Raw genomic sequence first — 72,089 nt, 5'->3', positions numbered from 1 at the left:
GAGGCCAGTCTCGAGGGACTGGTTCCCTTATCAGAATTTCTGGCAGCGTGGAAACTTCTGCCAAATATTTCTTTATGGGTCCTGCACATAATAGAAAAGGGTTACAGAATTCAGTTCGGTTCTCGTCCGCCCAGATTTCAAGGGGTCCTTCCCACAGTGGTGGACCCGCAGCAGGCTCTGGTTATGGAGCAGGAAGTTCTGACACTTCTTCAAAAAGGAGCGATAGAGAGGGTGCCTCCTCCCAACAGAGAGTCAGGGTTTTACAGCCGTTACTTCATTGTTCCGAAAAAGGATGGAGGGTTGCGTCCTATTCTAGATCTGCGCCAGTTAAACAGCAGAGTTCAGAAACTCAAGTTCAGGATGCTCACACTCAAGCAAATTGTTTCACAGATTCAGTCCGAGGACTGGTTTGTCACAATAGACCTGAAAGACGCTTATTTCCATGTATCTATCCATCCTCATCACAGGAAGTTCCTGAGGTTCGCTTTCGGGGGCGAAGCTTACCAGTATCGGGTTCTGCCGTTTGGCCTAGGTTTATCACCCCGCACCTTTACAAAATGCGTGGATGCAGCTCTGGCTCCCTTGAGACTCCAGGGCATTCGCGTATTAAATTATATCGACGATTGGTTGATTTTAGTTCAGTCAGAGCAGTTGGCGGTTCGGCATCGAGATGTCGTTCTGTCTCACATAAAGGAGTTGGGGTTGCGGCTCAACACCAAGAAGAGTGTTCTCCTCCCTACTCAGAGGACCACTTTTTTAGGTGTAATTTGGGATTCGACCACAATGCAGGCACGTCTATCTCCTGCTCGGATCACTGCGATTCTCACAGCCGTAAAAAATGTAAAACTAGGCCAGTCACTCACTGTGAAACAGTTTCAGAGACTGTTGGGGCTCATGGCAGCAGCGTCCAACGTGATTACTTTTGGCCTGCTGTACATGAGACCCCTGCAGTGGTGGCTCAGAACCAAGGGGTTTTCTCCGAGGGGAAATCCGTTCCGCAAGATCAAGGTCACGCGGCTATGCCTTCGTGCTTTGGTCATGTGGAAGAAACCTTGGTTCCTCGCCCAGGGCCCAGTGCTGGGAGCTTCTTGTCGACGCGTCACGCTTTCGACGGATGCTTCCCTCACAGGATGGGGGGCGGTCATGAGTGGCCGCTCGGCGCAAGGTCTTTGGCAGGACCATCATCTGTCATGGCACATAAATCGTTTGGAGATGATGGCGGTATTTCGAGCTCTCAAATATTTCCTGCCAGACCTGAGAGGCCATCATGTGTTGGTTCGTACGGACAACACGTCAGTGGTTTCATATATCAACCATCAGGGGGGTCTGAGGTCACGTCACCTTTGCAAGCAGGCCCATCAGATCCTCCTATGGGCCCAGGGGAAGTTGCTATCTCTCAGAGCAGTTTACATTCCGGGGCGTCAGAATGTGGGAGCAGATATACTGTCAAGGCAGGGGCTGAGGCCCGGGGAGTGGAGACTTCACCCCGAGGTGGTGGAGCTCCTGTGGGAGAAATTTGGTCGTGCTCAGATAGACCTTTTCGCATCCTCAGATACAACCCATTGTCCCATGTGGTTCTCTCTCACGCACCCAGCTCCTCTCGGACTGGATGCGATGGTGCAGGTGTGGCCGAGGCTGCACCTGTATGCATTTGTACTTGAAGGTCTGGCTCTGGCTCCCTTCGAGCCTATTGAAGAGGTTTCAGAAAAATTCCTCACTTTGAAAGCTTTGTTTCTCCTTGCTATTTCTTCTATCAAGAGAATTGGAGATTTGCATGCCCTGTCGGCAGTGTTGGGGGTAACGAGTTACAAAGTAACGGATTACAGTAACGATATTACTTTTTTGGGTAACGAAGTAAAGTAACGCATTACACTAAAAATATCGGTAACTACACTACTTTACTATACTATAGGAACGCGCTTTCCTGCGTTACCCAAGCCGTGTTTGCTTGTGTGTAAAGTTCTGTCTAGTGGTGCGTGCGCACCGTTGCCATAGAGATCGATTTGAGTGACATAGCTGCCGGTGCGAAGGAGAGAGGGAAATGGAGACGGAGACGGAGACAGGGGGTCTCTGCAGCGCGAGTCTCCGCTGACTGCACGCGCACCTCCCCAAACGGACGAGGCGTTTATACTCGACGCGCTCGCCATTGTACTATTCTGTGAAACGACGGGGCGACTCGAGTAATTGTCCTCTTAACCATCAGGAATCAACGGTGAGAAGAAGAAAGGTCCACACGTGACGATGTTTATTTTAGTAGGCTACATCACCACCAATAACACTACAAAAAGAATCGTGTACGTAAAATCCAGTAAACCCTGAGATTATTACTTGTGACATTAGAACAAAATGTGGATATAAAAACATGTATGTAGACTATAGAACTAAATCAACGATCTCTTAAATGGTTTCTAATTTCACTAAACATTTCATTAAGTTTCGTGGACATTTGATAAAACATGGATCTTTCTATTAAAAATGCTTATTATGCTATTGTAGGCTCATTTTGTAAACATAAGCAACTGATTTAGACACGCAAACTGTGTGCCGATGCGGTCACGGTGAGACGTAGGCTACATGCTCGGGCAGATTCGGCTTCTTGAAGTCGTTCATCCTCGGATTCGGCGCCGCGCACGCTGTTACAAAAACTCTTCTCAAGTCTTGGAGCACAGCAGGTAACACAAAACAAAATGAACAGGCTTGTTGCAGGGTTCATTGTAGAGGAATGCTTCCCCTGCCGACTATTGAATCGCCAAGAAAAATGCATTTTAAATTAAGATCAAAAATGTAAAAGTGACCTTTATTTTATTATTTTTCATTGACCACTTCATTTTTTATTTTTATTGCCATGAGTCGAATAAAAAGCTTGTTTTGTTCTCAGGAGAAGAGTTTATTCTCATGTTTCCCAAAGCCTGTGTTTTAAAACTTGTGTGTTGACCCCATTTTAAAATGACCGCACCATAGCCTCCTTTATCCTGTTGTTTGTGGATTTTACAGTGAGATATATTTCCTTGTGCAGACAGGGATATTGTTCTTTCATATGGTTTTACATGCCATTTTGTATATATTTATACAATAAACACTATGTAGACAGGCAAAGTGATGATAGGGCTATGATATTTGTCCATAAATTAAGAAACGGGAAAGTAAAGTAATAAGTAGTGAAGTTACTTTTCAAACGCAGTAACTAGTAAAGTAATCTCATTACAATTTACAGAAGTAACTAGTAACTAGTAACTAATTACCTTTTTTGAGTAACTACCCCAACACTGCCTGTCGGTTGCTCCTTCATGCCTGGAATTTGCACCTGGTATGGTGAAAGCATTTCTATACCCTAAACCGGGCTATATACCTAAGGTCCCAGTGAATGTTGGGGGTCCAATAGTGTTGCAGGCCTTTTATCCTCCACCTTTTAATACCCCAGATCAGGAACAATTGAACCTGTTATGTCCAGTTCGGGCATTAGATGCCTACGTTCACAGAGCTGCCCTGTGGCGTAAGTCAGAGCAATTATTTGTATGTTTTGGGTCACCCAGAAGAGGGTGCCCTGCATCGAAACAGGTTATGAGCAAATGGATAGTCGAGGCTATTTCATTGGCTTTTGAAGCGGCCGGTCAGCCTTCACCTATGGCATTCTACTAGGAGTATGGCGGCCTCTACGGCCTTAGTTTCGGGTGTTTCCCTTCTTGACATTTGTAATGCGGCAGGCTGGTCCTCCCCGCATACATTTGTCAGGTTTTATGACCTTGACCTCTCCACTCCTGGGGCGAGGTTGCTTGCTTCTTAGTGTGCGCCAAGGACTTCACACAGAACGGGCATTTGTCACTATGGCGTAGTGGGTATGGGGTTCCCACCGCGTCTCAAACGCAGCTCGAAGTTCCCTTGAAAGGGAACGTCTCAGGTTACGTATGTAACCCTGGTTCCCTGAGAGGGAACGAGACGCTGCGTTTGCCTGCCATACTTCCTGCATACCCTGATCGACTTACTTCAGACTTTTCAGAAGCTGTCGCGGTCTGTTTTCAAGGGTGCTTTATAGTTTCTTGGTCTATGACGTCACCTATGACGTATCGGGCTTCCATTGGACTGATTTTACACGTGCTTCATGACGCAATCACGCAGAGCGTTCCCACCGCGTCTCAAACGCAGCGTCTCGTTCCCTCTCAGGGAACCAGGGTTACATACGTAACCTGACACGTTTACAGAGATTTCTGTTTCAAATAAGATTTCTGTTTCAAATAAATGCTGTTATTTTGCTGCTTATTTTTTTTTATTCATCAAAGGATCTTATTCATAAAAAATGTTTTTCACCAAAAAAATTTTAAACTGTTTTTAACATTGGTAATAATATGAAATCTTTCTTAAGCAGCAAATCAGCATATTAGAATGATTTCTGAAGGATCATGTGATACTGAAGACTGGAGTAATGATGCTGAAAATTCAGCTTTGGCATTACAGGAATAAATCACATTCTAAAATATATACAAATTTAAACTATATTAATATTTTACAATAATACTGTTTTTACAACATTTTTGATCAAAGCAAACTTAAAAAAAAAAGTTTTTTTACTAACCCCAAACTTTTAAACGGTAGTGTTTATTTATATTAATTTTATTTACCACAAATTATAGAATACATTTCTTATGACTGCCACTTTACACAGTCAGTCCTTTAGCAGCAACCTGGTTTGCTCATTTTCATCCTCTGCTTCCACCTTTTATCACCTTACCTTTGTATAAAGGTATAAATTCCCTCTCTTTTGGTTTCCTTGCTCTTATAAACCTCTTAACCTTCACTTTTAAGCATTTAACTCTTAATTTTTCACAATTCATCATCATAATCTTCAACATTGTTATTGTTTATGTACATTTTGATAATACCTTCTATGAAATCCTTTTTTTTTCATCAGTTTTCTAATCTCAACTACAGCACGGTTAATGTTACAGTTATTGTTAATCATCTCTATTACCCCCAAAACACTTATTATTGCAATTTCCTTAATGGTCTTTCAATTAAACTACATCTCCATCCCATTCCTCCACCCGTCCACTGTTATTCATTCATTTCAGACATCCGCTCCAAATCCAGGGGTATCACTCCCAGCAATTCAACTGCCAGTCGGATAGCAAACCAGCCAGGACATTACCCAGGTATCCAAGGGGCCTCCTCACCCTTTCCTGCCACTGCCAGACACCTTTTTCTTCCAGCCCATAATTAGCAGTCATTACTCATTTACTGTCATCACACCTTTTATTCTTGCCCCTATTCATTTGTCAGCCTCAGAAATATCAGTTTCTAGTCTGATAATGGTGCATTGTAGTAACATTCTTTCTCTGTAATCTTGTTGTGATTACTGTAACCATATAGACAAAACTGGGTTGTGGTATTCAAAAGGGTGTTCCTTATATCCAAAATGTCCAATTTGAAATGATATTGTATTTTGGGGAATGGCCCCCTATTTATAGTAAGTACCTGCATTTTCTACTCTCAGCTCCCAGCATGCACCACAGCAACAGCAACCCAATGATGTCAGAGGAGGCCACAAGAGGAGTAGCTGTTGAGAAATTTGACAGCGTGAAAAAGTGGAGCATTAACACTTACAAGGTAGAAAACCTACCGCATGGAAATAGTAGTTTAATGTTTTATATGTCTCTTATGCTCACCAAGGCTGCATTTTAGGAGAAATACAATAAAAACAGCAGTATTGTATATTATTATTGCATTTTAAACTGTTTTTAATATATTTTTTAAATGTAATTTATTATTGTGAGGGCAAAGCAGTATTTTCAGCATCATTACTCCAGTCTTCAGTGTCACATGATCCTTCAGAAATCATTCTAATATGATGATTTGGTGCACATGAAAGATTTCTTATTATCATCAATGTTGAAAATATTTTTTTTTCTGGGTTCTTTAATGAATAGAAAGTTCAAAGGAACAGCATTTATTCCATATCTTTTGTAACATTATAAATGTTTTTACTGTCACTTTTTTGATCAATTTAATGATTGCTTGCTAAATACAATTATTTATGTACAGGTATTTAGAATTTATGAAAATGTTAGGAAAAGCCATTATGGGATTCATTTGTATCTGCTTCTGTCCTCTCTTCATCAGTGCACAAAACAGATGTTTTCTGAGCGCTTCGGCCGTGGTACGAAGACGGTGGACATGGAGCTTGAGGCTCAGATCGATGTGCTTAGAGAGACTAAGCTGAAGTACGAGTGTATTCTGAGACTAGCACGTGATCTCACCAACCACTTCTACAACATGGTGCAGACTCAGCAGGCTCTTGGGGACACTTTCGCTGATCTTAGCCAGAAATCCCCTGAATTGCAGGTGCTAATTATTTTTGTGTCCCCTGTTCTGCCTGCAGGTGTTGGGCCAATTTATATTTAGTTCCATATTACTAGTACTGAATCTTACCTTACCAAAGTGTCTTATTTGCCCTAACTTAAACTTAATCCCTTGCAGGATGAGTTTGGATATAATGCAGAGACACAAAGACTGCTATGCAAGAATGGAGAGACACTCCTGGGTGCCATCAATTTCTTTGTGTCCAGCATTAATACGCTAGTTAACAAAACCATGGAGGACACGCTCATGACCATCAAGATGTATGAGAATGCAAGGTATCAGAAGTTTGATGTTAATGAGTTACATGCAACTTAATGAGTGATGAGTAACTTAATGAGCGAAAGTATTATTAGCTGCTTAAAGGGATAATTCACCCAAAAATGAAAATTACCCCATAATTTACTGACCCTCAAGCCATCCTAGGTAGGGGTGGAACGGTACACAGAAGTCACGGTTCGGTTCATACCTCGGTTCAGACGTCACGGTTCGGTACGATTTCGGTACAATGGAGTGAATAGCAAAACAAAAATATAGAAGGCTTTTTATATAAATGTCTTAAGCCTTGTATTTTTTAAATAAGTTTTATTAATAAAGGCATATAACCAGTTTATTTGTAGTGCACTGACAGTAGTTTTATATAATTAGTTTATTAATTAAATTATTAAAAAGACGAAAAGACCTTGAGATATGTTTGGTAATTGTACCTGAATGAATTTAAAATTAATTTGCTATTTCAGATCAATATATTTGTTTCCTTCATTTTAATTAACCCTAACTTTATTCTCATCTGAATTATAAATAATTGATTTCCGTATAAAATAATACTACCACTAAAAACTTTTGTCAACAGTTGTAGGTTACAGTTTGATAAGAGTTTAGAGTGTGACAAAAGCACAATGTTGTGTTTTATTGCGAGTGTACACAAATATAAGTAAACAATTTGCAGTTTTAATGATGTCCTGTATGAAAAAAATGACGGAGTATGTTTTTATGTTTCCACTGTTTGATCGCCCGTGCCTCTCTCACACACACACAGTTCGATCGCGCGATTCGCGCCCGCCCCGCGCCTCTCTCTCTCTCTCTCGCACGCGCGCGCGGCACACACACACACACAGTTCGATCGCGCGATTCGCGCCCGCGCCTCTCTCTCTCTCGCACGCGCGCGCACACACGTCACACACACACACACACACACTGTTAATCGCGCCTCTCTCTCTCTCTCTCTCTCTCTCTCTCTCTCTCTCTCTCTCTCTCTCTCTCTCTCTCTCTCTCTCTCTCTCTCTCTCTCTCTCTCTCTCGCGCACACACACACACACACACACACTCCAGCATTGCAATCTTGATCGCAGCCTGTTCATTGCTGCGTTCACAGTCACACCAAAAGCGAATTGAGCGAAATGTATCGCTATTTAAGAGGTTTTTTATTTTATTTGTACCGTGTATTCTCCCTGCAAATTCGTGCACCGAACCGTGACGCCCGTACCGTTTCGGTTCAATACGAATACATGTACCGTTCCACCCCTAATCCTAGGTGTATATGACTTTCTTCTTTCAGCCAAACACAATCGGAGTTATATTAAAAAAATATTCTGGCTCATAGCTTTATAATGGGAGTGAATAGTAACTGAGATTTTGAAGCCCAGAAAAGTGCATCCATCCATCATAAAAGTAATCCATATGGCTCCAGGGGGTTAATAAAGGCCTTCGATGCGTTTTTGTAACGTATGATGTAGAATAGCATAAGCTTAGGTGAGAGTAGACGCCTCTCGAAATTTAAACAAATAGGGCTGGGCAACAAACTCAAGTTTCTCCGACATTTCTCTTTAAAAATGATTTTTTCTAATTCGTGACCGGTGATTCATTTTGCTCTATTTTCAAGATGTCAGGTGTTGAGTCAGAGTTCACTCTTCCGCCGGAACTAGACTCGCGTACGGCCGTTACCAGAAGCCAGTGATTACAGTTTCTAAAGTTAGAAATATGGATATTTTTCCTACAAAAATCCTTCAGAAGGCCTTTATTAAACCCCTGGAGCCATATTGATTAATTTTATGATGGATGGATGCACTTTTTTGGGCTTCAAAATCTATTCTATTCCATTACTATTACTATTCACTCCCATTATAAACCTTGTAAGAGTGCCAGGATATTTTTTTAATATAACTCCGATTGTGTTTGGGTGAAAGAAGAAAGTCATATACACCTAGGATGGCTTGAGGGTGAGTAAATTTTAATTTTTGGGTGAACTAACCCTTTAAATAAGTTTTGATTCAGACTGCCAAAAAAAGGTCAGCAAAATAAATATATGATAAATAGATTGCTTAGACAAATTAATCACATGTATCAAAATTAGCTGAGAAGCCCCCCTAAATGAAGATAGGTCAAAGACTTATTGTGGATGACAAGTATTGGTAAGGCATTCCAAAAAGGGCTATTAGAAGTCAACGTGTTGCTTTATCTCCTCATCATTGAAAATAAGCATATTCCTAGATCCAGTCCAGTCCACAGGAATTCATTTTGCAATTGAGTTTGTCAATCTGTATTCAGATTCTGGTCTTGCTCTTTTCTTTTCACATCTTGCATCATAAGCATCACATTTTAAGCCAACCTGTTTAACCTTTAATGTGTTTTTATTTTTTTATAAAAGGGATAGCCTAGTTCACCCAAAAATTCTGTCATTATTTACTATAGCTACTTACCCTCATGTCTGTTATTCCAAACCTTACAAAGACGTTCTTTCTTCCGTGGAACATAAAATAAGGTATTTTACATGAAATTTCTCATTGTTTTGTGTCCACACAATGGAAGTCCAAAACTATTTTATACATACAGGTTTGGAACAACATGAAGGTGAGTAAATGATGACAGAAATTCTAATTGACAGCTCTAGTTATGATGTTAAGGGATTCACAGCCTGTACTTCTAGGAGGTTTCCTGTAATTTCTTCTTTTTTTTAGCCTAGGATTAGTTATAGATTTTCTGAACCAGTTTATACTAGTAAATAAAAATGTTTTCGTTTTAGACTGGAATTCGATGCCTATAGGACAGACCTGGAGGAGTTGAGCGTGGGTCCGCGGGACGCTGCAGCCATGATGCGCATTGAGATGGCTCAACAGCAGTACCAGATCCAGAAAGACAAATATGAACGACTGCGCAGTGATGTCACCATCAAACTCAAGTTCTTGGATGAGAATAAGGTACCATGTTGAAATCCCTGGTGTTCACATGTTGTGTTTCACACGTCAGAGTTATTCCTCGCTTTTGTCATAGTTTCTTCAGATTTCTGTATGTTGATTTCCAGGTAAAGGTGATGCACAAACAGCTCCTACTGTTTCATAATGCTATCTCGGCATATTTCGCTGGAAATCAGCAGCAGCTGGAACAGACTCTCAGACAGTTCAACGTGAAGTTGAAGCCACCGGGTTCTGACAAGCCGTCGTGGCTTGAGGAACAGTAATCACTTTGTCAATGTAAAGAGACACTCAAACATGGAAACCTGAAAATAGATGGATGGGGATGTAAAGAGATGCATTATATGTGATTGATTTGTATGAATGAATAAGACAAGAGAAGTGGATGTTTTTATTTTGCCAAACCCTGGAAAATGTTCTGTTTTATTTAAAGCCAGAAAAATCTTCCAATGAATATTAATTTGACTAACTGTGGTTATGCTTTACAGCTGCCTTAACTTACTTTTAGGTATAGCGTATGGGCTGTTTAAAGTAACATTACATGGAACAAATCATTCACTCTCTGTAAAAACATCCACATTTGATGAGGCATTCATAGTCATATTCACAAAACTGTCATACTCCCCTCCCAGGCCAGTTTATATATTTTATTTTATCTTGATGGAATAGAGCTGAAAGGAATGAATGTTGTGCTTGTGCATTTGTTTTTAATGTAAGGTAATTTGGGGGAGGATTATGTCAAGGTATAAGAAAGGAAAATTGCTCACGGTATGGGTCATAAGAAGGTTAATATATTTATATTTATGTAAATTGTGAGGTCCCACATATGAAATTAAAACACATTTGAAGGTGATAGAATCTTATGAGTATGTATTGTGATGTTTATCGTGTCTTGCATGTGCTTTTTTCTGCCACAAGCAGCAAGTTTCTGAGCAATGTCTTCAAACTCTACCGGGCTGGCAGCAAATGCCACTGGTAGAGTCTGCTGCCAGCCAGGAAAGACTTAACCGCTTTTCCTTGATCGGATTGTTATTCCCTTGGCTCTTTACTCAAATAAGAGAAATACTCAAATTTTTTACTCAAATACTCTTTACTCTTGGTTTTGGTTTCACTGTAGTAATCAAATTGGATCAGGCATTTTTTTCTTGGAAGAAATGGTGTGCTTTTGTATTAGTATGGGTTTGCTTTAACAATAATTTGTTACGTTTGCAAGTAGATTTTATCTGTGTTACACAATTTTAATATTGATTCAGCAACCATGCCTGGTATTTTATCTTCTTAAAATGCTCATAACCCATTTTTTGAGGGTCTGTTTCGACAGAGGTCTTTTCTAATAGACTAATATTGATTAGACTGTTAAAAATCAATCCAGTCCTATATACTGTACATTTCCCCCAAAAATGTGCGTAGTAACATTTACATTAACTGATTTTAAATTGGTTTTAATCAAGTCAAAAATATTTAATATGACTGAATTGCTCAGGTTGTCTTCTGAAATGATATAAAAATTACTCGTCACCCCAGTTAAAGCGTTTGTTTTCGTTGTTCGTTAAATTAACACCCATTTTTGTACCGTAATTTACAACACAATTTCTGCACTGTAAAAAGTGACCAGTTGACTACTTAAAAAAGTGAGGAAATCCGTTGCCTTCCCAGCTGGCATTCGACTGACATTAAACGTTTAAATGTGGTTGAAATAATGCCAGTTTATGAAAAAACATTACCGGTAATTCAACGTTAAAACAACGCTGAACACCAAATAGTTGAAGTTGTGTTGTTGACTCACTACGGATTCAACATAGAAATATCAAAAAATTTTGAGTTGTAGGCCTACGTCAAATCAACATTATTTTTACAACCATGACTTTTAAACATTTTGTTGAAATATATCAGTAGAAAAATAACGTTGTTCCAAAATCCAATTTGCAATCTGATTTGCAAAATCTAAACAAAATTCAACGGTTATCCAACACTGGCACCTGTTGATTCAACAGTGATTGCCAGCTGGGTTAATATTATTAAGTAAATAAACTTTAAATAAAATTAACTAAAAATATTAAGTTATGTGGAATTGTCAAGTTCACATAACCTAATTTTTCAATTACGCATGAAGTTTATTTACTTAATAATGTTAAGGCAACAGATTTCCTCACTTTTTTTAAGTCAACTGATCGCGTTTTTCAGTGTGTGGAAATCATTCATATTTAATGAGGTAAACAGTGAGTCCTTTTATGATTGGTTGTCTGTTGTTAAAAAACTTAAAATTCAAGCACCTGATTGTTTTACACTCACTTTCTGTAAAAACATTTACATTATGAGTCATTCATTATAGTCATATTCACAAAATTGTTCCTTGTCCAGTGAGCACCTCCCCCAGGCCAGTTTATATATTTTGTTTTATCTTGATAGAAATGAGCTCATGAAAGGAATGAATGTTGTGCTTGAGCGTTTGTTTTTAACGTAATGTCGTTGCTTCTTGGCGCCGTAATTCGGGTTAATCCATTATATTTTACCCATGATCCATGGTGAAAAGCGGTACTAAACCCTTTTAAAAATGATCAGTGTAAAACGGCCTTTATTCTGAGTTTAGGAAAACGCGGGAAAGCTAAAACAAATTAAACAAATGGAAGCTTTCGAATTCTAACGGTAGTTGCTGTTATTGTCTGTTAATGTAGGCGAATCAGTACCCATTCATGCGGTACTTTTATGAAATTTGAACAATCATGACACATGGATTACGTCTGAAACAAGCGCTGACGAGTTCTGGGCGTGAGCTACAGGTAAGAGCAGATTGCAACATCACACTTCCTCAGAGCGGGTACAGTAGCCAACAGTCCCGTGGGACAGTAGCATAGCCTACTATGGAGCATGCTTTTCTTTTCTGGAATATATAGCCAAAGTAAGTTCGGATATTGTCAGACAGTAATTTCTGTTGGTAGACGTCTGGCTACCTCTCAAACGAGTAAGTAAAAGATTTTATAGGCCTATACGTTGTTACCATGAGAAAACCTAGACATCAAAAATACCATGGACATCCAAGTCGGTTTCCCCACCACGGACAGTTATTGTAATACTCTACAATACCATTTAAGTACTATGATAAAACTGAGAGAAGAACATGCGAATAATGACATTATAAGGTACAAAACAATTGTACAGTTTTTTTAAGATTTAAAAGTTTCTCAAGAAATTATGGTAGGCTTTATGGTAAACTAACCCTTACAAAAACAAAAACAAAAAAACTTGTTGTAGTACCATACAAATATGTAAATGTAATTTTGTTTACATCCGTGTACCATGGTACTTCTGTGTAGCTTAAATGTCTAGCAAATTTTGAGTTTGACATAAACGTCATGTAGAGGTCATGTAAACTTTTGTAAACCTATTAGATATTTTTCACTGTCCTGGTTTTGTTAGTTATGTAGGCTACTCACCAGTGCTTATCGCCTACAGTTTCTCGGTTAACTTCCCTATTACACAAATCCTTCCTTTTTCAGTTAAATGACAGCAGATATTAGACATACAAACATATGGTTTCCTTTTCTGTCCTTTCTTTAAAGGGATGATGCAGCAGTATCTTTGCAAGTGACATCCAAACCATGATACCACCACCGCCGCCGCCGCCACCACCTCCTCCTCCTCCTCCTCCGCCACCCCCTGCCCTCTTCCCTAGTGGAGGCCCGTTTTCCAGAGGGCCGGCACGGGCCTCTATAATGCGTAATTTTAATTGGGAGGCCATACCAAAGGACACTGTGCTAGGCAAACATAACATATGGACGGCCGAGAAGAGCAGGGATTTCGAGTTGGACACCAAAGGTATGGAGGAGCTGTTCAGCCGCAATGACCAGAAGAAGGTCCAGGCCACAACCCGCAGCAGTGTACGCCAATCCCCAAGCAAGGCCCCAGGACCTGAAATGGTGAGTTTAGGTGGGATGTGCTAGAAAGGATGTTTTGTGTCTGCAGGCTTACAGTAAATGGGTGTTTCCAGACTCATCTACTCAGAGAGATTTACATATGCTTTCATCAAGCTTGTTAATAGGGTAGACTTTGTGACTGTCTCAGGTCTGGCAAAACACTGTAAAGATGACTTAGTTAGTTGTAATCTCACTAAATTTGATATAATCTGTTGGTTTTGGGATCTATGAGTGTTTCTATAGTAATGATTACAGAGCTGAAGGTGATTCAAGCATCTCATGTTCTCATGCCGAATGCATGAGGTATCCTAATTGCTAGTTTTGCATAAACCGTTTCTTCGTGGTCAGTTATCTTCCATGTAGTGCACTATCATAGTATTTCGATCTATTTCTCTATAAAAGTGGTAACCTGCAGTTTTTACAGTATGGAGCTACTTTTAACCCTAACCTAACCCTTTTATTTATTTATGTGGAAAACAGCTCATGAATCAGACAGAATGCTGTTTTTTGAAAATGTAATGCAGAAAGTTTTCTCTGAGGGTTGTGTGTAGGGGTAGGTTTAGGTTTAGGGGATACAATGTACAGTTTGTACTATATAAAAATCATTGTCTATGGAAAGTTCTCTTAAAACATGGAAACCCAACATACGTACGTGTGTGTAAAAGAAAGTTATTTATTGTTATTTTTATATTACTAAATTAACCAGTTTTATGGCTAATGTGGACCAATTTACAATTTTTGTCATTATCCTTTCACTCTTTGGTAATTTAAGTTAATTTCATAATACATTCTAGGTTATGTTATGACATTTAGTCAGAAAACATGTTTAAAAACTGGCTTGACTTCTGCAGTCACATGATACAGAACTAATCGCTAACTAATACTAATGTCAGATAGATAAGTGGAAAAGAAAAATTTACTAAAAGGAAATTCAAATGACAGTATGATGTTTAAATGACTGCTGTTTTTTTTGCAAAATTATTATTATTTTTTTTTTTACATTTTTCATTGTTGTAATCTTGATTTGTCATGCTGTGGCCCACAGTCAAAAACAAAAAAACATCCTAGCACTGTAACTAGATTTGAAGAATCTTTCTCTTTCAAATAATGCTTACAGTCATTCATAAGACAATACTGTGGCATTTATGGACGCCACTTGACTATGTTTGTCGTTTGATCTGAACCCTTTTCAAAGGTGGATGGATTTCGTCTTTTCTGTAAGTGTTTACATAAGGCGGACTCCACCAATATTGAATAGCTAACATTTCAAAAACACTGTGATGCAGAACATCTAATTTTACAACTGCTGAATCACATCATCGCAATGTTCCGTTGATTATTTTTTAATGCAAGAAATGAATAGGCAGGGTTGTTGAGGTTCACAAATCATCATTCGTTTTTCATAGTTCAAAACTGATTAAACACATCAGGGTGGAGTAACTACCTGATACAATCTGTTTACATTTATGTTTGTTAATGGTGTAATATACATAATAAGCAATCAGTCTAACAACTGCCTTTGTCAAGCCATGTCCATATAATTGGCTTTTTTCCCTTGCCAGGTGTCCATTCTCAACTCCAAGAAGAACATGAACATTGGTATCTTCCTCAAGCAGTTCAGAAGGTGAGTGTACCACAAGGGAGTATTAAGAAAAGCTCTCTATTTCATCAGCAGATCTTAGGGTGGAAACGCTTAGGATACATTGCTCACATGTCTCTGCAAGCCAAATGAATTTTCCCTGACAACATCAGTCCAGGCATATCTTTTCTACTGGAGTACAAACATGGAGATAAGATGAGCTTTGCAGCATTTCCCTTAATCATGCAGTATTTCTCCTCAGATATTGGTTAGTTGATTGTGTCAGTTTAACTTTGACATGTTAATGAACACATCAGTTCTATAGTGCTACAGCTAGAGCTTGCGAGACCAGTTTGGTTTGCTTGGTTATCTCAAAAAAAGAGAAGCAAGATGGGGCTTGTCTATCCTAGGTATTTTTTATGCTTGGCCAAGAAGAGGAGATTAAGAGTGTATAGCAACCAGAACAAGGTGAAGTATGACTCACAGTGTGGAAGTACATGTGTTGGACACTTCCTCTATACCGTTCTTACAGATGGGCCGCTCGATGTGTCATTTGTTTTGGACAATTTCAAATTGAGTTTTACAATGTAATCAGTCTATTTAAAGCTGACGTGTGTCTGTGCTAGCAGTGAAAGTGTTAATTGTTTTCAAACTAGTTTCTCGAACATTCCCCCAGCTGCCATTGGTTGGACAAACAGCTAGTCCCACGACCAAAATCACGCAATTGGTTGAGTCATTGTTGCTGTGTTCGGCTGCTCAAACAAACAGAGCAATGTTGACACGCCACAGAAAATGAACCTTCAAATATCTTATAGTTGTCACGGCACATTAAACTGCCATAGGAGACGGTAAGGGATAGTTCACCCAAAAAATTGAATTCTGTCCTAATTTACTCACCCTCATGTTGTTGCAAACCTGTATGTTCAAACAGTTTTGGTTCCCATTGACATCCATTATATTTTTTTTGACCATACAATGGAAGTCAATGAGAACCGAACTGTTTGGTTCTAACATTTTTAAAATCTCTTGTTTTGTGTGAAGAAAGGAAATCATACAGGGTTGAAACAACACGAGGGTGAGTAAATGCCCCCAAAATAAAATAAAATCAAAAGCTGATGCATATAAAACTGTTTATTTTATTATGTTTATTTTTATATATATATATATATATTTTTTTTTTTTTTTGCTTTTACCTTCTTAAGTTCATAAGGAAGCCTGGGGATTACTATATCATATTGGTAGAGCCCCACTTCCAGTGAATCTTTGGGAAATCTGAAATTGTGTAACTCTTCAAATAGTCTGTGGCCCTGATCTATAATTTTACCACATCTTGCTCTAACTTTCTCCACAGGCCAGTAAGTGAAATGATTGACGACATTATCAGCGGCAGAGGAGAAAGATTTGGTACTGGGAAACTGAAGGAGTTGTGCAAACTACTGCCAGAGGATGGAGAGGTGGGTGTAAAATTTGATTAGAGTCTGAGTTACACTCATTGAGCAATTCCAATGCATTTTAATAAAAGTTTTCGTACTTTAGACCAGAATAAGAATATTTTATGCAGCATTTTCATTTGAATCGCAAACCTAAAAGCTTGTTGCTATGCATTATGTTTCTTCTTTCATAAGGTGCGTCAGCTTCTTGATTTTAAAGGAGACTATTCAACTTTATCTGAACCAGATCGGTTCATGGTACAACTTGTCAAAGTTCCTTGGTGGGTATATACAGCCACACAAAGACAAATACACACTTAACACGATTGTACACGGAGCTCTTTCGATACAGTAATTTTTGGATATGCCATCATGATTATTTTAATTTGTTTGTTCTTCCTCTAGCTATGAGGAACGGTTGAACGGTTTAGTACTCAAAGAGGAATTCTCCCATTTTGTGGATGAGGTGAATCACTCTATTGCAGTCATGACCTCTGCTGGACAAGGTAAGATTGTAGATTACAACAAATTACTACCTATATATTTATATTATAAAAGCTAGTCATGGTTATTAATTATTATTCCTTTTTAAATTAAAAATTTAAATAATTTAAATCAACTTTAAAAATACTCTCATACTATAATGATCCTTATAGGTCCTTAAAGCATGACTAACTTTATGGGTTTGATTCCCAGGAAACTTGGCTTGCTTTGTTTATTAGTGCAATTACAAGGATGTGACTAGGTTTGATTTGTTTTATTTCACCTAACCCATGTATGAAATTATTTCCAGAGCTGTTGGAATGTGCGGATCTACATTCAGTCATTCGACTAGTCTTGGAAACAGGGAACTACATGAACTCTGTGAGTATAATCATACCACTGTATTTTGCTACGATTGTTGAAAATGATTCAAGTCGGTCAACTCAAAACAGCACTGCACATTTGTGTGTTTACACTGTCATGAGATCCTAATCGTTCTGTTCCCACTTCCACCAGGGAGGGTACGCCGGCAGCGCGGTGGGATTCCGGATAACGTCTCTTCTCAAACTAGCGGATACCAAAGCCAACAAGCCTGGAATGAACCTCATGCACTATGTTGTGATGGTAGCAATGATGTTTAATATTATACTGTGGTGCCAGAGCCACATAAGACACACAGCTTTATTTCCATGTTAATTCTTTTCTCATGTGTCTGTTACCACAGCAAGCCCAGAAGATAGATGCATCGCTGCTGAAGTTCCCAGAGAAACTACAGAATATTGGAGATGCAGCAAGGTAGGCCACTCATCGCTGTTTGAAAAATTGCTATAATTATTTTATTTTATCTGATTATTTTAATAGTAGCTCAATATAAAAATGCACACACTACAAAAATCTGTTAAAAAAACTTCAACAATAAAAGCAGAATTTTAACCAGTGATATTTTAGTACTTATTAATCATTTGAATTGGCTTTTTTCTATTTTCAGTTTTAATTTTAATTTTAGTTTGTTTTAGGTTTTTTTTGTGTCTTTCTCATTTTTATGTTTATTTTAAATATTTCTGTTTAGCTTTAATTTGTTTTTATTTTATTTTATTTTATTTTATTTTATTTTAGTACTTTAACTAACTACAGTAAGTTGCCAAAGCAACATTTCTAATTAGTTTTTCATTTAATATTTATTTCAATTAAGAAAAACACTTTTTAATACTTTTAGTTTTAGTTAACAATACCGATTTTAACAATAAAATGTGTTATATGTGATTCTCTGTACTGTTATGGTTTTTCAGTACTCTGTAATTTCCTCTAAAATATTGTGAGTCTTGTATCTTAATTTATTGAGGTTAGAATCTCAAGCTTGCTTTAGCAAAGTCTTTCAATAGATCTGTAACGGTTCAATTATTGTGCTCAGTACTAATTTGCACTGAAAATGCAAAAAAAGAGTGAAATATATTGTCTGTCTTCCTCAATACAGGATTCATAAACAGGAAATTGAGTCTGATTTCCAAAAGGAAGTGAGTAAAGTCCAGGTGTCGAAGCAGAATGCTGGTAAACATCCAGATCTGGAAGAACAGATGAGGGATTTTCTGCTGGTGAGGCATTTTATATTTCTCACAATTCCTTAGTTAGAACCTATTTAGTTTATCTCTGAATGTGAGCATGCAATTTTTTTTGTTCAAAGTCTTTTGGTGTGGTAACATGCTATTGAGCCTATTGACTACTGAAGTGCTGACATGCACATAAACATTAGTGCATTTCCCTGATTGCATGAAATGTGTTAAATAAGAAGTATCACATCAGAACAGCAGCTTCTTCCATTTGTCTTTTCTTCTTTTTTAGAATGCAGAAACCAGGTTAAATGAGACCGAGACAGCCTTCAAAACCCTTTCAGCTGTGAGTGATTCGGTAGCAGAGTATTTCTGTGAGGACCCCACTCAGTTCAAACTAGAGGATTGTTGCTCCATTTTCTACTCTTTCTGTGAGAAGTTCAAACGAGCAGTTCAGGTAATTCTAACCATACATTTGAGGTGCTCTAGTCTAAGAGGCAATCTTAGCCCGGGGTTGTTTTACACCTAAAGAAATCAATAGGACTTCTGCAAAACATGTTTGAAATGATGCACAGTGGGGTCCAAAAGTCTGAGACCACGTTGAAAGTGACAGTTAAGATTTCTGTCTGTAATGAATGCTGTTCTTTTGAACTTTATTTTTTTTTTATCAAATAATCTTTAAAATAAATTATCACAGTTCCCACAAAATATTAAGCAGCACAACTGCTTTCAACATTGATTATAGTAATGATAATAAAAGTTTCTTGAGCATCAAATCAGAATGATTTCTGAAGGATCATGTGACACTGAAGACTGGAGTAACGATGCTGAAAATTCAGCTTTGCATCACAGAAATAACAGACATTTTAAAAGTTAAATTGTAATAATATTTTATAGTTTTACTGTTTGTGCTGTCCTTTTCGATTAAATAAATGCAGCCTCTGTGAGCATAAGAGACTTCTTTCAAAAACATTGAAAAGTCTTACAGATCCAAAACTCTTGAATGGTAGTGTTTTTACCTGTTATGCTGCATCCACAGCAATGTGTGCAAGTATAAGAATCAGGGTCACTGTCATTTTGGCAAACGAATAATAAAATAAAAATAACATTTGAGCATATCTGTAAATGTAACCTCTTCAAATGAGATAATAATAGACATAGTATATATGAATATAAATAAATAAATATTGTTAACCTATTTAATTACTGTTAACCAACTTTATTATTTTTTGTTTAGATGATTTTTTAAAAAAAAAATATTTAAATATTGTCAATTAAATTAAATTGTCACAGACATCTGTAAAAATATTGTTTATCCTCCATGACCAGATAAAATAAAGAAAGCTTCATGAATCACATAAATCACTTCTCTATCATCTTTCTGCCATAGGAGAACCTTGAGCGAGACATGGTGGATGTGAGGCGCAGGCTGCGAGAGCGCACTCAGATTGCTGCTAAGCGACGCTCCACCGCCACCTGCTCATCACGAGACAAAGACATCGAAGGAGATGCTCTGGAGTCCATCCTACAGAGGTTCAACAGTCGGCAATCCCGCCGTAGAGCTGGGACCGGTTCACCCACGCTGGGGAATCTGCCTGAGACCCCCTTGAAGAACAACCACCCCGTTGACAACAAAGAGGTTAAGAGGGACAGCTGGATCAAAAGTGTCATGCAATCCTCCTTGATCAAGGAGAGCTTTGATAAGGAAGAGACGTCCAATCACCCAGAGGTTATAATCTCAAGCCCGGTGCAGGAAAGTGCCGGTACCAATTCCTCTCCAGATCAGCGAGTCTCCGTATCGACGGAGAAGGAGGAGGAAGATGCCCAGACCGAGAAAGAAGTGCAGAATATGAGAGAGGTGTCACGGAAAGTTTTACAATACCAGTCCAGTCGAAGTAGTATTTCATCCGCCGAGGCCCTGTCGCCGATCCTGTCTCCCAGGCAGACGTTCTTCCAGGAGGACAGAAGACCGCTGCTGATCATGGCCATAGAAGAAAACGCTTCTAAATCCAGCCCTCTGCTGCAGAACAGCCAGATCATCAATCGCCGGCACACAATCGCACTTCCTGAGGCCAAATGTGAAAGTACCAGCCAAGAGGACCTTTTTGTGCCCTGTAAAGTAGATGCATCTCCGGCTCCCTCTATAGGTGTTATTGGAAAAGGGAAATCTGTGGATTGTAATATGCTCACCGCACAACGAAACTCTTTAAAGATTGATAAAGATTCAGAGGCAAAGCCTCTTAATTCTCTAGAAGAATCACAATCAGTTAACTTATCACAGTCACAATCAGCCGAGCCAGAAGCAAAGACTGAAGAGACGGTGCCTAGCTTGCAATTTGGTACTGGCAAAAGAAACAGCCAAACAACATCATTTAAAGGCGCTAAAGAGGGCTTCAGCTTTATGTCTTTATTTAAGCGCTGGCGTGAAAAAGACAAATCAAAAGAGCTTGATTCTGACAGTTGATTCTGACCCGTGATATAAAAAAAAAACCTTGCTGTCTATTTATTCAGACTTTCATGCTGAGTGTCATCCTGCATTTATGGAAAACAAGCTTGGTGCTTTGTCAATGTTTGCTTGTTAAAACAGCGAATGGACTTTTATTTCCACGCCTTCTATAAATAACGCACATGCAATGGCATCCAAAAAACACAATGAATTTAAATATAGCGTTGAGATCAGTGGAAAATAAGATATTTTATCTGCAGTGCTCTTTATGTAACACAAGGGGGCAGTACATATGGCATTACATTTCCATGGCGAGACGGATTCTGTATCTGCAAAAATGAACCATGCACAATTATGCATGACTCTGACTATGAGTAATTATTCACTTAGTTTATATACTGACCAATCAAAATACAAGTAAGTTGGTAAATGTGGTTGTAATGCACCACATAAAATCACAAATTCTTGTCTGATGAATAATTTAATGTTTAATCATTATTATTTTTAATTATTATATTTACCTGACACCTTAGCTCGTACTAAATCATGTTTCTGAAAGTGGTCTCTGTATGGTCATTGTAGGCTTCCTATGACAGACCAGTATACGGATCAAAGCACTCGCCTACGTGATGAAAATGGGGAATCGAGAAGAGAGTTCGTGTAATTTGTGGTTTTCAGAGCTCCAGAAATGAAAGAATAAAACCTCTGCTTTTGATTCTCAATATGAGATTGCAAGAACATTTAGAGACCATGTTCCAGTTAGGAGTTGCTCACACACTAAGATGCTTGCGTGCATTTTTATATGATGCTGTTTGTCCTGTTTTCAGGCAAGATATATTTATCATTTTTTATGTTACGTATTACGCTTGACCTCAACAACATCTCCTGTGCTACTTGATGCAGTCATACATGGTATTTCATGTTTTTTGTCGACTGAGCTTCTGGAGTAAAGATGAACAAGTAAAGATAAAGGGGCTTATTCTTGATAAAGACATTGAAGGCTTAGTTAGGGAGAATAGATAACGTCATGGGCTCCCGATAGGTCCTCTTTATTGCTTTCTAGATAGCCTGAGACCCTGTCGGGTGGAGATTTGGGGGAGGGGGGAGTTTGGGTGATTGTGTGAGTGAATCATCCTCATTAGTCTCACAGAACTGAGAATAAAGGGTCAAGTACTGATTGAATGTCACAACATGCTATATGGTTATAGTCCAGTTCATCCTGAAAATGGCTTATTAGATTGTGTTGGACCGGTTTTGTGGCTAATAAGTGTGATTTCATGCTGTTACAGTGCATGTCTAAATGCTGAATGCTGTTTATTTCAGACACTTACCATGAATTGTTTAGAGATGCATTTCATTTCTTTGAATATATTATAATTAACAGTTTATAAATGTAATAACAGAAATGATAGGTCTATTTCAGCATAAAAAACAAAAACAAATGTATTAAATTATTATTATATGAAACAGAATTATAATTAATCATTATTTAATATATTGGTTGGAAGTACAATATAAAATCAACAATGCACATTTTCGTCACACTTTAAATTATATTAAAATGTATTTTTTTTTTTTGCAGAGCACACAATATGATGCACATGGCAGGCAAATGTGTAATAATGTTCAGTCTATGTCTTAATGTTGCGTTTGCTGACGTGGCTCGGGAGACAGTCTGCTTCTGCCATCTGGCTGTCTTAGGCTGGATGCAGTCTCCATAGCAACAACCACCACCTTCATAATGAAAGCCCAAGAACACGGTCTTACCACCACCCCCACCCCACTGTAAACAAAGCCCAACCCTTGCACTGTGTAGCCCCGTATCCCCACCCCAAACTGACGTACTTTCACTCGTATCACCTAAGGTCATGGATTGACTGAACTATTGAGCCTTTTAATACTCTTCTGCAGAACTGGGTTTAAGGAAAAAAAAGAGCACCAGATGTTTTCCCTTTTAAAGATGTCTTCTAAGCCGGGTGTGTGTACCAAGATGTTTTCTCCCCTTTGGAGTTAATTATTGTTGTAATATGACTGCCATTCATTATTGTAGGCTATATATATATATACGTATTTAAGCAGGGGGGAAATGCATTGTTAGCTTGATAAAAGTGAAGCAGTTACAGGACTGAAAAATGATCTTTGTCATTTGTGGGTAAACGAATATAATGCTAAAAGTCTCTTTTTGGATTTTGGACACCCTTTAGTAGATTAGACACTCAAATTTGATTTTATTCGTTTTTTATTTGTTTGTTTTTTAATGATAACACAAACAGACACTTGTCGACACATACGGGCATGGGCGTGATTCAAATCAGTTAACGAACCTGTTACCTAAACAAATCTTTTCAGTCAACATATTCAAAAGATTCGAGTCACTGGGTTGAACCAAAAGCCCCACCACCAGTGAATCACTCCTTTTCATATGTATGCATTTTAAATAATTACATATTCCAAAATACTAACTCTTATTGGCTATCATAGCTCCTCCCATTCTAATGCTGGCCAATGAGCGAACATCTTTTGCATTCGCACACGCCCACAATCTCAGTTCACTGTCCCCTCCTTACCGACTCCCATTCGGAGAAAAGGACTGCAGTTTTTGATAAAAATCGTTAAAAACGGATTATTTATCGGACATTGACAATGAAAAACGCTTTCTCCTGTTTTTCATGCTGACTCCTCTCTAAATCCGGTCCAAATTTCACGTGAGTGTACTAGTTTTTTTTACCGTCGCCTCTTCCCAAATTAGACTCATTTTGTCACTGCGGTGAATGCGTTGATACATGCTGAATAATTCATTGATTATGTACTGGAGTGGAGACACGCATCTCTTTGGCGTGACTGCTGAAATCAGCCCGTTCTTTGTAAATGTTAAGTGTTTCAACGTCCACCATCTCCGAGGATTGTGAGGAAGTCTTAAAATATCTGCAGGATGTAGATTACCCTTTATGTCATGGGGCTGTGCTTTAGGTCAACGAGTTGTACAGTAATTGGTTGTTTTCATATTCCATTGTTTTGTGCATGTAGAATGAATGTCATCCCATCACATATTATTAGCACCTTTTATAGCTATTAGTGTCTTTAGGCTGTGATCACTCCTGTAGGCATCTTCTCTCTCAAGAAAGTAGCCTAACGTTACATCTTTCGTAAAGTTTATAAAGGCCTTCTGATGAATCATCCAAATTAGGTGCTGTATATGACTTGCGTGATGCATAATAAATCACACTGCATGTCTTTAGTAGAGATTGACAATATAGTTTTTTTCTATGACTAATTCAGATTATTTGGAATGTTTTAAGTGCCCCATAACAATTGTAAATCTGAAACTTGTTTTTAATTATTATTATTGTTATTATAATTATTATTCTTACACAATGGGAACTAAATAATCACTGGACAACAATAAAAACACATGATGCATTTTGCTTATTTTATTCGTAGTCATAATAATAATAATATTGTTGACACAAGTGCATTAGGACAAAGTTGAATGTTTCCGCAAGGGAAATTGTAACATAATTTTTCCATTTGGTGTAGCCTAACCTATTTCTAGTCTTTAGTACAGTTTACTGATAAATCAGGTGAAGTCTTACTGTACATGTAAATGGCCCTCGTCTCTGCAGCATTTGTGTTCCCTCAACAGTCTGTCTTAATGGCTTAAGTTTTGTGTATTGTTTTTTTTTTTGCAATTTCCTCCATCATACACAATTGCTCATGACATGAATTTCACTAGAGAAGTGGGCAATATTTAAGCCCTTTTAGTGTTCCATTCCATGCATCAGTTAATTTACTATATTTGCAGTTTATTAATATGAGTTAAAGACGTTAATATATTTCGTTTGGTCTGAAAGAAGTTCAAGACATAAGTGGGTTTGTTTTAAAATGGACAGGTTTGTTGGTGACAAAGGCGGTATAATAATGCTGCACAGGTTGCCATGTTCTGTTAATGCATGCAGCAATTAAAATGATATTTAAAGGTGCTATATGTAGCCTAACTTTTCTTCTAAAATGAATCCTTTTTTTATTGCCTGTGTGTGAAGGGGTTGTAATCACTCATTACAATGATCCACTTGTCGGGTTTTGCTATTTCCTCTGAAGGCCAGTATTCCTATTTCTATGTGAGGTCTCCGGGTCGGATTTTCAGCGAAATCCATCGGATGTGACGTGCACGCACGCTCCCGAGCCTCTCTCCTTTTTATATAGTCTATGCAATGGCACTGCAGCTGACGACATGGAGTCTGATAACACCCAAAAAACGACCTGCCTCCAGCACAACACAGACTCCAACACAAACTCCACATAAATATAAAAAACAAAACAAAAATGTATCTGCTGAAGCTCGTCAGGCCAAACGTCAATCGGATCGACTTAGGACGAAAACACGGATCAACATCGGCAGAGCGTTTGAATTATGGAGAGTCCTCCGCTATTTTTATTGTGATAAATTACAAGTTTTCAGATATGCTGAAATAAATAATGGTTAACTGTAATGAAATAGCAAGGTAAACTACAACATACACGAGACATGAAATGAATACAAAAGACTGTTCCAGGATATCAAAAAGTGGGTGCTTTAGGATGTAACTTTTATTTTATGTACTAGATCTACTGTCTAACGTCACTCATCCCACTACTATCATATTGTTTATAATACACATTTCCAGACACATTCAGTACAGTAATGTTACTTCCTACGATCTTACTTTTACACTGAAATTGTTTAGTCTAGTTCACAAACCATTTTCGTTATCATATTATACATTCACCTATATTGACATTGCTGCCTAATTGTGAAAGATACACGAATAGTTAGTGAAATGCCTTATGCTAACACCACATGTCAGCTAAATGCAGTCAATGTAACGTTATCATGGTATGAGCATGGAGCATTAGTTCAACGTCAAGCTGATAAAAGTAGCCTATTATTGTAACGTTGCAGTGGGAGTTTACATGAGTTTCCAGCATGTTGTGTGATGCTTTCTCCGGTGTGTTGAAAGTCTCCGTGTGGCCGGTACCTTGAGTGCTCGCTCTTGTGTTCGAGCACGCTCAAGAGCACGAGCGCTCTTGTAAAAATTGGTTGCAATCTGAAATATCACCGATAGAGGCCGCTAAAAAATACATATAGCACCTTTAATGCTTTCTCTAGTCAATCACATTGATTTGTAGTCCATATACTGAAAGACTTGTTGTTCACTACACAGTCGTCAGACAAGTGTGACAATAAATGGATATGCCTCAATGATATAATTATGAGAGGGAATGGCAAATTGAAACACTTTGATTCCTGATTCACAAATTTCAGATACCTTAAACTAGTTAGAAAGTGTGATTCCAGTTTCCAAGGAGCTGTTTAATGTAAAACTACACGGAGAGTCGAGACTTCCAAAACCCTGACATTACACTGGTTTGTTGTACCCTCTTTTGCAACCAGAAACAACTACTGTATAAAGTGGGGTTCTGGTAAATGAAGTAGAATCAGTAGTCGTGAGAAAGTTTTACCAGCCCGTCTGCTCAATAGAACAGCTGTTGCCTGCTTTGGCACAGTAAATGCTCAGCTGTTCCTGTCTTTATCAGTTTGAGAAGAAGGATGAAAATGTAGTCTTTACATCAGCATTTTTACCCAGCTACAGATAATGCATTATCTATCTGCATTTTCACTGACATGTAGAAATGATTTCCTGCAGTACCATCACGAGAATCTGCTTTCTGAGTAGGATGTTAATGCACATCCAGTGACCTTTTGTTGTTTGCTTTATAAGTGCTGGCGAATCCTGAGCCAGTTGGATAGTGAGATGCTACACTATAACTAGACTTAGTTAAACCCCATATGTGATGAAGATAACATGTTACTGCCGTTGATCGTTATAATTGCAACGAAATAAAAGGCACCATCGCTGTTTATCCGACCAGATGCATAGCTGTGGAGAAGCTTGTCATGTCATGTTTAGTGTCTGTACAGGGTTTGGTAAAGGCTGGTGTTGGCCTTGCTTTTGCTGGACAGATGCTGTCAGGTTGATGTTAAGCAAAGCACACAGATGGACAGCAGCCCGTTCCAGGTGAATCAATGTGAGAATCATGTCTTTGTATGAGTGACAGTTTACTCCGCATTCTGCCATCGAGTTGACGGGACTGGGCGGCGCCTGCTGGTCTGGAATATTTTGACCTTGTAGAAATGTGCAGTTTGTGTATTTCTCTGTGTGTGCGTGTGTGTGTGTGTGTGTGTGTGTGTGTGCGTGTGTGCAGAATTTAACTTGTTACACAGACAGATACACAAGTGCACTCATGCATCGCAATGAATCCAATCATGCTGACTAGATTTGTCTAGGTAGTGTGAGATTGATTTTATTGGATTTGTCTCTCTTCTTCTTTCTTTTCTCTTTCTTTGTTTCTCTCCCTTCATCTTACCATACAGTCAAAGTAAACAGACATTTAATGTTTTTTTTCGCAGGCAAAATAAAATAGTTTTCAGATTGACTGGTATTCGTCTGATCTGACTGATTTTTCCTTAGTTTCATTTCTATTTTTGGTCTGAATAAGAACTAAATATAGCCTGGTTAAAACCAGACCAATCTCAGTTGTAACTGAGTTATGGTCTGGCAAAGCGTCATAGACAAATCATTTCCAGAGGGGCGTCACCAACGGACGTCGCGGATAGAACCCAATCAGAGCGATGAAGAAGATGACGTATGCAGAGCGGCGGAGAATCTCAGAGTGTTGTTCTTTGCTCGGTTTTTAACAAAAAGAAAACTTCAAATCGCTTAAAACGATTCGAACGAGTGATGTTCGACAGCGGCATCCATCTTTGTAATGTAGGCTACAAAATCTGCTTCAAAATCCCAGCGCTGTCGTCATCGTGTAAAGCCCGCCCCAATGTTTCTGATTGGTGCCTCGATTTCGACGGATTGGAAATGGGTTTGAATGAGCTCTTTGCCAGACTAACTTTCAGAGCAAATCTAAATTTGCCGGAAGTTGTCTGGGTTTTCCCAGGCTAAACTAAATAATCACTGGACAACAAAATATAGCCTATGTTAAAAAAATCTAATATATTTTCACTATGCATGACTTTAATATTTATGCACATTTAATTTGTGATCTGAATAGTTGCAAATTTATTTTGACCTTCTGTTTACTTCTTAATGTAGTCACTTAAGAACTGTTATGTTAACAAAGTAATTTGTTCAAATAAAAAAAATAAAAAATGCATAATAAATTTAGTTGAAAAGTGTAAATATCAGTAACAATTAAATTAATTCAAATTATATCATATTTAATGCATCATGCATCCTATTACAAATAACCAACTTAGTTGAAAAGTGTAAATGTCAGTAAAAAAAATTAATTTATCCTAATTATTGTATCACACAATACCATATTTAATGGAAGATAAGTAAATAAATAAAGTTAATAATAAATAAATGGAAAATTATCAGACCATTATTTTAATTTCATCATGCCAGACTACTGCAATGCACTGAGAGTGTCCAGATGACCACACCACACTGCTGGTGGACAGTAACACAAGTTTACATAGTGTGACGAATGACTGCTTTGGAAAATGTGGCTTAACTTGTTCTGCAGCAATTTGCCTTTGCCTCAGCATCTTATGTCATAAAGACAAATGGCTTCGTTTTCATCCTTCTGTCTGCTACAGTGTACTAATGAGTCAATGTGGCATTGAATAATCCTTGGGTAAATGATATGGAGTAACTGATAGGAAGTAATGGACAGATTCATCCATCTGGTTTTATAGACACATGGAGCTGTGTGGCACAGCAGACAAGGCTTTCATTAGGCTGAACAGTCAGGAGCCATTCATCTCTCAATGGACAGCAGCAGGACAGCCATGTCCTCATGCCTCATAACAGCACTGTTTGGTTATTCAGGATCAGCTGTGATAAGACATTCATGAACTGTCTCGTTTGTGATGAGATCCACCCTTGGTTGTGTGTGGATGGATCATAGTTGATGATATCAACCTCCTCTGTTTCCCCTATGGTCCATGATTGTTAGTTCATCTGATGGTGAAACCAAAAGAGCTGTATGATGTGCTGACACATCATCATTGTCAGAAAAAGCCACTCAGTGTTTATGTGACACTGATTAGAAATGGATTGTGTTACCTCTTACACTCTTGCAATTGAATGAATTTGCTTTCACACCAGCTTTCTCTATTCTTTCTTGATCAATGTGACAAGTAAATACTCTTAGTTTAGTCACTATTTACTCATGTCACAAAAATATAGTTTTGAAGAATCTTCACACAGCTCTTTTGCGTACATGACAGATCATATTGGCTCAGGCTGTCTTTCAATCCGACCAAAAAAACACAATTAAAGTGTTTTAACTGAATCTGTGAGTCTGTGAGTTGAACTCAAGCTGGATTAGTCAGATTTGTGAATGAATCATTTATTTGAATTGGTTCTTTTCATTGAACTGTTGATTCAGGTCACAAATCAATCAGCCTGAACGATTCATTGATGAATCAGACTGGGATGGGTTTTTTAAGAAGAATTGTAAGCTTAAGTAGATCGTAAACACCGTTTGCTGCCAATATTTTCAGTGATCTATGCAGCCCTTGTCTGGTTCATGAACTCACTGACTCTTTTTTTCAGCTCAATATGTGAACTGGATCAACAATCAGAATGATTGATTTTCAAATGCGGGACTTATGCAATTCTTGTGTTCAACTCAATGATGCAGTTCTTGAGTTATCATATGGCTTTAGATAGAAGACTTGACATGTAGTACATGAGTCACATGGACCACTTTTATGCGGTGCCCTTTTTTAAGCTTGACAGACATGGACGCTGTGAACTGTTGTGTATGGAAGAAAGCTGTGAAAAGATTCTTTAAACGTTCTCCATAAGGACATAAAATCTTTTCAATTGTTCAGCTATCCCTTTAAGCAGTGGAATTACACTCTCAAATGTTAAAAACTAGGCCTTGAACTTTGATCTTACAGATTTATACAGAGAGAACAATAAAACTATGCAAGATCATTGCTCATAGTCCAACTGTGAAATATCATGCGATACAAATCCATAGTCAGCGTCTGCAAGCCATGTTAAAAGATGTTTGAATTTGTTCATTATTCATGGATGTACAAACAGTGTCAGGAAGTAACTATCCGGCCCACGTCTGCAGTTCAAACCAGACATATAAGGATAAAGAACCATGGATGCATCACTTCTGCTAGTGCTCTGTGACTCATGGCATCCCCCCAGACACTACACTAAATGCCGCTTATGCAACTCTCAGCATGCAAAATCAACCCAGTTATATGGAATAAATCCAGTAACTGCTTCCTTTTGGGTCTTTAGATGTCATAGGTTTCTTAAAAGTCTGAACACGAGGATATCTGTCCTGAAAGCACACTCTTACGACCTGGTGTCGAGGGTCTTTTGTAATTGTTTTCTGCAGTCCTGCGGTAAATTGCTTATTGCCCGCTGCGTGCAATATCCTTCAATTAGACGGTAATGGAAAGAGTCGCATGCTGTCTTGCTGAGCGGCTTCGCTAATGTTGACTAATTGCAAGAAAGTGAAATTTATGGAAATAATGCAGTCTTGGACTATCTCTATTGCCCTAAACGGACACTCTATTATTTACTGTATATAGGTGGCGGTCTCTGTCCCAAGCAGATTAGACCCAGACTGTTTTTTTTTTTTTTGTGGAATGTAAGTCAGCGTTACAATCCGATTAAACGCCATCCCTGCTGAGAAAAGATCTTAGAATTGGGCATTAAGAAAGGCCCTTAAAACCTAATGCCTAATACAACCATGATATTCAGTTTAGGCATATATCCACCTTTATTCTGTAATAGAAATTATTTTCATTATTAGCATGGAGATTGTACAAAACCTATATTTTATTTTATTTAGTTTTTAAGCCACATAGCCACTTTGAAATGATGAGTATTTCACAATGACTACACATTGTAGCTGCTGTTGAATATGTATGCTTACAGAATGCACACTATGAGATTCATTCAGCAGGAAATCATAAATCACTGTATGGTGAGGTCAGTACTGTCTGCTGTAGAAGGTACTCTAGAGCTGTACTTGCAATATTCGTTTTGTTGGTCCTCATTATTCTGCAGGTATCTGGGACATCTAAAGACATATTTGTGTAGTTTGAGGTAAAGGTTTAGTTTACTGTGTGTTCTATATGAACTCTCTCTGCCACTGTAAAGCCAGGATATATTTGATATTCAGTATGTACACTACCGTTCAAAGGTTTGGGGTCAGTAAGATTTTGTTTTGAAAGAAATTATAGCCTACTTTTATTTAGCAAGGTTGCATTACATTATATCAAAAGTGACAGTAAAGACATTTATAATGTTACAAAAGAAAAAAAAAAATGTTATTTAGAATTTTTCTATTCATTAAAGATTCCTCAATTTCTTTTTATCACAGTTTTGACATTCTGTGTGAAATAGTGATGGGCCGATCTTTGAGTCTTGTTCAGCAAAATGAACGAATCTTTTTTCAAGTCATTTCATTCACTTCAACAGAATATAATTGAAATGTTTCATGTTAAAACTTACGCAAACTTACACATTTAGAATAAGAAAAAACGAGCCTATAATGCAGCCAAGGCCACATGAAACAGAAATGAATTCATTGCCTAGCTGGGTCAACGATTTTTTTCCAATCGATTTTCTCTTAATTAATCGAATAATCTTATGACTACTATAGCATAATATAACTACTTTAGATTGGCTAAATGAGCTAGGGATTAATATTAATAATATCAAATTTATTGTGGAAATTCACACTAAACTCTGGATTAGTGAGGGTGTGAATATGCACACAGAGTGTTTTCAGAGTATCTGATCCAGACTGTTCATGGTGATTTTGGCTGTGGGGGGTCATTAAGCTATTAACACAGTGTGAGAAGGATTAGACGAGAGTATCGCATAATATGGCTTTTTGACACAAGGTTATATTTCACATAGCAACATTATTAACTTATGTACTTAAAGGTACGCTGTGTAACTTTTGTTTTGTTAAAAATTTAAAGAGTCAATTCATCATCAATCCTTCTTCCATTGGCTTGGCTTTTGGAGAACTGAGGAATTTGAAATGTTGTAAAAGTGATGCATAGATGGTGGTTTTTACTACTCAACAGGTAAGTAAGGTATTTTTGTGAACAGATAATAGATTGCCATATGTATCTATCTAACAGAGTTCATTGTAAAGCATTATCTATAGGGGCTTTCACAACGGATATTTCTAGTAACTTATTTCTAGGAACTAACCACCGGAGTGGTTCCGCGACAACTAATGGTTCCTCCAGGAACGTTTTCTGGTTGCATTCGCACCGCCATAGGAACTCTGAAGTGACGTAAGCCGCGCTCGTTGTTGTGACTTTTATTTTGACGGCGCTGAGAACACCAGAGCCTGAGCAAACAAACAGTGCTTGCATTCTCCGTGTTCATTAGTTTACGATCTGTCTAACACGTTATTAGATAGAACTGTTATACATAGAAAGTAGATAGTATATGAAAAGTTATCAGCGTATGCCGTGTGGTTGATGTCCAGTGTTGCTAGCTGAGCATAAATAAATGATCATGTTTAGCTTGGTCCCCTCAAAGTTGCGTTGGATTTTCTCCTCAGCGTAAAGGTTAAGAGGCCCATCTATCACTGTTTTCCATGTTCCCATGTTCTTAGAGTTAGTTTCTGGAGTAAATATAATCTGTGTAGTTACAAAGCTTTTTTAAAAATGGCGGGTGCTGGTGTTTCGCGTGCGTTCGGCCAATCCCCATACACTAACGTCAAGGATAGTTCCTATAGTGCTGGTTTAGACCCTACTCTGAAGTAGGAGCTAAATTACTTCCTCCAAAAGAGTTCCTAGAACTAAAATCGCTCCTAGTTTCAGCGGTGCGAACACGCCAACATCCGGGTACTGCCGCCAATAGTTCTAGGAACTATGAAAAGGTTCCTCCGGTGCGAAAGCCCCTTTTTGTGAAGGGTCATTTCATTATGGTTGTTGTAGTGCTGTGCTGGGTCTGGGATTTAGTTTCAAAGAAGTATGTAGGGGTATATCTACAGTAACGTCTTCAGCTAGTCAGCTTGAGATCCTTTCCATCTAAACTGGTTATATCTCTTAAGTCTAGTTATAAACTCTTAATGAGCAGTACGATAACCATATTCATCTGCACATGCAGTCACGCACAGTCGAAGCACAACCAAAACAATGTTCTTCCGCAAAATGCATGCAGTTTTGTTTTAACTGCTAGAGGGCCAAAAGTTACATAGTGTACCTTTAATATTGCATTTTACACGATCAGTGGTTTGGACTTCTGATGAATTGTGATTGACTTTGGTCTGGTCTTATCTCCAGTAAATGCTAGTTACGACAAATGTTGTCATCATCTACCCATCCTCATGTTGAAACATGGTGAGACTGGGACTAACTTTCACAAGGCTAATATCTCAGTGACCATAAGGTACAAAAAGTAACATGTTTACAGTTCAATAATGGCACTTTTTCTCAAGTCTGCCCAGAGGAAATGGCTGTAATGACAGACACAGACTCTGAAATGCTACAGCTAAAGGCTTTTAAAATTTCTACTGGGCTTTAGAGTAAGCATAATAATCTCGAGAGCATAAAGAGAGAGGGAGAGACAGCGAGAAGCGGTCAAAGAAGGAGGGAAGGGCAGCTGTGATGTCAGCGTTCAGCTGCTCTCATTCAGGGCTTATGATGTAGGGGGTGGGGCGGGACAGCGAGGGGGGCAGCGCTGGGGTTTCTTGGTTACTGGGCTTGGCTAGAGCGTTCAGGAAACCAAACAATGAGGTCTGCTTGAGAAAATCCACAGCTCTGTCTGGTGTGTTTTTCATGACCATGGATAATCTTTCTAGTGTTTTGTGTGTGTATACATGGGAATTAACGGTGGGGTGAATTTACTAAACAGTTGCACATGGTATTTCAGCTATTTTTGTGCATCATATTTGCTATCATTAAATTATATTATACAGTATTAGCAAACTGTCCAGGGTTGGGTAAAAAAAAGCAATTTCTCGATTTTAATCAATAAAACAGCTTGCAAAAAATACGTCAAAGCCATTCAGTGACGATAGCTCGACAGCTAGAGAAATGAACTATAGAGAGGGGCATTTTGCTAGTAGATATGCACTATATTGCATATTCATTATATTTTTACTCAACCTATTCTCCAATATTTAATGTATTATTTAATAAATCCATCATGAAAACAAGTTTGTTTATGACAGCCATTATATTATATTATAACTTTATTATTATTAAAAGCTGTCGTGTTATACACCACTTGTAAGTATGACAGGGTTTTGAGATTTAAGAGATTTATTTTTTCTTCAGAAAAATTGACATGTACTGTACCTGATATCCAAATGAATCAATATCGAAACCGATTTGAATCGTTATCGGAATCGAATCGAATTGTGAAATTGATCTGTTTCTCTAAATCTGCTGTTTTGCTGTTTTCTTGGATTTTACCTGTTGTACAGAGTCTCTCCCTGACTATTAGTTCTGACAATCAATCCGGAGGAATATTTTTGGTTTCACTTCTGTTGTCACTCATTCTGTCTTAATTGTTGTTATTTCAAGTATTGCCTATTGTCAAATCATTATAGATGGAGCCTTAATCACAAAACCTTTTATTGAAAAGCAAGAGCATTTCTAGTGTTTCACTTTTTTCCAAAGCGACTCATTGCATTCAAGGTATTCGTTTATAAGTGACATAGGAATTGAACCCAGCGCCATGCTTTCCCAGAGCATAACTGTCCCCATATTGTGGTACTCTTTTCGTTGTTGTGTTATAGAATACTGTTATGGATTATGAATATAATAATTATAATAATAATATTGTCACTCACAAGCTGCACGCGCAAGAAAGAGCTGTCTTAAAAAGTAGGCCTATATTTCGATGTAAGAAACCGCTGCAAACAATGCAGTGCATGAGTGAACTGTCTGAATGAATCAAATAAATCACAAATAATTTCAGACCTTTTTACATCCCTATTGAAAAGTGACATTTGTGTACATTTTCTATTGATCATAACAGAATTAAAGGCTGTTTGCACAGAACGTGATTTTGCATTCAATTGTACCTTTCTATTCTGCTGTTTAGCTATTTATGTTCTTTTCATTATTGCATCACATCTCAAAAGTGTGTCTCGAGACCCTTGTGAGCTTTTAAAAAAAAAAAATCATTCCTGAGGGCTGCGTCTCACGTTTTTAAAAGCAAAAATGTGTTATTTGTGAATGGCCCCATAATTAATCAAATGATGATCAAAGGATTGAGAGCATCATACCAATTGTGTTGTCAAAAATATTTATGGCTTTTTAATGTGTCGTTTCAGGTGTCTGGATCATTTTTTGGCCATGCATAATTTTTTTTTTTTGTGAATTTGGTGCTAAAACAAAAAGCAGAAGTTTTCAACTGAAATATCAGCGGGCATAATTTATTGTTAACAAAATTTCACCAGGGTTTTGTCTCTGCTGTAATATTTTGGAAATCTTTCTCGTCTTTATATTTATCCCAGTGGCTAGCAATGACTAGTTGATCTTTCTCGCTCTCTCTTTGTCTCTCTCTCTCTCTGTGTGAACGGAGGAAGGAACTGGGAGGATTTTTAGGAAGTGCCTTTTAGAGACTTCCTTTTTTTCCTTCCTCCTGCGATGAGACCGAAATGAAAGGTGCGGTGCTCAGATAGATAATATTTCAAATGTATGTGTGTGTGTGTGTGCGTGCGTGTTTTTTATTAAAGTCTGAAAAACCACTTTAGGGAGCATAAAGAGAACAGAATATTGCCGCAGCTCCGGGGCACCGCAGTTTGCTGCTTTTCCACAAGCTGGAAATGAAAGATTACACAAGAAGCACAGAACGTCTTGACGTTACAGGTTAGTCATGATGGAACTGGGAAGTTTCTAATCCCAGGATGTGAGGGATGAGTCTGCAGTTTCCCTGTCTTACAGCTGCTGGTGTGTTCATTCATCACACTGCACTAATGTTAGCTACAGGGTACAGGCCTTACTTGATTTGACATGAGTAAAAACGAGGCACTCTAATCCTAAAACCAACAACAGGGAATCAGACGTGGGTCAGAGGTGGAAAATCACGGCAGACGAGGAAGCACATGGATGCTGAAACAACAAACAATACCATTTGCTTACAAAAACACAGACATACAGACATATGACTGTCAATAACAAAAAAGGCTGTTATGTTTTGGGTATCATGGTATTTCACATTTGTTTGTGAATGATAAACTGCTGCTCTGTTGTTCACATTCATTTATTCTGAACAAGAACATGTTGTAGAGAACAGGGTTAATCTGTTTTCTATCTGAGCAGACAGATGTTCACATGGATGTGTGTCATGGATATAGCTGATGGCCAAAGCTCCTGCTTTCAGACACGTCAATCTGTTCATTCCTATGGACACTTTTATGTCCTAGGGATTGGTTTTTATTAAAACTAACAGATTTTCTTATTATACATACCATCATTCAGTTTGGGGTCGGTAAGATTTTTTTAATGTTTTTGAAAGAAGTCTCTTATGCTCACCAAGGCTGCTTATTTTGTATACAAAAATACAGTAAAAACAGTAATATTGTGAAAAATTATTACAATTTACAATACCGGTAACTGTTTTCTATATTTTCTATTTATTCCTGTGATGGAAAAGTTTAATTCTTATATGCAGATTTGGGGCTTAAGAAACATTTCATATTATCAATGTTGAAAACAGTTGTAGGGCCTACTTAATATTTTCATGGAAACCATGGTTTTTGGGGGGATTCTTTGATGAATAGTAAAGTTTAAAATAACAGTATTTATAATTTTTATCTTTTTAATTAGTCATTGCTAAATAAAAGTAACAATGACACACAAAAAAAATTCTGACCCAAGTGTATAAACTGGTGTAGGAACTTTTCAAATTGCCTGTTATTTTGTTTCCCCCTAGTTCTGGTCCCAGATTTTAACACTTAGAAAATATGAAACTACATCATAATGCATGATTATATTTTAAATACTGGAGGGCATATTTTAGATAAAATATGAGATCCAAAATCAATGTAAATATTACTAGAATGTGTTACATGTACTGTGCAACATTTTTAATCAATTAAATAAATGTTTTTGTTCTTTTGTAAAATTGCAAAAAGTGCGGAAATATTATTTCATTGTATTTAGGTGTGATTTTATTCCAGATCATGTTTAATTGTACTACCTTAAAACCTTGTCATGCATAAAAACCTTTATTGTGTGATTTTGCATGAAATGACAGTTTGAGATTATGCAAGATCTTTGCATAAACATGGGATTGTAGAGATGAAATATGCATATCTACAGCTGTATTCAAAGATTAACGTTCTCTTTCTCTCTCTCTCTCTCTCTCTCTCTCTCTCTCTCTCTCTCTCTCTCTCTCTCTCTCTCTCTCTCTCTCTCTCTCTCTCTCTCTCTCTCTCTCTCTCTTATAGTCTGAGAGGCCTCTGTCTCTTCATTTGAATGCCTCTCACGATGGCTAAGCGGGAAAGCGGCAGCACCAGCCCGGTGGTGCGTCAAATAGACAAGCAGTTCCTGGTGTGCAGCATCTGCCTGGAGCACTACCACAACCCCAAAGTCCTGCCCTGCCTGCATACCTTCTGCGAGAGGTAAACTGACACATCACAATAAAAGTGCCTCGTGGATGAATGATCGAATAGCCTGAATGCGACTTTCAGAAAATGCCCGAGACTGTCTGTGTTCACTTGTGTGGAAGAAATGCGCTCATTACTGGTGGGTTTGGGGGTGTGTCTGTAAAATCACAGCAATCTAGTTGTCTTCAAGATGATCCAGTGTTGGGTAGTACGTAACTACTTTAAAACAAAACAAAACAAAAAACACACTAAATTAACTGCATTTTTAGTAGCATCACAAATAAATTCTCCGGCAAATTGCGAGGTACATCTTAATTTTTTGTTGTTGTAATATTGTATTATAGCCGAGCAAACTGAGGTAATAATGAAACATGCTTGCTGTCCACTCTCTCTCTCTCTTATGAAACGTTTGGGAATTTTATTCATTTTAGTGAATCGGATCATTTGGATAGTTCTGTTGAATGAGGCTCCATCCAGATACCGTTTTTAAGTCTTTAAGTTTAAGTTTTTAAGTTCTGTAGCTATATTTAAAATTATACAAGAATTTTTCTTAAATACATAAAAAAAAAAAATAAACATAATTTCCCAATTGATGGAGGATACATACAATGTCAATTTAATACACTTTTTAATTCTGCCATAGCCTAGCCACACTGAACATTTTATAAAATAATATCATATTTATTACATTTGAATAAAATGAGATTGCATTAAAAACAAACTTGATTTCTGAATTGCCAGAGTATCAATTTATTACACATAAAAAAAAAAAAAACTACCACAGTTCAATTAAAGCTGCAGTCTTTAACTTTTTTGTGTTCAATATTTACAAAATGTATATAATAAACAAATACATTATGAATCCATTTTCCAAACAGTGTTTTTGTCTTATCCTGAATCACTACGGTACACCTATAATAAGTGTTTATATTCATACTATTTTAGACTGGTTCGGGTCGTACCACAGTACCCGCTTGACTCGTCATAGATATAAACAGAGAGAAGTAGCTCCGGCTACAATGTTCTTCCGCAAGACGCATGCAGTTCTGTTTATTAACCGCTAGAGCACCAAAAGTCACGGACTGCAGCTTTAAATAATAATAATAACTTTTTTAAATGATTATTTCTGGATTGTCCAAGTACACATATACATGTCATAATATTTTTTTTAAGTCCCACAACAGTCTAGCCACATTGAAAATTTTACAAAATAATATTTATTAAATTTAAAAGCAGTACTAAAATATTAAACAAACTTTATTTCTGAATTGCCAAAGTACACATTCAACGTCAATTTAATACTTTTGTTAATCCTGCCACAGTATATAGCAACTTTGAAAGCTTGCAAACTGCATTTAAAATTAAGTTTATTATTGAATTTAATATAGTAAATTATTTAACAATCTAATTTAGGCAAACTTTAAATAGTTGTGAAAGACATGCACTGCCTTCACCTCACAGTGATTGGCTGCCGCCCATTGTTTTTCACCACTCATTTGCATAAAGTTTAAGATTTCCCAAGATTTCAACACTCCCGCCACTCTGTTGTAAACCGCACACTTCTCTGTGCAGGACAGGTCTGCCGCTCAGCTCCTATAGAGAATGAATTGAAATACCCCACTCAGATCCACAGTGCCAGTGAACATGTACAGTTTGACTTAATGCTCTTCCTGGGCTTCCAGAATTGTAAGAGAGCAATGACCCAGATGCTGGATTTTGGTTTAGAATGGCTGTCGTATGACATCATGTTTAGAAACCGCCCTGTAAAGCAAAGACAGAGATGACCAAATTCCCTCTGCCGTCACTGGCCTGGAATGTGAGCCTCAGATTGTATAAACGGATCATATGTCCTCACATGACTCTTAACTACTCTTATTTTCTATCATCCTGTCAAAATATTTACTACCGAGATTTAATGAGACTGAAAAAATACAGACCACTATTAATCACGTCTTGGGTTATATCTTCTTCTACAATCCACGTGATGTGGAGGGAAATCTTTACAGCTTGCTTTTATGTCTTGCACTGTGTTTTCATCACAGATGCCTCCAGAACTACATCCCCCCTCAGTCCTTGACCCTGTCCTGCCCAGTGTGCAGACAGACCTCCATCCTGCCAGAAAAGGGTGTTGCTGCACTGCAGAACAATTTCTTCATAACTAATCTGATGGAGGTGTTGCAGAGGGAGCAGGACTGCACCCGTCCCGAGGCCTCCAGTGGGCTGGACTCAGCCGGTGCTGCTACATATGCCCCACCCCTGTCCTGCCCCAACCACGAGGGCAAGGTAAGCACCCACACATACTGACAGGCCAGTACAGATGGGAGTAGTGCAGTGGCCTCCTACTATGAACTAAATGCACATACTTCGCTGCTGATAGGAAAAATATATACATTTGAACAAGTAGATGGTACAAGTATTGGGACATTTGCAGCCTTTAAGTTGTAATTATTATAATTTGTAGTTATGTCCTTATGATTACATCAACCTAATTCTTATTTACTAGAAGTGCTATTTTGGTATTATTTATATACTGTTATAGAATGTATTAATAATTTGAATTTTAAAATATTAATTAGAATTTTTCATTTTATATATATATAGTATTATTATTATTATTATTTCAGCTTTATTTTACCAAATTAAATTATTATATTTAATTATTAATCATTTAATTATTATACCAACAATAGATGCATTTTATTTATTTCTGTAAGTTGTTTTAATCTATGTACCATTTTGATATTTTCAGTTTTCTTTTTAATTTTAGTTTAAATTGAATAATTTTGTTATATGTGCTTTTGTAATTTTTATTGTTTTAAATATATATTTCTATTTAAGTGTAATTACATTTTATTTTAGTTTTAGTCATTTTAGTACTTCAACTTAAACCTATTTATTTCAGATAGGTGTCAATGCAATATTTCTAATTCAAATTTGCAAAGTTTTTTAAATGTAAGCTTTATAATCTGATATTTATATTTTATTTTATTTCAGCTAATATTTATATAATTTATTTTTTATTTCAGTCTTTTCCCATCAGTCTTCAGCATTTCAATGAGTTTTTGCCGCCCTCTGCAGGTCATGGAGTTTTACTGCGAGTCTTGTGAAACGGCCATGTGTTTGGAGTGCACAGAGGGAGAGCACAGAGAACATGTGACCGTTCCACTGCGGGATGTTCTGGAGCAGCACAAAGGCGCGCTGAAGAACCAGCTGGATGCAATTCGCAACAGGTTCACGCAGCCAGAAATAATATTAAGCTCGCCGTTAACCCGTTCTTTATACAATATAGTCACACTATGACCTCCTTATGGAAAGTTAGGCTGAACATTGTCCTCATTCTGCATCTGCAGGCTTCCTCAGCTGACTGTAGCTATAGAGCTGGTAAATGAGATCTCCAGGCAGCTCACAGACAGGAAGAATGAGGCAGTGAGCGAGATCAGCAATACATTCGAGGAACTAGAGAAAGCACTGACCCAGCGCAAGACTGCCCTCATCACTGACCTGGAGAACATCTGCAGCACCAAGCAGAAGGTGAAAAGCTTACTCCTCAAAAGCATAGTTCACCCAAAAGTTTTAATTCTGCCATTATTTACTCACCCTCACATAATTTCAAACCCATATGCTATTATGTGAATGAATAATTGTAATTATATGGATTGTTGCTGCAGGTGCTGCAGACCCAACTCACTGCATTACTGCAAGGGAAGGAGAACATCCAGAGCAATTGCAGCTTCACAGAGCAGGCACTGAACCACGGCAGCCCCACTGAGGTGCTCCTGGTGCAGAAGCAGATGGGAGAGCGGATGGGCGTTCTCGCCCGCCACGCTTTCCCTGAGCAGCCCCATGAGAACGGACACCTGGACTGTCAGGTGGAGACAGAGGGGCTGCGTCGCTCCATACAGAACCTGGGAGTCCTGCTCACCACCAGCGCTGTGGGCCACACCAGCGTGGCTACTGGAGAGGGTCTCAGACATGCTGTTGTCGGGCAAAACACCACTGTTACAGTGACCACAAAGGTTAGTAGCGTCAATCTTGTGTTTGAGTTCTATTTATAAGCATTCTGTAACTTGAAAAACCAAGCGGGTCTGCTGTTGTGTCCAATATAATTTACACTGCTCCATTGTTCAAGTCTGTATTACATTGTGATAGATTCATAAATCAGTCAGTGTTGTAATATATTTCATTTGTGAATAAGACACTTATGTAATTAGTCTTAATTAGAATTGCAGTGATAAAAGTTCTGTCTGATACATAAATAATCGATAATGAATTAAACAATATTATAATACATTTAAAATGAATGATGGAAATACAAACAATAACATTACAAGAAATTAAAATATAAACTAAAAAATTAAGTAATCGTTATAAAGTAATGCTTTTTTATTTCATTTAAGAGTTTATTTATTGTAAAAAAAAAAAATTATAATTTATTTTAAATGTATTAAATAATTATTTATTTATTATTGACAAATTGTTTATTATTTAAATATTATTAAAAAATAAGATATCTTTATGAAATTAATAAATCATAATATCTCAATATAATATTTGAAATAATAATTTAACAATAAATTCAAAAAATAAAATATGTAAATTACTTTATATATACATATATCAATTATAATTATTTTCGCAATTAAAAGAATGATGTATATTTTATTAAAATATTATTAATGTCTAATCTCTAATATCTGCCAAAATTAAATCAGTTCAGTTCAAATTTAAATACATATTGTTTCAAAGCAGCTTTACAGAAAATGCATGTTGTTGTAGGTTTGATCTAATAAAATGAGCAAAGCTCAAACCACATGTTGTTTCAGAGGGAAAGTCCTAATACATGCTGTAGGTCGTACTTCGTAGCATAAGTCTTCAACTGCCTTCCCTAGGACAAAGACGGTGAGCTAGTAAAGACTGGAAATGCTGCACTGAGGGCTCAGATCTGCGGTCCAGATGCAACCGTCACCCAAACAGACATAACAGACAACAAGAACGGCACCTACGAGATCGGCTACACACTCCGCTCAGAGGGCGAGTTCTCCTTCTCCGTCCTGCTCTACGGGCAGCCTGTGAGGGGCAGCCCCTTTCGCCTGCGAGCCATTAAACTCTGCGACGCCCCGCAGTCGCCCGACGACGTGAAGAGGCGCGTGAAGTCTCCCGGAGCAGGTGGAGGGGCTGGAGGACATGTGCGCCAGAAGGCGGTGCGCAGACCTTCAAGTATGTACAGTACGACGAAGAAGAAGGAGAATCCCATAGAGGATGAACTCATCTTTAGAGTGGGTGAGTTAAGAATAGGGTGTTTTATTTGACATCTTTACATCAGATTGTATTCTGAAATCCAATAATACATATTTAAGATACATTTCAGATGGTAAATATACTTTAAAAGTACAGTTTGTAATACATTTTGGTATGTGAAGGTTTAAACTAAATATATTTCAAATTGGGAATTTTTTTATTTATTTTGTACTAAATGAGATTTCAGCCATGGAAATGTATATAATCTTAAAAGTCATGGAATTTTCAATTTCACAGGAATTGCTTAGCAAATTGTTACGAACGAAAAATACTTGCACTGTAAATCTACGGAGCCCCTAAAGGGACATGGTAAAGGAAAAAGTTAATCTGTTAAAGGACAACTCCGGCGCAAAATGAACCTCGGGTGTAATAACACATTGGTACAGACTAAATCGTTCCCTGAGATTTGTTTTCATGATAATCGAATATAAAGAGTTTTATCTCTAAAAACAGTTAAGCTTATAACGCTAGTATATTGGGCATCGAGTAAGCAAAAAGAGATCGCTAGTTAATACCATTAACAAGGCTCAAATTAGCCCCACACTCACACGGCAGCATAATGAGTGTCCTTACATGCAAATCGAAGCATTGAGAACTTTGTAAGTGTATAGACAGTTTAATAAGAAGATACTTTACACAGACAGTACAGTTAGCGCATACAGACAGCAGCCATCTTGGAAAGCAGCCTCGATCAATCGAACCACGAAGGTGAGCGAACAGTACGTGTAGATATTGAAGATAAGATAAATTATATTTATTTTTTTATTTTCTCTGTTGCGTTCAGTGCTTCTCTTATGCGCTCAGTGCTTTCTTCCGGAAACAACGGACCATATGAGATTCCAAGTCACAGTTCAGCTCACGTATCACCGTGTTCGTGGTTTGACTGATCGAGGCTGTTTTCCTGTTTTCACCGGAAGATGGCTGCTGTCTGTATGCGCTAACTGTACTGTCTGTGTAAAGTATCTTCTTATTAAACTGTCTATACACGTACAAAGTTATCGATGCTTCGGTTTGCATGTAAGGACACTCATTACGCTGCCGTGTGAGTGTGGGGCTAATTTGAGCCTTGTTAATGGTATTAACTAGCGATCTCTTTTTGCTTACTCGATGCCCAATATACTAGCGTTATAAGCTTAACTGTTTTTAGAGATAAAACTCTTTACATTCGATTATCATGAAAACAAATCTCAGGGAACAATTTTGTCTGTACCAATGTGTTATTACACCCGAGGTTCATTTTGCACCGGAGTTGTCCTTTAAGATGAAAAGGTCATTTCTGCATTGTGCTTTATTGTTGGCCTGCGTCAGAATGTGTCAGCTCAGCTCTTATTTGATGTGACAGGGACGCGGGGGCGAGAGCGGGGGGAGTTCTCCAACCTGCAGGGCATCTCTACCACCAGCAACGGACGAATCGTAGTAGCCGACAGCAACAACCAGTGCATACAGGTAACACTAAGCAGCCTGTCGGACACCTTTAAAGGAGTAGGTCACTTTCAAATAAAAATTTCCTGATAACTTACTCACCCCCATGTCATTTAAGATGTCCATGTCTTTTTTTCTTCAGTCGAAAAGAAATTGAAAAAGACATTCCAGGATTTTTCTCCATATAATGGAGTTCATTGGCAACCAACGGTTTGAAGGTTCAAATGTCAGTCTCAATGCAGCTTCAAAGGCTCCGTGTCTATCCCAGCCTAGAAATAAGGGTCTTATCTAGCGAAACAATCGGTCATTTTCTAAGAATAAAACAAATTATATATTTTTTAACCACAAATGCCCGTCTTGTACTATCTCTGAGATGCGCCATGTTGATTTCGTCATCACGTTGGAAAGGTCACTCGGACGTAGTCGGAAGTACCGACCCAGTGTTTACAAGTTTGGAGTAGGAGGACCGTTCAAAGTTATTGTATGTTGAATGACACAAATTTATATGTATTTGTGTCAGTTTATTGTTTAAAATGGTCCTTACGTGTGCATATCCTGGATGTTTAACGATGTCACGCGTGACCTTTCCAACGTAATGACGTAATGCGAGGCGCATCTCAGAGATGGTACAAGACGGGCATTTGTGGTTAAAAAGTATATAATTTTTTTTTTTTTTTTAGAAAATGACCCTCTAGATAAGACCCTTATTTCTCGGCTGGGATCGTGTCGAGCCTTTGAAGCTGCATTGAGACTCACATTTGGACCTTCAAACCGTTGGTTGCCATTGAAGTCCATTATATGGAGAAAAATCCTGGGATGTTTTCCTCAAAAACCTTCATTTCTTTTCGACTGAAGAAAGAAAGACATGGACATCTTGGATGACATGGGGGTGAGTAAATTATCAGGAAATTTTGATTTGAAAGTGAACTAATCCTTTAACTAGTAAATATATGAATAAATGTGGACTGTGTAGCCGAAATCACCTTTGGTGTATTCTGTAATCATATAGGTGTTCTCCAATGAGGGTCAATTCAAATTGAAGTTCGGGGTCAGAGGTCGCTCCCCTGGCCAGCTCCAGCGCCCCACTGGTGTTGCAGTTGACATGAATGGCGACATTATTGTGGCCGACTATGACAACAGATGGCTCAACATCTTCTCCCCAGACGGCAAGTTTAAGGTAAGTTGCATTTCTTTTATGATTGCAGTTTTAATTGTTAAAAAATTATTAATATAGAAAAGCATTAAATACATTAAACATAAAATGCATTAAAATTATAATAAAATACTGTAATTCATTAATAACTTTTTGAAATTATAAAATAAAACATTATTCTAGAAATGATAGAAAATACATTTTTGGATTTTAAAATTTCATATAATTTAACAATAAAATAAAATATAAACTGTGATTTCGTTCATCATAGTTTTTGAACATTAAAAACGTACAATACCAAAAAACCCATGTATTTTACACACATTCTAGACATGCCCTCCTCATTAAAGGGGTCCTATTATGCTTTTCCACTTTTTAAACTTTAGTTAGTGTGTGATGTTGCTGTTTGAGAAAAAAGATCTGCAAGGTTACAAAGCTCAACGTCCACTCCAAAGGGAGATATTTTATTTAACAGAATTCACTTTCCAAGAACTACAATGAACGACTCGTTTGGACTACAATGTGATTTTTCCTGGATCTTATGAAGTCGCAATGTTACTCATTTAAATAATACGCAAAAAGGGGACGAGGCGTGGTTGAGCTGCGCTAGAGAAGACAGTGTTGTGTCAAAGAGACACAGTTTTGTGTCCAAAGCTCATTTGTTTAGAGTGGTTAACTTATTTTAAACTCTGTTCCTGAACATTATAACCCCATCGTGTATCTGTGTGCTACACATTTTATGGAGAACAGCTTGATTTCTGTTGCGTTTGTCAAATCAAGTCAAGTCACATTTATTTATATAGCGCTTTTTACAATACAGATTGTTTCAAAGCAGCTTTACAGGGATAACAGGAAAATAATGCAAAAAAGTTTGTTTCCAGAAGAAAATAGCGTCACAGTCCAACTTAAGTTCAGTAATTTTTGTTTTAAAAAAAGTTATTAATTTAGTTCATATATATATATATATATATATATATATATATATATAGCCGCTCTGGAGTAAACCGTGATGTCATCATCCAGCTCAGTTCAGTTCTTGTATAATAGTATCAATGCAGGCAGATCAATATTATTATTGAATATTATATTAAATTAAATGTTAATTTTAATGTCACCAACTAAGCAAGCTAAGCCATTGGCAACAAAGGTGGAAAAACGTGACAGTGGCAAGATCAGGATCAGGTGGCAGAATGGAGAAAAAAAAAAAACTTGGGAGAACCCAGGCTCAGTCGGGGGGCAGTTCTCCTCTGACAAATGAACGGACAGTGTATGATTATGATTCAGGCAGCATATAGGTCAGAAGTCAGATTGGATTGGAGCAATCAGAATATTATCCAATTCCATCTGGTTGAAGATCGGAGTCACGCCGGTGTGGAGACGGGTTTGTTGAGGATCAGTGCCGATGGCTGTTGTGTAAATGAGGCCTTCACAGGGGAGAGTCTAGTTGACACAATCTCTGCTGACACTTCAGGGATGCGTTTTGTAAGCACTTGTTTTTGTAAGACTGTTCACTGCTCCTTAGGAAAATTAGCCATGGTTTTGTGATCGATTACTGTTTTTATTACTCTTGTTTGTTAACATTGTCAGGGTCTGAATCGCGCTCAAATTGGTTTGAAATTGACGCCATCCGTAACATTTACACTAGAGCAGAACTCGCAGTTATGGAGGGGCGGGACATTTCTTGAACATGCGCTAAGCAGTGCCAATCACAACACACTGGGCCAGCTAACCAATCACAGCACATTTCATATTTTGCAAGGAGGGGCTTCATCAAAATTGGCGTGTTTGAGCCAGACTGGGGAGAGAGGTGCTGTAATAATGTAAAATATGTGAAAAATAAAGCGTTTTTTCAATAATCAAGCATGAAAGTATATTCTAGTACACCACAAAAACAACAAGACTTCGTAAAGGGGCATAATAGGACCTTCTTTAACATATGTGATTATGGGGAAAATCTAAAGTGACAAGAATAAGCATATGATTAAATAGAAAAATTATTAACCCACTGATGGTCTTCAAAATAAAGTCACACTCGTGGTCTTCGGGGTCTATTGGACCCCAGACAACAACATTTAATTTTGTAACCGAACAATATATTTTTTTTTTAACAAATATAATTTTACTCTGTTTATTAATGTTTTTACTCAACATTTGTGCAGTTTTTGGAGAATTTATGATTTTTTTTAAATTTCTATAAATAAATAAATATTTAATTAAATAGGAGTTTTACAAAAAAACAGCAGTTTATGTTAAATAAACTTTATAAAAGACCCAGATTTCTAACTTTCATTCCTGGGGATACCAAGGATAATTTTACAAGGTTTAATGTAAGATTTTTGCCCATTTTTTGGAAAATACAGGTTAAAATTTGTAATAAATCACTTTAACCACTAGATGGCTATAGAGCTCCATTATATACTATTTGCTATTTGAATTACTGAAAGATATAATTTCTAAAGTTGGATTCAGTTGGATTCATATCGAAATATTATAAAATCACAATTATAACAAAAATAAAATAATTTTTGTCAATTTAGCATTTTTTGTACTGAAAAAACACTATGCATGGTAAACCGCATGACTTCTGCAGACAGGGTTGGAGCAGGTTTGGCACTTCACTGTTGTTGTTGTGTGTGTGTGTGTACATTTTATTTTTATGTGTACAGTGTCACCAATTTATTTTTGTGGTGGTTCTTAATTTTGTATGATTTTATTTGACAAATTATAAGACTTTTTATAGCCTTACAAATGTATTCCTGTGTGTGTGTGTGTGTGTGTGTGTGTGTGTGTGTGTGTGTGTGTGTGTGTGTGTTATGTGTGTGTGATTGTGTATGTTTTTTGCATTGTTGGAAGTGTGCCACTTTATTTCTGTCATTTCTGTCCATGTGTTCTACGTTGTTTCTGATTTTGATGATGTTATTTTGTCTATTTTGATTGCGGGGTCCAATAGACCCCGAAGACCACGAGTGTGACTATTTTTGTCACGCCAACATAAAAACAGATATCATTACATTTTTTTTTTTTTTTTGTAGATCTAGAAAGTGTTGAGAGCCGTAGAAAGTTTCAAACCATTTGGACAAAGAGAACATTTTTTTTAATTTGAGCAAAAGTCATTTTGGGTCCAATAGACCCCGAAGACCATCTATGGTCAGTTAAATGATAAATTTCATTCTAAAAATCCTTTAAAACTATCATAAATCTCTAATTAAGATATAATAAAGTATTATTATTAACTAACTTTTTTATTTTTATTCAACAATTTATGTTGCTTGTGGTACTCTATAAATGTCCACCACAGTAATTTGATGAATGAGTTGCTAATCAAGTGCTAATGTGTTTTACTTGGCTTTCTGGCAGAATAAAATCGGGGCAGGTCGGCTGATGGGTCCTAAAGGAGTGGCTGTGGATAAGAATGGTCATATTATCACAGCAGACAACAAGGCCTGCTGTGTCTTCATTTTCCAATCCAACGGCAAACTGGTGACCAAATTTGGTGCCAAAGGAACATCAGAGAGGCAATTTGCAGGTGATGTCTCTTATTTTGTCAAGGTTCTTGTGCTACTGCACTGGTCTTGAGCATTTAATTCATGGCCAGATCATGTTTTAATCTTTCTGTTTCTCTGCAGATAAAAGTACTCCGAATACCCCAACTGAGCCAAAGCAGAGTAAATCTGGCCCTGCCTTCAGTGCGTATTCAACCTTTTCAATTTTTAGATGAACTATTTCTTGTTGTAGTTTGTATGATTGATTATTGAATGAGGTCATTTTAAAACAGAAAAACAGAAAACAATGAAAGCTTTGTAAAATAATTGATTATCCACATAAAGAGAGCAATGCTGAGAGAAAAGTGTGTGTGTATGTGTGTTTCATAAATCAAGTGTTCTCTATGCTGCCACACTTCCTTAGAAACAAAACAACATCTTCTGCATGTAACAATAAGTCTCTCTCTCACTTTCTCTCTCCTTCTATGGCCATAAGGTCCCCATTTTGTGGCTATAAACAACAAGAATGAAATTGTTGTGACAGACTTTCACAATCATTCAGTTAAGGTATGCTGAGCTCTTCCCTTTTATTGCGTAAATTGTTCCACATGCCAAAACATGTATTCGTCCAAATCTAACCAGGTCTGCTGTCTGTTTTTATGTTCTGCCTCTAATTAATGACATTTCAACTTTTGCTAATTAAAAGATGCTTGTTTTGATACACATTTCTTAACATTGTTTGCTTTTTTGTGGTCTTTTTTTCCTCTGGATTTAACATGGATTGTTTGATTTACGGCTTCTTGCAGGTTTACAATGCTGATGGAGAGTTCCTGTTTAAATTTGGATCGCATGGAGAAGGGAACGGCCAGTTCAACGCACCCACCGGTGTGGCTGTTGATGGCAATGGGAATATTATTGTGGCAGACTGGGGTAACAGTAGGATACAGGTAGGCTATGGAACACTCTTGATTTTTATCTTCACATTTAATATAATTTATAATAGTTTTATAGTTTGGCCAATTCATCAATTTTTGTCATAAAAGTATATGGAAATGTGACTTTTCTATATAATGACCCAAGTATTTGCACACTTTAGACAGAATTCCAAATTTGTGAATTTCATTGCATTAGCTAAAATATCAAACAGCGTCTGCAAACATTCAAATTATTATAGATCTTTCCTCAGAACCAAATTCTAAATAACTAAATAGAATTTTTATAAAAAAGAAACAATTTGACTTTTCTGAGACATTTGCAATTACTTTTAGCCAAAATAAAATTTTATTTTAAACTTTTTTTTTTCATTTTTTATAATACAATTATATATTTCATTTAATAATGTGATTATATGTTTATTGTATTTTCATTTATTATTTATTGTAATTTATTTTTATATTATAACATAATTGTTAACACTTTACAATAAGGTTACATTAATTGACATGAACTAGCAATGAACAATACTTCTACAGCATTTATTAATCTTAATGTTATTCTTCAAATTTACAAATACATTTTAAGATCAAAAGTTGTATCTGTTAGCTGCACTGTGAACTAACATTAACGAAAGTTAATAAATGTTGTAAGAATATATTGCTCATTGTTAGTTCATGTTAGTTAATGCATTAACTAATGCTAACAAGACCTTATGGTAAAGTGTTACCATATAATTATATATATGATTTATTTTTATAATTTTATTTTGTGTATGTATATATGTTATTATTATTATTATAAAATCTATTCAAACTACATATTTTTGTCATGTAGGTGTTTGACAGTTCTGGCTCTTTTCTGTCGTACATCAACACGACGGCGGATCCTTTGTACGGACCGCAGGGTCTGGCTCTCACGTCAGATGGTCACGTGGCCGTGGCAGACTCTGGGAACCACTGCTTCAAAGTATACCGATACCTGCAGTAAAGACTCGCCGTGATGGAAGAGTTAACAAATATACTGTAAGGTCTTTGGCATTTCATGTTTTCCTTTGCACAAGTCTCTGCACATACATTTCCAGCCATTTGACTGATGTTGATGTGAACAAACCCAGGGCTTCATGAATGTTGCATCCCTATTTGATCAATTTGTGTTATTAGTCATTTCCTAAATGAATGTAATGTATATTGAACCATAGCAAGTAATAACAGGCGCTGTGTATGTAACAGTGACCGAGAGGGCAGCTATATTTGTGCTTTTTACAAAATCTTTCATGCAAAACTTAAAGCTGCTCAACAAACCCCTCTGTTAAACTTAACAAGAATTGCAGGGAATAAAATGGCGGTCAATAAATGTTTTCTGGGCAAATCATTAATGCAACAGCTTAAGAATGACCTGTGGATGGAGCTCAAAATTCTCACATCAAACTGGCCTTTTGTGCATTGACTAGCTGTACATGTGTACGTATTTGTATCATATGGTGTAAATTTGATCGCCATTGATTTGCTGTAATATCTTATTTTGAGATCCACTCTCTCTTAGTGTGCTAAAGCTCAATATTAAAGTAACCCAGTTGTCAATGTGCTTTACTGGCTTTACTAGAACTGCTTGTAGGTTCATCGTGCCTCTGATTTTTAAAAGCGATTTGGGCTTGCTACATATCACTGACCACAACAGCACAATTGACATATTGCATGCTTTGTATTCACGTAAAAAAGGTTATAAAGCAAGTTTATTTATTTTGTACACAATGGTATAATGTACAAGTTATTTTTCTAAGTTGAAGTGTTTTGTTTATCTGCAGTTATCTGCTGCCTTCAGTGGTTTTCACAAGGTGTACAAAGCTAATGTCTAGTGAAGTACAACAGTTTTTTCTCATGCACATGATAGTCACCACTTCAAAGGGAATCTTTCATATCAAGACAACGGAAATATGAACATAAAACAATAAGGGAAAAATTAAATCACACAGCCACTGCTGCATTTTAAGTTGCCAAATTCATGGAAGAACAATTTGCAGGGTACTTGCCGTAGTTTACTGTATTACTGAAGCATTTACTACTGTTTTTTTTATTTTGTTTTATTGCTTGTTTTCTATGAATGTAGGAAAATGAATGAAAAATGTAAAAAAAAAAAAAAAAATTTTTTTACTGCTTGATCATTTTGGCCCAGATGTTACACCACGACGGTCACAAAAGCAACACAGTCACGATCAGGACATCATCTGTACTTTATATGGAGTCATGAACGAGTGCAAGCGATAAAAAGACAGTGTTGTTTAAGCCACTAAATACAGTATTCCATAATAAAACTGTACAGTGTATAACCACAACAGGACACATGAAGCATTTTAAACGTAGTATTTAAACTGCAATAATGCACTCATTGGTGCTCAGAAATGTAGCATCTCTAAAAATACCCCTTAAAAAAGAGGACCCTTGTTTTATGGTGTTGTAATACTGAAAAGCTAAAGGTCAAGTCGTGTCAAAGAGATAATATCTGGAATTATCGTAATACATTTCTTCCATTTGACTTCCCTCTATGTATCAGAATGAAAGGTGACGTGAATCTACTGTATTGCCAATAACACGGAAAACTGAATTGAAATGCTTGACTCTATTTTCCAATGTATCAAACAACTGTAACAGTCTCTTTATATGTCAGTATATGCACTAGAAATAAAAGCACATGATTTACAGAGCCAAATAATGATGTTTTAAGTGGTTATTTTACCATCTCCGTTATGTTTTCTAAATATCACAGCGTTTAATGGGGTGTTTCGTTATAAATTCATTAAGATGAAAGCAGGCAGAGCGACTTGAGGTTGCCTTGCATTGCTTTTCTTCTGGTATCTTCTCGATCCACATGTCACTGTTCAGTACATACCTGAAACTTCAGAAACAATAGAAGAACAATGTTTTATGAATCAAAAAACAATTTGCATTTTGTCTTTTCAATAAACTTCAGATTTCAAGGCTTACTGTTGTCCATCGTTATTCAGAACTGAGATTGCGTTGTTCTGACCCATGAACAGATATTGTGCTTTATTATTCAGCTCCATTTTATCACAAGATAAGCGCAGTATCATCTGGCGCGTGACATCTTTCTGGATACTAGAGTCCATCCCTTTAACAAGAAAGGTTGTGTTGATATATTATTTATTCCGGTAACAATTTACATGCATTAGGTATAATTTTCTGTTATTAGGTATAATGAACTTTGCAGAATCTATTACTTGAAGTATGTACAGTCAGTCGGCAATTATCACAAAATAACTCCCGACAGCGTGGTCAGGTTGGGGTTTATTTTTTCCAATACCAGGCTAATGACTGACGGTACATTACACAGATACCACATAAACAAATACGTGGACAGTGGACAAGAGATGTTGGTTGAAATAATCGTATGATTTTACCTGTATGTTGTCTTAAAGATTCCGCTATGAAAAAATAGTACATTACAACCAGGGCCTAAAACTAACTTTTTCCCACACCTGCCAAAGGCCGGTGACTTCAAAATAAGAACATACTGCCCATAAATATTTTTACTAGCCATGAAACTGTTTTTGAAAACAGGAAGTTATGACACCCAAATATTAGATTCCAGTGAAATTTCCAGTTTTCACAGAAATTTTATAAATTAGGCTTATCAAATGTAAAATAACGCGGCATAGTCTTCACTGTATAAATTAAACATAGATTAAATCTTATTAAAGTTAGAGGTTATTCAATCAAGAGCAGTGAGTGTTTTTGTCAGTGAGAATGCAGGTATATTAGGCTGCTGTCACTTTAAGACCATATGCACAGATCCAATATACTGATACATTCTGTACACCTGCATTTTCTTTCTCAACTTCATTCATTTAAAACACAACCGACTATGTTTACTAGGAAACTCATCATGACGGGAATTTTTTTAACATAATTTTGAGTGAATTTGCCAGTGGATGGCGCGATTCACCAATCAAAACCAAGTATTCAAAACAGCCATACAATAACTAATAGTTATAACTTTAATCAACCTATAGAACCTTATTACAACTTGTTTAGTTTTAAATTTTAAAATACTGAGGACCAAACTTACCAGTCTGAAGAACATCAGTGATTAATATGGTATAGTGCATAAACACTTCATCTCTGCTTGAGTTGACCATTTTAATCACATAGACTATAGAAAACAGAACACATTTAAAATATAAGTTAGTATAGTGTTAAGACTGGGCAACATACAGTATTTGTACATTATCTGACTTTAGTTCCTCACCATAGTCAACGGTAGGATCGTAGCATGCAAATCTGCTCCGGGTGTTATTTTTCATATCCTTGCTGAAGGTGACTTTCAGATTTGGACAACCACCTGAAAAGTGTGAAATGTATATCTGGTTTTCACTTATGCATTTGTGGCCCATGTGTTCAAATATAATCACAGTATAATCACTACAGTTTTTCCCACCCTCTGCACATGTACACACATCCCCATTGCACAGTTTGGAGATCATTGGGCTTTTCTGAGGGGCTGTATAGAATATGCCACATCTCTTTTCTGTGTAACACATTGAATAGCATTAGTCGGTGATCATACTCAAAAGTGTTGTCAATAAAGTGTTCTGTTCATAGTGTTTGATGACCTGGGCTGTAATAGTCATAGATGACAGCAGAAGCAGGTTGGACAAGGCCCATGGGAACAACCTGGTCAGCACCAAACTGAAGACACTCCTCGGTTTCGGTGATCTGTTGACATGAACCATATAATCAAAATATTTGTGTCTGATGGATCTGTACTGATGAATAAAAGTGGAGCCAATTTAACTCAATGACATTCATGTTCAAATTCAGCAAAAAGAAGAATAAAAAAGATGCAAACCATACATCAAAAAGAAACAATTTAAAATTCATGGGATTCTTGAAAAGAAACTCTTCCATTACCTTCGCAAAATAAAGAAAGACTTTATTATGGTGGGTTTCGTAGTGATCAATGTACCTCTCTGAGCCCTTTACATTCTGTGGGGGAAAAAATTAGAAATTAAATAAATTCTTAGAAAAAAATACATTCATATTTTATATCACAAAGTCAGGAAATTACAGAAAACTTCCAGAAATATGGTGCTTATTGTAAGAAAACTTGCTCATTTTTTTTTTTTTTTGATGTTTACCTCATGCTTATTGCATTGAAATGGTAAATATTAAATATTATTAATACCTACATCGTACTCACAGAATACTAACAAGTCATAGAAATATAATGTATGTTTGAGAACTACATGTAATAATAATAAAAATGATAAATGCATACGCACATGTTCCAAATCCTTGATGTGTGGCATCAGTCCACTTAGGAGTGAGATGTCCACCATGACCATGCCAACAGAATTGTTCTTCTTCATGCTTTGGGAGGACAGAGGAGAGAATATAGGCCAAACAATTCTGTTGAACATTTATATAACAAATCAACCATTTGTAAGCGCATAAAAAGATTGTTTACTGTGCTCACCCCACACACACTGTGTATATGAGTGAACTCTCTTTCTTTGGCTCCTCTGAGATTTGTCTTTTTCGGCGGCTGCGAAGATCAAACCATTCTATGCTGCTCATGGGCTCATCTTTTTGATCCTCCTCGGCTTCGTAGTTGTAATAATCATCAAACGTTTCTTCCTTATTGTACATTTCTAGAGAAGAGCATATTGACTTTAAGTCCTAGTGTAAATTATTATTAGATGACGTTTGTAACTACTTCTCCTCGCCATCGGAGGTCACCCTCACCCAAATACTAGATCTGTGAAACGTTCATTTAAAGGGATACTCCACCCAAAAATGAAAATTCTGTCATCATTTACTCACCCTCAAGTTGTTGCAAACCTATATGAGTTTCTTTCTTCTGCTGAACACAAAGGAAGATATTTTGAAGAACGACTGGAACCAAACAGTTGTCTGGCACCATTGACTTCCATAGTAGAAAACCCCCCAAAAAACTATGGAAGTCAATGGTGCCAAAGTTCCAATCGTTCTTCAAAAATATCATTTTTGGCTGGAGTATCCCTTTAATGTATAGTTTTTAACATCCTGTCTGGTTGAATAAAACATTTAAACTTAAAAAAAGAAAATGTATCCACACAATTCAAATTTAACTTCTTATTCAGAATGACCTACAACAACAGCGGCTGTCACATTATATGTTACGTACTGTATTCCAGCTCTCCTTCCACTGTAACACTAAGGTGAAAAAGATCACAGTACGATTCATCCTTTTTCATAGTTCTGTATGTCTGCACAACCTGTAATGAGCAAAAAGCCATTTAAAATAAAAACTGAAACATCGTAGATCATCAATAATGTAAGTTTGGAGGAAAAAAATTATAATCTTACTGTTAATGTTCCATGTCCCGTTCCCTGAACATTTAGGGTAAATTTACCAGCATTTCTGACCTGTGTAAACATGTGCACATATAGTGTGGGTTTTATACTTGTTATGGCATACTTTATCGCATTTAAAGACTAATAAAATCACTTGATGGGTTTTCTGCAGCCTGTTGATATTCCCCATTGAAACTTGATGTTTCAACATATCAAAACGTTGTTCCTTTTTAATATTGGTTGCACCAAAGCCATGAACCTACTTTCTAGACGCTTGAATATGGAATATGGAACATGGGCTCACTCGTTTAAGAAGTCATGACTATTTTTAAAAGTAAAGTATGCATATATCTGCTAAAGATAGTATTCTATAGAAAGTATTCTTTCTTACCTTAACAGCTTCTGTGGTGAGCGCATTATGTTTGGTCAATTGAAAATCTTGCTTTTTGCCATTTTCAAGGCACATTTCCACCCTCAGATCCAGGTCTCGTATATCGTTGTTCTGTATGCTGTATTTTGCCAGAGCCTCAAGGGCCACGACTGTATCCTATGTATATATATATATATATATATATATATATATATATGTATAAAACATTGATCAATGCAAATTCGAAAACCAACACAAAAGATGATATGAATAGGGCTGACAAGTCTAAAAAAATGCTAATGGGCCAAAATGACTTGGTCTTGGCTGGGCCTATAATCTTCACATTATAGTATTCCTTGTTTTTTTTAAAAAGCAACCTTTTTAAACAGTCAGATGACAAGAAAGTTTGCATCATGACCCCCTTGTTTTGTGGGTTGTATATGATCCATGTGCATTTACTATAGGTATTGCACTTGTGCAGCAACTGTTGCCTACTGTGGTTCAAGGTCATAATGGTAATAGCTCATGGAGCACTCTTTAGCGTGTTTTAACCATCAACATATCTTTTATTATTATTATTATTACTAGTGCAATGCCCGTGCAAAATCAGTTTGTGTGTGTTTTTAGTTATTGTTGGTTTGGTATGTTTGAGTTGCTTAATAGCCTAGGCTACTATTACAGCCTAAACTATGAGAAAACGATTACGTTACAGGCACAGGAATAAAATATAATATTCAGAATTAAACAGTGCAGCTGACTTAAATTGATTCAGCGCTACTTTTTCAAAAATGAATAGCTACTTTTTTCAAAAAGAATCGCTACTTTTTCCAAAAAGAATAATGTAACAAAATAATAATGTAACAAATGTATTATAATAATAATGTAACAAATGTATAATAACAATGTAATAAATGTATAATTACATTGTAATAAACGTATAGTTACATTGTGATAAATGTATAATAACACTGTAACATGTATAATTATTTTTTTTACACTTTTTTCAAAAATCGCTACTTTTTCCAAAAGAATCGCTACTTTAAAAAAAAAAGAATCGCTACTTTTAAAAAAAGAATAATGTAACAAAATAATAAATTAACAAATGTATAATAATAATAAAGTAACAAATGTATAATAACACTAATAAATGTATATTGCATTGTAATAAACGTATAATAACACTAATGTATATTACATTGTAATAAACGTATAATTACATTGTAATAAATGTATAATAACACTGTATTAAACGTATTACATTGTAATAAACGTATAATAAGACTGTAACAAATGTATAATTATTTTTTTACACTACTTTTTTCAAAAAGAATCGCTACTTTTTCTAAAAGAATCACTATTTAAAAAAGAATAATGTAACAAAATGTAACAAATGTATAATAATTATAATGTAACAAATGTATAATAACACTGTAATAAATGTATATTACATTGTAATAAATGTATAATAACACTGTAACATGTATAATTACATTTTTTACTTTTTTCAAAAAGAATCGGTACTTTTTCTAAAAGAATCACTATTTAAAAAAGAATAATGTAACAAAATAATAATGTAACAAATGTATAATAATAATAATGTAACAAATCATAATAACACTGTAATAAATGTATATTACATTGTGATAAACGTATAATAACACTGTAATAAATGTATAATTACATTGTAATAATGTATAATGACCAGTGTTGGGCAAGTTACTTTTAAAAAGTAATTAGTTACAGTTACTACTTCCAAAAAGTAACTAAATTAGTTACTCAGTTACAAATTTTAAAAGTAACTAGTTACTTAAGAAAGTAACTATTGCGTTACTTTCAAGTAAAATTAAATTTTAAATGCTCAAATGTGACCCCACCTCTACCCCTCTTTAACGGAACTTACAATACATGTTCAATTATTTATGATAAATCTGAATATTATAATGAAATGGACACTTAATACAATACATTATTAACAGAAACATGAAACATTGTACACACATCTAAAAAAAAAAAATGTTGCTGTGGGAAAAAGTGAGACTAGCCTCCAATCAAATGCCATGTAGATATTATGTTTATATAGTGGATCAATGCAAATAACACAATAGATGTTTTGGAACTTTTGATATTTATTGCCCCTCAACAGGCCACAACTGGGCAAAATTAAATTAAGCTTGTTAAGCTCGTCGCCATACCTGTCTCTCGTTGACTGACTGGCTTGCTTGTGTTGTTCATTGTGTGTCCTGTCCTGTCCGACTATGCGTTATGATGGGTCGTTCGCAATTCATGAGCGTTAGCCGTTAGTGATGATGGATCGACTCGTTCGCGAATGAGCTTTTGATGGGTCGTTCGCGATTCGCGAATGAGGCGACTCTAAGAGCCGGCTCTTTTAGGTGAACGTCGGGAGCTGGCTCGCATATCTGAAGAGCCGACTCTATTTTTACAAATTTAGCCTATAGAAATTAAATAATTATGTAAAAAAAATGTTAAATATTATAGTCAAAGTCATTTAAAGAGCCGTTTGTGAGCCAAAAGAGCCGGCTCTTTTCAGTGAGCTGAGTCAAAAGTGCCGAATGCCTACTACTATGCGTGCTTTCGAACACCCGCCCAACTCTACCTCTGATTGGCTTACAATGACATTTTACTCTACCTCAGTCGTCAGCATTTATGCGCTTGTCTCGTGCTCTGCCCACTAACCAAGGAAGAACAGTAAAAAAAAGTATTTGCCTCTCGCTCAGAGATCTAGTTGGTCTGATGAAAAAAAAAACCCAGCTTCATCAGTTATAGTAACGCGCCGCATTTTTTGGCAGTAACGGGAACGGCGTTTTTAAGATGAGAAGAGTAATCAATTAGATTACTCGTTACTGGAAAAAGTAATGCCGTTAGGTTCAATGAACCCATTGAAAACTATTGAAAACATACGCCAGGCGCGTAGAAAAACGCTTTGGTGGACACACGGCCTTAGGCCTTAGTCCGTGTGTCCACCAAAGCGTTTTTCCACGTTTTTCCTTAGGCCGTGTGTCCACCAAAGCGTTTTTCCACGCGCCTGGCGTATGTTTTCAATTGTTTTCAATGGGAGCGCCGGGTTTTTAGAACGCCATGAGCGCAACGAGGCGCTGGACGTTTTTTTCCACGCTGAAGCACTGAGAGCTCGGCGTTTTTACTGGTCGCCGAGAGTTGAAGAATGTTCAACTTTGGGTAAAACGCAGCACTCATCACTGTCACTTTTTACCCAGCCGTCCAATCACAGTGGAGGAGGGGCGGGACTTATACCACACCGAGCAACTGTCACAACATTCTTTCTGTACAACGACATCAACCAGCAGAGCTGACCGAACAAAAGGGATGAAAAATACATTTTTAGTATGAAACAAATTATCTGCGAAATCAGTTACAAGTAAACTGTGCTGCGGATATTCTGTATCATAGCAACGAAACGTCTCAACGGAAAAAAACGCTGCGCTGCCAACACGCTCTCAAGCGCCCAAAGCTAGGCGTCTTCAGCAGAGCGTCTAGCGTTTTCAGCTGGCTAAAAACGCTTTGGTGGACACACGGCCTTAGTGTTTAGCTGTCAGAATGTTTATTTTACCACAATTTTTAAACCACAACCCTCTCTAATGTCAGAATGTTTATTTTTAAACCACAACTTCAATGTGTGCTTCTTTTACCGATATATTTAATGCAGATATCTTTTGTATTTCTAATCCAAACAATGTCAAACGCGGCACTGCACTTACTCGTGCCCGAATCAAGACACCTGTCAAGTTTGAAATCCATCGGACTAACTGTTCAAAGGTTTGGCGTCAATAAGGCTTTTTTTGTTTGTTTGTTTTTGAAAGAAGTCTCTTGTGCTTACCAAGACTGAATTTATTTGATCATAAATAGTAACAATTGTGAAATACAATATAACTGTTTCATGTATTTTAAAATATTTAAAGCTGCAGTCCGCAGTTTTTCCTCTTTGTCGCCATCTCTGTTTGAAATCTGCAATTGCAGTTATTCACGGAATTGTCACGGAGTTGTAGTTCGATACCCTCGACACGGCACAGAGCGGATGAACACAATGTTTGAGGAGAGTGTGCGGCTGTCAGTCACCGTGCCGGTGTTGATACTGGCATTCAGAATCACAGATTATTCTTTTTGGAAGTATGACCAACATAAGAATTTTCTCCGGAAAATGTCATCTGAACAAGAAACATCCACTTTTGTTCTGGTTCTGACATTGCAGTAAATCGCGCTGATTAAATCTAACAATCGCTTATCATATCACGCAAAACCGTGCAAATTAAACTTTGTTCTCAAATTGTTAATGTTAACAACGTCAGCATTGCGTGACTACATGTAATGTCCTTCCGATATGTATCCTTGTTTTCGCATGGGTCCGGTTTCAGTCTCTTCTTTCTGTAGCCACTCCGAACGAAGTCTTTTGGATTTTACAGCGGGTGAATCTGTTGTCACTGGTGATCGTCGTTTGAACCTTTCTGGATCCGCCATCAAATTGATAAGTTTAATTATATCAAGTGCTGTGAGAAAAGTCTATAAATCTCCACCTCCAGCATTCTCACACGCAATATAGCCTACTAGCCGAGACTCCTTCTTTATGTGTTAAACAGCAAAACAGCATTAAACAGCAAAACAGCATTAAACAGCATATAAATCAAAACTCCCTAATGTTACTGAATGAAATGTTGACCCAGGATGAGCTAGGCTGCTGCATGGCTACTTAAAAAAAAAAAACCCCGCTGGTGGGGAAAGAGTTAAAATAATTCTGCCACCCACCTGTGTGGACTGAAATCCACCACCATATTTGCGCTGCTCTGTCAGCCAGTTTGCAGCGAGTTTAGCAGTCTTCATGTCAGGCACTGACAGCATACTGAGTAGAGCATATGCTGTGGTCTCCACAGATTCAGCCTCAGCTTTACCCTCTAATTTGCCTCTGCCACCTTTGGCATCCCAAAAACAAGTTTCTGTGCAGAAAGGAGAGAAAATTTGATGCATGAATTGGATAATATGATAACTGAGCTAAAAAAATTGTTACCACATTTTTTACATGCTAATTTTTTGTGTGATTCTTTATTTATTAAACATTTTATGTGTATAGACATGCAGTTTTTGAGAATATCTTCTGCTATGCTAGGTGGATTATGTTCTAAGAGAAAGAAATCAAGATGTAAAATTGCTGGTAATAATTTAATTACTGACGGTGGTCACAATTAGCAATGTCTTTTAGCTTCTGCTGCACTCGCCGGGCTTCTGCACTTTGATGGTCATGCAAGGTCAAGGCATAAGCTGTGATGGCAAGCGAATAGGGACTCTCCAAAGCATCCAACTGCCCATCTAGATAAGACTTTGCTTTATCAATAGCTACTCTCTGGAAATAAACAGAGGTTTGTATTGTTTATTCAGTAGTTAATGAACTGAATTGATGTCACTAGAGTTAATATGTTACCAGTTCTGTATCAGTTCCCAGCTCGTAGACTTTCGAAGCATGGTTCATTGATATAAGGAGAAAAGCAGTTAGGGGAACATCATCTTTCGCCTTTCCAACTCCTCCCTGAGGACACATATTTGTCTATTTTCAGTCAATGTTAGCAATCAATATTGATATATAAAATAAATATACCCTTTTAGCTGTACCTTCATTCCTCTGTCATATAGGCGATTGGGATCATCCCATGCACCGTTGCTCTTCTGTTTGGAAATGAGATAAGACATGGCATCCTGAATATATACGTCATTCACATTGATAATGTCCCGGGACTCCGTCAGCTCCTTGGCAATATATGCAGTAAGCCTACAGGTAGGTTGGATAGAATAAAAAAATAAAAAAATAAAAAAAACAACACCTTTGTACTAATATATATCAAAAACAAAATCTTAAATTATGTGTGGATTTCTTGTAGTTAATATAAAAAATGAATTAAGCATTCTTGGCATTGATAATGTCATGCTGTACCAGTTGCGCTAGGCTAAGAGGAACCAAAAACGTACCAAATACTGCTGGGAGTCTGCAGAAAGGCTCCGTAAGAGCCATCAGTTTTCTTGTGTGTGAGGACTGTGCTGTAACCTGGTACATAAGAAGTTGAAACAAAGATGTATGTGGTTTAAGTTGATGTTTCAACATCCTAACATTTGTCAGGTATTTTAATACTTTAATACTTTTGTATAATGGTGGGCCCAACAAAAACTCTTATCTCGCATATGCAAATATATGATAAATACAATACTGTTCAAAAGTTTGGGGTCAGTAAGAGTTTTCAAAATAAATTATTTAATTCCAGAAGGATCCATTACATTTAAGAAAAGTGACAGTAAAGGCATTTTTAATGTTACAAAAGATTTAAAATAAACGCTGTTTTTCAAACTTTCTATTCATCAAATAATCCCAAAAGAAAAATGTATCAAAGTTTTAACAAAAAATATTAAGTTTTCCACATTGATAATTACAATAAATCAAATCAGCATATCTGAATGATTTCTAAAGGACCATGTGACACGGAAGACCAGAGTAATGATGCTGATCAGCTTTGCTATCACATTAATAAATTATATTTAATAACATTCAAATAGAAAACAGTATTTTTTATCAAATAAATGCAGCCTTGGTGAGCATAAGAGACTTCTATCAAAAACATAAAAAAAAAATCATACTGACTCCAGGAACGTGATTTCAATCGAGGAGGAAGAACATGAATAAATTTGTGGGGGAAGCATTTTCCACCAAGGAGAGCCCACAGCAACAACCTGGATACCCTAGTTATGGCCCTGCTCATAGCTTATGACCTATTCGAATATTTACTTGATTTTTTGTCATCTAAAGGTATCTCATAATGGATACGCACCAGTTTGGATCATTGATTTGGCCTCATCTCTTCGTTCAGCTTTCAGTGATATCCATTGGTCGGTGGCATCCAGGTACCGCATGGCATGAATAGCAGGAGACATCTTTACCATAACCTGCTCCGCACAGCCAGTGGGCAGCTTAATGAGTTTATCAACACCCTCCAGGTTTAGACAGTTATCTACCGACTCGCCCATCACACCACCTGGAAAATAACAAGGTCATTATCTAGTCTAGTGTACCTCAACTCCATCCATCCATCCACACACACACAGGCTCATGCAGGCTCTTCAGGAACAATCATAGAATAGGAATTCACTTACTCGATGGTAGGACTAAAAACGTTGCTGGAGTTTAGCGGCTTAAAACTTTATATATATATACCACCTCACCTTTTAAACTCAATAAGATCTCTGAGTCTGTCCCACCAGGGATCTCATCATCAGGGACTGGTATATCAATCTCTAATTCCCTTACTGCATAAAAAGACAAAAAAAAAAAGTTTACTGCAATGATAGAAAGCCTAAGAACAAATTGACTATTTATATACTGGATTCTTACATTTTTGATCAATGTTGAACTCCCTGTCAATAGAGGCGATTTCCCCTTCTCCCTACAGATGAAGGATTACCGAAGAGAGTTTTTGGGTGAATACTGAATTACTTGTAGGAAACAAGCGCATTCCCTTGAGAAACACCTTTAATTTCTCAGGTATGTGGCACTGAAGCACAGTAAAATCATGTTATGCCACACTTTACCTCCACACGGAGCTCCTTTTCTACTCGATCGTGGGCAGTGTCTGAGGCGTAAGCCAGCACGGTGATGGGGATATTTCCGATTGCAAGGGGCACCACGGTGAAATACACGGCCACTGCAGAGTTACCAGGAACTGTGACCTCCTCCCTCACCTCACTGCCGCCAGCAGTGCACAAACCTTCCTTCTTATCCATCTTCACTATTACCTATAGAGACATGATATGGCATTCTCAGCCCTTAAACAGGAACTAGAGTTTTGCTGAGTTTCTACAAAGCTTTTTAATCCTGTTTGTCACACTAATCATTTTTCTTTTTCAGGCACATGCCCTGGTTGCTAGTTAAAAATAATAGCACCTGAAATAAAGATGAATTAAATTTACCTGTAAACTCTCTTGCCTGTAATTGTACACAACAGCTTTAACCTGAAGCTGCTCATTTCTTTTCACAGAGTAAGGAAGGTTGACGGACAAAAAGAAATCTTGGAAGACCCTCAGGGGTTTTGGCTCTGCAATGCAGAATCCTAAATAATAATATTAAACACCTTTTGAAAAATGATCAGCATTTAAATAGCACTCCAAATGGCAGATTTTAAGTTAATAGCAACCTTTTGTGGAAGAAATGCCCACAGCCTGTATTTCCCAAGTGGTTATAGAATCAGGAGCAACTGCATCATGCCTGAAAGTTTACAAAAGACAAACAAGTATTTACATATAAAAATTATGTTAGAGGTGATTTATTCTATTCATCAGTATAGTCAAACTCATTATAATGTTTATTTATTTATCTGATTAATTGGTGACCTGATAATGCCAGTCCTATCTGATTCAATGACTGTCCACATCCACGACTGTGGGAAATATTTACGGAGGTAGATTACATCCTCATTAATAACAATTTCGTCCAGTGTGTCGTCAGTGACTACAGTGAGAGACAGAAAAGGAGAGTAGATTTCAGTTTTTAAAAGTAGCAGTAGTAATATAATAATAATGATACATTATATCTAATAATTTATATTGTATATAAGTGTAAGCAGCCAATTTAGTATTATTATTGAAAATATTGTAATAATGATAATTATAATAATTATGATTATATACTAAGTGACTTCACTGCTCAGCAATTTTTTAAATATTTTTTACATTTTATAATTTAAACTATAGTGGCAATGAAGCCAATTATTGATATAGACAATATTTTAACATTATTATTATTATTATTAAGGATATTAACACTAATAATAATAATTACTATTATTATAAAAAATAAATAAATTGGCTTCACTGCTCAGTGCTCACTCATTTCTTTGTTTGGTTTTATTTAGAAAGACAAATCACTGTAGAATTGTGTAATAAATGTGCTTTTAATCCAAGAAAACCCTTCCAAGAAGTTATGCAAGACAAATTGTACCTCTTCCAAGGCTGGTTTTTCTCCTCTCAAATTTCTCCCTCTTCCTCCTCTCATTTGCAGCTTCGCAGCATTGTTTAAAAGCCTTACGACAGCTGTCCGATTCTTGTACTCTTTTGAGACGCTCATCACAGGATGTATGCAGTTTGCTTGGCCTTACACCATCAATACAGCATTTCCTGTCTTTGTTCTTATAGCTGTTGACTGTTGATGATATTATCAATTGACATATGATTAAAAGAAAAATCATGTGAGGAATGATCAAGGGTTGTCAACCTGTTGTTTTGCATCTTACCGACTGCATTGTATTTTGCAACATAGTCCGCTCCTCTCCTGATACGAGGTTCAGGGTTAAAGTTACACTTATGTTCTGAGAAGAAGTAAAAAAAAAAGTGTTGATCACGCTTTCATGCTCTTATGGTTCTTGAATAATAATTCACAAAATAGATTGTCAGCAGGTTTTTTACTTTTGGGTATAGGGCTTTCCAGATCACAGTTACACATATAAGTTAGCCCAGCTCTCTCCAGAACAGCACTGGAGTCCTCTCCTCCTCCGACAGAGCAGGCCAAGTCATACGAGTTCATATACTCAAACATCTGTGGGAAAAAAACAAATCATCTCCATCGTGAGCGGCAATCCTGAAAAGGTACATGCAGTACTTTTAGGACTAGCATAGCGTACTAGATATCCAAAAAACTTTTGTATATAATGTACAGTACATAACCCCAAATGCATTACCTTTTGAAGGCTTAGTTTGTTTTTGTTCAGAATGTAAACAGCTGAGTCCACTGCGGCAAGAGCCACCTTGGCCTTTGGATCTGTTCTGACCGTCACCTTAAACCCAGTTGCAGGTTTTATCTCAGCCATTGGATCAATTTCCACCTATCCAAACAAAATGGTATGTGGAAACACTCGCCTCTAAAACAATATTTCACCATATTTAGATTCTGAATTATGTTGTCTTTGCTGTACCTTGCCTTTGCAGACATCTTTCACATCGACCCACACAGAGTCAGCCACTATTTTTTCTTTTGGTGTAAAATAGTAGGCGACCAGGCGAAAAGAAGGCACCATATCCACTTTAAAGTTCACATTGATTGTTGTGATTTCAGTTCTTGGCACCCTCCCCAACTGCACAATTTGTCCTTTACTCCAAACCTGTTTGGGGAATTTTTTATTTTTTTTAAATGATGGAAGACATTCAATTGAAGATAAAGCAAATATGGTAAAGACCATTTAAAAAAAAAAAGACATCCAAGCTGATTGTTCTTAGTCTTACCATAAAATAAAAGAAAGTTGGTTTTTCTGAACCCTGGGGTGTAATGTCCCGTAATGTGGCTTTCAAGTCTTCTCCAGGCTGTAGGAAATGTTGCTCCACTTCCAAACTAAGATAGCTGTGTTCTTCATCTTTTATTGCACTGGCTGTCATCTTTTTATCACTACGAATTGCCTCCTGGTCTCTCCCCTCGGCAAAAACCTGCAAAATAAGGACCATATAAAATTAACAGTCCCAGTCCTGGATACTGATTGGTCAATACCAAAGCCACAAGGATACACGAAAGGTTGATACTGTGGTTGACAGCAGATTTAAATGAAGGTAATTGTATATTGTGGCCACTTTGGAATGGTAATAAAGATATATCAATTATCATGTGAAATCTCACCGTTATAGTTAATTTCTTAGCCTGTGGTGGTATTTGAAAGGACATGGCTACATCTCCCATTTCATTTCCCCAGCCTTCATTGCTCAGAATCTGCTCTGGTGATCCTTTTATTGTAACAGTGGCTGTAAATTTCAAGTTTGGGACTCTTTGGCCATCTGGATATGTTGCAGTAGCCTGCAACAAAAAAATGCAGTAATAAAAAAATAATTAAGTTTATTTGTGTATGCAGGTGTGATACTAATATATATGTTAAAGCCAGAGAGGGATAAAAAATAACATATTTAAGTTAAACAATTATTTAAGCCACATACCAAAATGGAAAACAGGCCACCCGGGGTGAAATATGTCTTGGTTTTTGACAGATCAACAACATATGGTGATGTCACAATCTTCACAGAAGAACTTTCAGCTTCCTCTAGATTGCCACCTGCATAAAATAAATGCAAATATTCATTGTGATATCATTTTCAGTCATTAAACATATTTTAATACCCATCTGAGGATAAATAGTAACTTTAAGTAAATAAAATAAGTGAATAAGATGACACTAATAATAAGACAAAGAAACACTAATTATTTCATCAATATACTTTTGCACTTGTGATAACTAGAATTTATTTTATTGCATAGATTTTCTGATCTAATCTTTAGGCTACTTTCCATTTATTACTCACTTGCTTTTTCCAAAACTGAGACTGCAATATAAAGATAATATCCCTCTATATGGCCTTGAGTGTTATTTTTTGATGCCTTCTTTAAGACCTCAGTGCATACTTCTGTATTTGTAGTGCCATCCTCTACCTACATAACAGAAGAATATAAACAAATAAACCAAATCAGATACTGATTAGTACATTTTACACACACATGCATACATACATTATATATATATATATATATATAAATACATTTATTTATATATATATATATATATATATATACACTCACCGGCCACTTTATTAGGTACCCCATGCTAGTAACGGGTTGGACCCCCTTTTGCCTTCAGAACTGCCTCAATTCTTCGTGGCATAGATTCAACAAGGTGCTGGAAGCATTCCTCAGGGAGTTTGGTCCATATTGACATGATGGCATCACACAGTTGCCGCAGATTTGTCGGCTGCACATCCATGATGCGAATCTCCCGTTCCACCACATCCCAAAGATGCTCTATTGGGTTGAGATCTGGTGACTGTGGAGGCCATTTTAGTACAGTGAACTCATTGTCATGTTCAAGAAACCAATTTGAAATGATTAGAGCTTTGTGACATGGTGGAAGTAGCCATCAGAGGATGGGTACATGGTGGCCATAAAGGGATGGACATGGTCAGAAACAATGCTCAGGTAGGCCGTGGCATTTAAACGATGCCCAATTGGCACTAAGGGGCCTAAAGTGTGCCAGGAAAACATCCCCCACACCATTACACCACCACCACCAGCCTGCACAGTGGTAACAAGGCATGATGGTTCCATGTTCATGCCAAATTCTGACTCTAACATCTGAATGTCTCAACAGAAATCGAGACTCATCAGACCAGGCAACATTTTTCCAGTCTTCAACTGTTCAATTTTGGTGAGCTCTTGTAAATTGTAGCCTCTTTTTCCTATTTGTAGTGGAGATGAGTGGTACCCGGTGGAGTCTTCTGCTGTTGTAGCCCATCCGCCTCAAGGTTGTGCGTGTTGTGGCTTCACAAATGCTTTGCTGCATACCTCGGTTGTAACGAGTGGTTATTTCAGTCACTGTTGCCCTTCTATCAGCTCGAACCAGTCTGGCCATTCTCCTCTGACCTCTGGCATCAACAAGGCATTTCCGCCCACAGAACTGCCGCTCACTGGATGTTTTTTCTTTTTCGGACCATTCTCTGTAAACCCTAGAGATGGTTGTGCGTGAAAATCCCAGTAGATTAGCAGTTTCTGAAATACTCAGACCAGCCCTTCTGGCATCAACAATCATGCCACGTTCAAAGTCACTCAAATCACCTTTCTTCCCCATACTGATGCTCGGTTTGAACTGCAGGAGATTGTCTTGACCATGTCTACATGCCTAAATGCACTGAGTTGCCGCCATGTGATTGGCTGCTTAGAAATTAAGTGTTAACGAGCAGTTGGACAGGTGTACCTAATAAAGTGGCCGGTGAGTGTATATATATATATAAATACATTTATTTTTATTATCTGGAAGACTTTTTTTTTTTTTTAGCTTTTTTTCTACTGCAAAATTATTTACTTACTGCTATTTGCTGTTCAGTGCCTGGAAGATATATCTTATTCCCCATTCCATCAATAAGTCCAAATCGAACATATGCTATCCCATTGACCCCCTTTCCATAAGTATATCTGAAAACACCAAAAACTGATGAGTTACATGGCAAAATCTGAGGTCAACAACAAACCCCATCAGCATGTGATGGAGTAGTGTATATACCTGGCAGAGATGTTGAATGGAAAGGACTTGCTCATCAAAATATGGTAAGGCTGTGTAGACTCAATTTTAACCTCAAATGTGGGCAAAACTGTGATAAATGAAAGGTTAAAGTGACCGATTAAACGAGAATTCTTAAAATAGATGCATCTGCAATTTCATAATACCTACCATATTCCTTGACCTCAAACTCCACCGCTGAGATAGATTCAGGGTACTTATGGAATGATGCAATGATTTTCCATTTGCCAGCCCTGAAGGATGAATAAAATTACACACAATATATCAGTGAGGTTCATTACAAGTCCATAGCTGTCCCTTATAATGTAATGTTGCCCATTGTATAAGAATATGTATACTGTATATGCAAATGTGATTTTTACAATCAAAGCTTTAAACAATCACTATATACACACTTTATTTAGTGTAAGTGTTGTTTATTGTTTATGTAGTGTTCATGTAGTTAACTTACAGCTCCACTTCCGGTATAGTGATAGTTTTTTCCAAGATTTGGTCAGAAATGAAAATATGATTGTAAACAATCAAACCTTTGCAATTCTGTAAAAAGAAAGTTTTTCACCTGCTCATTCCAGGTATTTGTGCATATTATTTGCGTTTCATCATGGATAATAACAACTTACTGCTATTTGAATGTGAATTTCATCCTTTATGGGGAGCATGTAGTTGTCTAGGGTGAAGATTCTGTATTTTGCTGAAAAACATGGAATAAAGAGAAATTAAACTAATGTTGCTATTTGTAATACTGGTAATCAAATAATACATAACTAATAAAAGTAAATAAGTAGAATAATAGGAAAAAAGAAGAAAGTGAATAGTCATACAGTACCTTTTTCCCCAGGATTATAAATGGGCTTGTCTGTTTGGATAAAAATGTACCCCCTTTTAGTTGACAAAAAGATGCTGGCTTTTTTTACTTTGCCTGCAAAGACATTGCTTGTAGCTGCAAGCTGAACATATGGATCCATTTTCTTTCTTCCAACAATACTTTCATACTTCTTAGGATCAACCTACAGTACATTGGTTTGAAAAGACATTGGCAGAGACTGCTGTGGAGACATAGATTTTAACACTTTTAAAAATCTCAAGTGTACAGACTTACCTTAAGTTTTACCACAGCTTGGTAGCTATTGTCCTTGTTAAGGAATATAGATTTCTGTTCTGACAGAAATTTTGAAGGATTCTGATTTTCAAAGTATAGCTGCATGCTGATTTCTTCAGTTGCTCCATGAAGCTGAACACTCACAGTCTCTTCCACTCCCAGGTGAATTTTATTTGGAGCAACAATTAGGCATCTGCTGTAAAAATGCATACAAATGTATATACGCACTGATAGGATAGAACAAAACGCAAGAAGTGGGTAATTATGAGAAAACTAAAATCATTTACATTTTAAAATTAGTCAATAATTCTAGTACTTACGTGGGTCTTGCATCCACTGCAAGAAAAACCAAAAATGCAAAAAACAGAGGGCAGATCATCTTGCTGTTTTACCTTGCTCATGTGTGATTATTCCATTAGGACAGCGACTAAGATCATCTACCAACTAACTGAGAAAAGACTACGAGGGCTATTTCCCACCTCCGTCAAATTGGGCTTTGAAACTAATAAAAAAAAAAAAGGGAAAAATCTTGAAAAAAAAAAAAACCATGGTCATGTGATTTACAAGAAATCTTCTTGTCTGTTTATAACAGAACACAGCAGGAACAGCAGCTGTCTGGAGCAAAGGCAGTGAGAAAAGAAAACACCAGTGTAATTAATACAGCCTTCATTCTAAATGTTATGCCACGTCTTTGTATTCATTTTAGTAATGTGATTGATTAGTTTGTATCCCTTAGGATAAACCAACAAATGGGTATGGAAGCTTGTTTCCGCCACGGAATACACGGAAACATTTTAAAAGATAATTGTGACTTTATATCTCACAATTCTGACTTTTTTCTCATATTGAAAGATATAAACTCGCCATTGCGAGTTATGTCAGAATTGTGAAACAAGTTCGCAATTGCAAAAAATAGAGTTAGAATTGCGAGACACTGTATAAACTCGCAATTGCAAGGAATAAAGTAGAATACATTTTTTATAGTTTATATCTCGCAATTTTGACTTTTCTCAGAACTGAGATATAAACTCACAATTGGAAGTTATAAAGTCCAATTCTGAGGGGGTAAAACGATTCTGACTTTATAACTCATAATAGAGTGGTGAAGGTATGAAAACTAATTCACCACTGGTTCTAGAGATTTTCCTATGGGTTTTTTTCGATTTATGCGTAAAACCCCATAGGAAAATCTAAGGAACCAGCAGTGAATTAGACTTCATCATACTGAACCTGCACCTGTCAGTGACGAACGAGACAATCGCAAATGCAGTAAGGTGAATTTATTAGATATACACAAGTGTGAACAGCAGGC

At 37.0% G+C, this 72,089-nt stretch overlaps 4 protein-coding genes across 9 annotated transcripts in view; 3 read left to right on the top strand and 1 right to left on the bottom strand.

The window, feature by feature from the left end:
• arfip2a (ADP-ribosylation factor interacting protein 2a) overlaps nt 1-10,405 on the top strand; it is a 15,843-nt gene extending 5,438 nt beyond the window's left edge. For 4 of the 5 annotated variants that reach the window (XM_056271972.1, XM_056271975.1, XM_056271973.1 and 1 more), the window contains 6 exons: nt 5,067-5,147; nt 5,489-5,601; nt 6,115-6,336; nt 6,472-6,629; nt 9,374-9,548; nt 9,653-10,405. In XM_056271972.1, coding sequence (XP_056127947.1) covers nt 5,067-5,147; nt 5,489-5,601; nt 6,115-6,336; nt 6,472-6,629; nt 9,374-9,548; nt 9,653-9,808 — 905 coding nt within the window. In that variant the 3' untranslated portion in view covers nt 9,809-10,405. The remainder of the gene's footprint in view (nt 1-5,066; nt 5,148-5,488; nt 5,602-6,114; nt 6,337-6,471; nt 6,630-9,373; nt 9,549-9,652) is intronic. The other variant, XM_056271977.1, reaches the window with a different exon arrangement.
• Nucleotides 10,406-12,355: 1,950 nt separating this feature from the next.
• Nucleotides 12,356-21,303, top strand: fhdc4 (FH2 domain containing 4). Its single transcript, XM_056271971.1, has 12 exons — nt 12,356-12,504; nt 13,103-13,459; nt 15,019-15,080; nt 16,387-16,489; nt 16,661-16,746; nt 16,871-16,971; nt 17,259-17,329; nt 17,465-17,572; nt 17,673-17,743; nt 18,423-18,540; nt 18,788-18,952; nt 19,886-21,303. The coding sequence occupies exons 2-12, from the start codon at nt 13,142-13,144 to the stop codon at nt 20,957-20,959; spliced, it is 2,277 nt and encodes a 758-aa protein (XP_056127946.1). The 5' UTR covers nt 12,356-12,504; nt 13,103-13,141; the 3' UTR covers nt 20,960-21,303.
• Nucleotides 21,304-22,898: 1,595 nt separating this feature from the next.
• On the top strand, nt 22,899-52,564 carry trim3a (tripartite motif containing 3a). 2 transcript variants are annotated; one of them, XM_056271970.1, is made up of 14 exons: nt 22,899-22,917; nt 37,406-37,579; nt 39,607-39,847; nt 40,643-40,794; nt 40,915-41,095; nt 41,233-41,580; nt 42,454-42,844; nt 44,205-44,308; nt 45,294-45,461; nt 48,795-48,963; nt 49,064-49,123; nt 49,416-49,486; nt 49,726-49,866; nt 50,690-52,564. In XM_056271970.1, the coding sequence occupies exons 2-14, from the start codon at nt 37,434-37,436 to the stop codon at nt 50,840-50,842; spliced, it is 2,325 nt and encodes a 774-aa protein (XP_056127945.1). In that variant the 5' UTR covers nt 22,899-22,917; nt 37,406-37,433; the 3' UTR covers nt 50,843-52,564. The 2 variants fall into 2 exon arrangements, with proteins under 2 accessions (XP_056127945.1, XP_056127944.1); XM_056271969.1 differs by lacking the exon at nt 22,899-22,917 and adding an exon at nt 23,470-23,646.
• c4 (complement component 4) lies at nt 51,570-71,248 on the bottom strand. Its single transcript, XM_056271968.1, has 41 exons — nt 71,098-71,248; nt 70,778-70,973; nt 70,505-70,685; nt 70,299-70,369; nt 70,130-70,215; nt 69,829-69,911; nt 69,661-69,748; nt 69,467-69,572; nt 67,913-68,039; nt 67,550-67,665; nt 67,239-67,412; nt 66,854-67,051; nt 66,547-66,732; nt 66,313-66,456; nt 66,041-66,170; nt 65,869-65,943; nt 65,577-65,777; nt 64,970-65,087; nt 64,774-64,844; nt 64,550-64,689; nt 64,172-64,375; nt 63,975-64,026; nt 63,806-63,889; nt 63,415-63,618; nt 62,564-62,639; nt 62,210-62,366; nt 62,022-62,126; nt 61,775-61,943; nt 61,352-61,539; nt 56,597-56,752; nt 56,218-56,277; nt 56,036-56,126; nt 55,346-55,520; nt 55,152-55,239; nt 54,781-54,855; nt 54,483-54,585; nt 54,308-54,397; nt 54,119-54,211; nt 53,939-54,022; nt 52,837-52,981; nt 51,570-52,747 (listed from the first exon to the last, which is right to left on the bottom strand). Exons 1-41 carry the CDS (start codon nt 71,154-71,156, stop codon nt 52,606-52,608), a joined length of 5,091 nt encoding a protein of 1,696 aa, XP_056127943.1. The 5' UTR covers nt 71,157-71,248; the 3' UTR covers nt 51,570-52,605.
• Between the last annotated feature and the right edge of the window lie 841 nt (nt 71,249-72,089).

Source organism: Rhinichthys klamathensis, unplaced genomic scaffold (genome assembly GCF_029890125.1).
Source record: "Rhinichthys klamathensis goyatoka isolate OS25496 unplaced genomic scaffold, OSU_Roscu_1.1 h1tg000329l_1, whole genome shotgun sequence".
In the NCBI taxonomy this organism is placed as follows: Eukaryota; Metazoa; Chordata; class Actinopteri; order Cypriniformes; family Leuciscidae; genus Rhinichthys; species Rhinichthys klamathensis.
The sequence above is the reverse complement of the archived record's forward strand: the minus strand, read 5'-3'. Positions and strand labels throughout refer to the sequence as shown.

Bases quoted from the DNA above. Each gene is read 5' to 3' on its own strand.
- fhdc4 (XM_056271971.1), top strand. From the start codon at position 13,142: ATGATACCACCACCGCCGCCGCCGCCACCACCTCCTCCTCCTCCTCCT. The intron at 15,081-16,386 runs GTGAGTGTACCA...CTTTCTCCACAG, and splicing joins TTCCTCAAGCAGTTCAGAAG to GCCAGTAAGTGAAATGATTG. The intron at 17,744-18,422 runs GTAGGCCACTCA...TCCTCAATACAG, and splicing joins AATATTGGAGATGCAGCAAG to GATTCATAAACAGGAAATTG.
- trim3a (XM_056271970.1), top strand. From the start codon at position 37,434: ATGCCTCTCACGATGGCTAAGCGGGAAAGCGGCAGCACCAGCCCGGTG. The intron at 40,795-40,914 runs GTTCACGCAGCC...CTGCATCTGCAG, and splicing joins CTGGATGCAATTCGCAACAG to GCTTCCTCAGCTGACTGTAG. The intron at 49,867-50,689 runs GTAGGCTATGGA...TTTGTCATGTAG, and splicing joins GGGGTAACAGTAGGATACAG to GTGTTTGACAGTTCTGGCTC.
- c4 (XM_056271968.1), bottom strand. From the start codon at position 71,156: ATGATCTGCCCTCTGTTTTTTGCATTTTTGGTTTTTCTTGCAGTGGAT. The intron at 64,845-64,969 runs GTCACCAATTAA...GTAAACTTTCAG, and splicing joins GATAGGACTGGCATTATCAG to GCATGATGCAGTTGCTCCTG. The intron at 52,982-53,938 runs GTAAGTTTGGTC...TTCTTGTTAAAG, and splicing joins CACTGATGTTCTTCAGACTG to GGATGGACTCTAGTATCCAG.